At 46.2% G+C, this 71648-nt stretch overlaps 4 protein-coding genes, 2 long non-coding RNA genes and 1 pseudogene across 7 annotated transcripts in view; 5 read left to right on the top strand and 2 right to left on the bottom strand.

The window, feature by feature from the left end:
* The window catches only part of LOC125521809, a 6208-nt gene extending 3199 nt beyond the window's left edge, over nt 1-3009 (top strand). For both annotated transcript variants that reach the window (XR_007289454.1, XR_007289453.1), the window contains one exon: nt 2679-3009. This is a non-coding gene — a long non-coding RNA (uncharacterized LOC125521809). The remainder of the gene's footprint in view (nt 1-2678) is intronic.
* A 4221-nt stretch (nt 3010-7230) lies between these two features.
* On the bottom strand, nt 7231-7369 carry LOC125526137 (annotated as a pseudogene).
* Nucleotides 7370-28604: 21235 nt separating this feature from the next.
* Nucleotides 28605-31076, top strand: LOC125524339 (pentatricopeptide repeat-containing protein At5g44230). Its single transcript, XM_048689405.1, has one exon. The coding sequence runs from the start codon at nt 28844-28846 to the stop codon at nt 30797-30799; it is 1956 nt and encodes a 651-aa protein (XP_048545362.1). The 5' UTR covers nt 28605-28843; the 3' UTR covers nt 30800-31076.
* Nucleotides 31077-31272: 196 nt separating this feature from the next.
* On the bottom strand, nt 31273-33447 carry LOC125524340. Its single transcript, XM_048689406.1, has 3 exons — nt 32800-33447; nt 32313-32563; nt 31273-31985 (listed from the first exon to the last, which is right to left on the bottom strand). Exons 1-3 carry the CDS (start codon nt 32816-32818, stop codon nt 31533-31535), a joined length of 723 nt encoding a protein of 240 aa, XP_048545363.1. The 5' UTR covers nt 32819-33447; the 3' UTR covers nt 31273-31532.
* Nucleotides 31982-32856, top strand: LOC125524342. The gene is made up of 3 exons (XR_007290685.1): nt 31982-32117; nt 32520-32614; nt 32707-32856. It is a non-coding gene; the product is annotated as an uncharacterized LOC125524342 (long non-coding RNA).
* Nucleotides 33448-35934: 2487 nt separating the features above from the next.
* Nucleotides 35935-37213, top strand: LOC125524341 (nifU-like protein 3, chloroplastic). The gene is made up of 4 exons (XM_048689407.1): nt 35935-36235; nt 36329-36413; nt 36502-36791; nt 36959-37213. Exons 1-4 carry the CDS (start codon nt 36140-36142, stop codon nt 37148-37150), a joined length of 663 nt encoding a protein of 220 aa, XP_048545364.1. The 5' UTR covers nt 35935-36139; the 3' UTR covers nt 37151-37213.
* A 13726-nt stretch (nt 37214-50939) lies between these two features.
* Nucleotides 50940-53670, top strand: LOC125522846. The gene has a single exon (XM_048687887.1). The coding sequence runs from the start codon at nt 52059-52061 to the stop codon at nt 53025-53027; it is 969 nt and encodes a 322-aa protein (XP_048543844.1). The 5' UTR covers nt 50940-52058; the 3' UTR covers nt 53028-53670.
* The last annotated feature ends 17978 nt before the right edge of the window (nt 53671-71648 follow it).

Here is a 71648-nt window from a genome sequence, read left to right on the forward strand (position 1 = left end):
TAGGGGAGTAGACTGCAAAATCGAGGCAACCAAAGCATCATGTCGCTGCACAACACGATACAGAGACGGATACTGAAGCGCCAAAGGAGTTTCACCCAGCCAAGTATCCTCCCAGAAGCGGGTGTTGTTGCCATTACCGGCAATAAACTTTGTTCTATTAAAGAAAGTAGCTTTGAATCTCATAAGCCCCTTCCAAAACGGCGAGTCAGTCGGTCTCGCTGTCACCTGCGACAGCGTCTTAGAGTGCAGATACTTGCTACGAAGGATCTGCGCCAAAGTTGCCTTAGTTTCGGAAGCTAACTTATATAGCCACTTACTGAGAAGGCATCTGTTCTTGACTTCAAGATTCTCAATACCAAGACCCCCTTGGTCTTTTGGTCTACAAATGACATCTCATTTGGCTAGTCAGTACTTTCTGTTAAGTTCATCACTCTGCCAGAAGAAACGGGACCGATAGAAGTCCAGCCTTTTCCTAACCCCAACTGGTACTTCAAAGAAGGATAAGAGAAACATAGGCATACTCGTGAGCACCGAATTAATAAGAATCAATCGACCTCCATAAGACATGAGTTTGCCCTTCCATCAGCTCAGTTTCTTCTCAAACCGATCCTCGATACACTTCCATTCTCTGTTTGTCAGCTTACGATGGTGAATGGGAATACCTAGGTAAGTAAAAGGTAGAGCTCCCAATTCACATCCAAACAATTGCTTATAAGCCTCTTGTTCCTCTTTGGCTCTACCAAAACAGAACAACTCGCTTTTATGGAAATTAATCTTCAAACCGGTCAATTGTTCAAATAAGCATAACATCAGCTTCATATTTATCACTTTTGCCAAGTCGTGCTCCATAAAGATGATTGTATCATCAGCGTACTGCAGGATGGATACACCACCATCAACTAGATGAGGCACCAAGCCACCCACCTGACCGGCCTCCTTTGCCCTGCCTATCAAAATTGCCAACATGTCAACTACGATGTTGAACAGAATAGGAGACATTGGATCACCTTGCCGGAGGCCCTTGTGAGTCTGGAAATAATGACCTATGTCGTCATTCACTTTAATTCCAACACTCCCTTTTTGCGTGAAAGATTCAACTTGGCGTCGCCAAGCTTCATCAAAACCCTTCATGCGTAATGCCTGTTGAAGGAAAGGTCATTTGACTTTATCGTACGCTTTCTCGAAATCCACCTTAAAAACCACTCCATCTAGTTTTTTCGAGTGAATCTTGTGGAGCGTTTCATGAAGGACCACCACCCCTTCGAGGATGTTCCTGTCCGGCATGAAAGCAGTTTGAGTAGGTTGCACCATAGTATGCGCAATCTGTGTGAGCCTATTCGTCCCAACCTTGGTAAAAATTTTGAAACTAACATTAAGAAGACAAATAGGCCGGAATTGCTCTATTCTCACTGCTTCTGTCTTCTTGGGGAGAAGGGTTATCGTTCCAAAATTCAGCTGAAAAAGGTGAAGTTGGCCAGAGAATAAATCATGGAACAGCGGCAACAAATCTCCTTTAATAATATGCCAACACTTCTTATAAAACTCAGCCGGGAAACCATCCGGGCCAGGAGCCTTATTATTCTTCATCTGGGAAATGGCCTCAAACACCTCTTTCTCAGAGAAAGGAGCAGCTAAAATATCATTCTCAACAGCCATAAGTTGAGGCACATCCTCAATCCTAGACTCATTCAGCGACACACAGTTGTCCTCTGGAGGCCCAAACAGCTGCTTGTAATACTCAGTAATATATAGCTTTAAGTTTTCCTATCCAAGAATCGTTCCCTCATCTTGCTCAAGCTGAAAGATCCTCTTCTTTCTATGTTTACCATTAGCGATCATGTGGAAGAATTGTGTGTTCGCGTCCCCCTGGATAGCTTGTCGGACCTTGGCCCGGAGTGCCCACTTTAACTCTTCCTCACGAAGGAGCCCTTTCAGCCTCATCTCCGCATCAAGCGTGTCATGAAGCTCCGAGGCTGGCAGGACCGTGGTTTCTGCTCTTATATCTAGGGACTGTATAAGTGTAAGGAGTTGTTCCTTTTCAATCTTATACGCCCCGCTGAGATGCTTAGCCCACCCACGGAGGAAACTTCTCAAGTGCCTATTTTTATTCTGCCAACGCTCAAGCGCAGACCTACCTCCTGCATCCTTAGCCCATTCTCTGGCTATGAGATCCAAGAAGCCTTCTCTCTAAAACCAGGCTAGCTCGAAGGAAAAAACATTCTTATTTCCCAAGTGGGTGGGTTCCCCAGAATTGAGAAATAAAGGCGTGTGGTCAGAAATACCACGCGAAAGCGCCTGGACTGTTACATAGGGAAATTTCTGCTCCCATTCTACACTAGCCAGGACTCGATCCAACTTTTCAAAAGTCGGATTTGGCATCGCATTAGCCCAGGTAAACTTTCTGCCCGAAAGCTCTATCTCTCTCAGATCCAAGCTTTCAATGATAGTGTTAAACATGAACGACCATCTACCGTCGAAATTATCATTATTCTTCTCATCACGCCTTCTTAGCCCAGGTAAACTTTCTGCCCGAAAGCTCTATCTCTCTCAGATCCAAGATTTCAATGATAGTGTTAAACATGAACGACCATCTATCGTCGAAATTATCATTATTCTTCTCATCAGGTGTTTTTATGTCTCCTTCATATGATGACCTGGATTTTCGTTTCTTTTCTCAGAAATTGCACCGGTCAGTTGATCATCAAGTTTGGTTCGCTGTTTCATCTGCTCAGTGTGTTGTCTCTCAAGTCCAGGTACGATTTTCAGCAACTTTCTTGGCACTTTAGTTGGTTCTACTTGCATTTCGTTTGTATGTTTCTGTTGTATGAAGTTTTGAGCAAGATTGTGGTGTGTGATGGTATGAAGATTAATGTGAAATCAGATATGTTGTGTTGTGCACCATAAACTCAAGTGAACTTAATTGTGCTCCTTGCTGACATTTGATATGCACTAATCTAGACAGGAACAACAAACACCATGCCAATTTTAGAACTGGTCCAGCAAATAGGCTATTAGTGAAAGAATTGGTGGAAGCGTATGCACCTTAGGCAAGGACACGTACGTGTTTATATAGAGCACAAGTACATCATCGGCATGTTGTTGTTGGCTTGACCCCTAGTCCAAGACTATACAAAAGATAGAGATCAAATCCATCTAACAACCTGCCTATCAGTTACAATCTCACACACGCACACAACTACACCGTGACACACATGTCACGTTACAACTACTAGCCTATCATTTAACATCCTCCCTCAATCTGAACATGCCAAGGTTTAGATTGTTCTTGAAAGCTTGTAGTTGTCGAACTTGTAGAGGTTTTGTAAAACCATCAGCAACTTGATCTCCTGTTGGAATAAATCTGATTTCTAACAATTTCCTTGCAACTCTTTCTCTAAAAAATGAAAATCAATTTGTATGTGTTTTGTCCTTGCATGAAACACAGGGTTAGTAGAAAGATATGTTGCTCCAAGATTATCACACCAAAGACAGGATATATGTGGTCTTTCGACGCCCAACTCATCTAGTAGGGTTTCTACCCACATTACCTCAGCTGTTGCATTTGCAAGAGACTTGTATTCTACTTCAGTGCTAGAATGAGAAACTGTTGCTTGTTTCTTTGCATTCCATGATATGAGGTTAGAACCAAAGAACACAGCAAACCCACAAGTAGATCTTCTATCATCAGGACATCCTGCCCAATCTGCATCAGAAAAAGCACTTACTGTCGTTGAAGGTGACTTACATATTCTGAGACCCGTTCCAGCACTTCCTTGAATATATCTCAATATCCTCTTTACAGTTGTCCAGTGTAGAGATGTAGGAGCATGCAAGAACTGACAAACCTTATTAACAGAGTAAGATATGTCAGGCCTTGTTAAGGTTAAATATTGGAGTGCACCAACTATACTCCTGTACTTGGTTCCCTCTTCTGGACTTAACTTTTCTCCTTCATGCAATGATAATTTTTCAGTTGTAGACAAGGTGTGCTTGCGGGTTTGCAATCCTTCATGCCTACACGCTTGATTATGTCTCTAGCATATTTCTCTTGGGTTAGCGGAATACCATCATGTGCCTTTTTACTTCAATACCCAGAAAGTAACTTAGTTCTCCCAAGTCCTTAAGAGCAAACTCACTTTTCAAATTCTCAAGTAAAGCTTAGGTGGCTTCTTGTGATGAGCTAGCAACAATTATATCATCTACATAAATGAGCATAAATATGATCACCTTTCCTTTCTTGAAGAAGAATAAAGAGGTATCTCCCTTTGAGGGTCGAAAGCCAAGTTGTTGCAGTTTCATACTCAATCTAGAGTACCAAGCCCTGGGTGCCTGTTTCAAGTCATACAGAGCTTTGTCCAGTTTACACACATGTTGTGATTTAGTGCCATCCACAAAACCGGGTGGCTGTCGCATATAGACCTCTTCCTCAAGAACGCCATGTAAGAACGCATTCTGTACATCCAATTGACGAAGGCTCCATCCCCTGGAGACAACAATGGACAAAACAAACCTGATAGTAGCTGCTTTCACAACAAGACTAAAGATGTCCTCATAATCAATACCATAGCGTTGTTTAAACCCTTTAGCAACTAGTCTAGCTTTATACCTATCTATGGTGCCATCAGAATTCCTTTTTATTTTGCATACCCATTTACAATCTATAACATTTATCCCTCGTTTAGGTGGAAGTAGATGCCAAGTTCGATTTCTCATAAGTGCATCATACTCCATCTCCCTAGCATGTTTCCAATTTCTATCACTTAAAGCTTCTGTTAAATCTCTTGGTTCTTTAGCAGCAGCAAAGTTCACAAACTTGAAGTTTTTATCATACCTGCATGTTCCATCCTTGGGAACAAGTGGTTTGAAAATACCTTTCTGCGAGCGTGTATTGGGCCGTCCTGAATTGTTATTCACAGAGGATCCTGTTGCCGCAGCAGATCCGGTACCTCGTACCTCTGATGAATGGGCCAACGGATCTCCCTCGGCTGCCGCTCGGTCGGGCATGGGATCACGCCCCGGTGATAGCGATGGGTCAGGCCCACGTGCAAGCGACAACCGTCCAGGGGACAGCGCGCCAGGCGACAAATGCCTAGGAGACCGTGCGCCACCACCATCATTGCCCGGTGTGGTGGATGGGTCAGGCCCATCGCGTGGGGACACACCAGCCGCCGCAGTCCCTCCAGACCGTGTGCCCGTCTCGCGCCGCGTGTCACATCCCGACTCGCCGCCCGCAGACCCGCCGCCCGCAGACCCAGCGACAGCGACAGGATCTGCCTGGGGATCCGTTCGCGCAGGAGATGCGTTGCCAAATCTCTCGGGATCAGAAGCGGCAGAAGGATCTCCCTCGTATCTCGTCTCAGCCTGGTTTGGACTTATTTGTTGCATAAAATCATAGGCCAGACTAGGGTTTTCTGTTGCATTTTCTGCATTCTGTTCTGCAACACGACCATCAGGATTAGTAGTACTATTAATCACATGATCATCAACATTTTCTCCCCCGTGGTCACTAGGATTAAGAAACTCTGGTGGTAATAAGAGGATTTCAGCACGTAGATGAGCACCTGCATTAGGATGAAGAGTGGAAAAGGGAAAGGTGTTTGCATCAAACACAACATCCCTAGAAATATAAACTCGTCCTGTAGAAACGTCGAGACATTTATAGCCCTTGTGCATATTACTATATCCAAGAAATGTGCATTTCTTGGAGCGAAATTGGAGTTTGTGATTATTGTATGGCCGTAAGTTAGGCCAGCACACGCATCCAAAGATGCGAAGGGATGAATAGTTTGGAGTCTCACCAAATAGGCGAGTGAGTGGGTTTTCGAAGTTTATGACTTTGCTATGCATCCTATTGATCAAATAGGTGGCAGCAATGAAGGCCTCATCCCAAAACTTCAATGGCATGGAGGCTTGAGCAAGCAAGGACAGACCAACTTCAACAATATGTCGATGTTTATGCTCAGCTAACCCATTCTGCTGATGAGCATGGGGACAGGATACATGGTGTGATATTCCAATTTTTGTAAAAAAGTAATTCAACTTTTCGTACTCTCCACCCCAATCCGTTTGAAGGGCAAGAATTTTTCTATCAAATTGTCTTTCAACAAGGTTTTGGAAGTCATGAAATTTCTAAAAAACTTCAGACTTATGTTTGATAAGACAGATCTAGGTGAATTTATTGAAATCATCGATGAAACTCACATAGTATTTTTTTTCTTCCTACGGTTTCAACGGCGGGACCCCATACATCAGAGAAAATGAGTTCCAAAGGAAACTTTGATTCACTAACAGACTTTGGATAAGGTAACTGGTGACTTTTGCCTTTTTTACAGGTGTCACATACAAGATTATTCTCATTATTGCTAACACACGGGAGTTTATTTTCACTAAGAATCTTCCTAGCAACGATGGAAGATGGATGACCCAAACGTCAGTGCCACCAGTCCAAAGATGGTCTAGTGACACTTAGCACTTGCTTCCTGACGTTTCCCCTGGTGTGTTTGACAGGATAGAGACCTCTTCTACCCCTGCCTCGAAGAAGAACCCTCCTCATTTCTAGATCCTTTACAAGGAAAAAATGAGGGTGAATTTCAACAAAGGTATCATTATCAATGGCAAGTTTACTTGCTGAAATCAGATTTTTTGTGGCCTCCGGAACATGAAGGACGTCGTTCAAAAGAAGATCACGATCAGGGGTCGAAATAGTTGTATGACCAATGTGATCGATAGCCATACCTGATCCATTGGCGGTGTGGATCTGTACGCCGCCAGTGTACCTCTCCCGGACGGTCAGCTTCTCCAAGTCGCTAGTGATATGGTCAGTGGCTCCGCTATCCATATACCAGTTTGTGTCCACGCCGTACTGGGGAGCCGCCACGTTCACCGAGCGCTCCCCTCCCCCTTGATAGGAGGAGTCGTAGCGCTTCCAGCACTTCCATGCTGGATGCCCGAGCTTGCCGCAGATCTGGCAAGCAATCTTGGCAGCGGGATTGTTGTTGTAGTTCTCGCTGCTGCCGCCGTTGTTGCCCCCCATGTTGCCGCGGTCCGGCTTCTTGTTGAAGTTGCCACGGCCGCGGTCACCACCGTCGCCGCCGCTGCCGCCACCGCCTTGCTTGGGGAAGTTTCGGCCGCGGTCACCACCGCCGTTGTCGTTGTTCTGCTTGTTGAAGCATCCGCGGTATGCCGCGTTTGCAGAGGACTGGGAGGACCTGCCGCGCAGGTTCATGCGTGTTTCGAAGCTCAAGAGCTGCGAGTACATCTCAGGGACGGTCACCGGCTCGACCCGGGAGCACATGGCAGAGACCACGGGATCAAACTCCTCGTCGAGCCCGGCAAGGATGTGAGACACAACATCCTCCTCATCTACTTTCTTTCCTGAAGCAGCAAGTTCATCACATAAAGATCTAATCTTACCAACATATTCAGTAATGTTGGAGTTGCCCTTCTGAAGGTTCGCCAGCGCAATTCTGACGTTGACGGTGCGGGCGCGGGTGTGCGAGGCCAGCATCCCCTGCACCGTGTTCCAGAGCTCGGCCACGGTGTGGCAGGTTGCCACTTGGATGGCCATCTCGCGCGGTAGGGAGGACAGCAGGTAGGAGAGCACCTGCTGATCCTTTGCGTACCACACGGAGAACTCCGGGTTGGGCGCCTTCGACTTGGTCTTGCCATCGTCGGAGGTGACTTCGACATTCACAGGGGGCACCACCTGGTCGATGTCGAGGTAGTTCTGCATTTGCGCCCCCCTGATCGCCGAGAGCACGGTTGCGTGCCATAGTGCCTCGTTCCCTCTCGTGAGCTTCTCGGTGACGCTGTGTGCAAATGGTGATGAGGGGAAGGAGTTGGAGCTTGAAGACGTCACCATGGATGTGAGCAAGGCAGGCTCTGATTACCATGAAAGAATTGGTGAAAGCGTATGCACCTTAGGCAGGGACGCGTACGTGTTTATATAGAGCACAAGTACATCATCGGCAGGTTGTTGTTGGCTTGACCCCTAGTCCAAGACTATACAAAAGATAGAGATCAAATCCATCTAACAACCTGCCTATCGGTTACAATCTCACACACGCACACAACTACACTGTGACACACATGTCACGTTACAACTACTAGCCTATCATTTAACAGTTAGATGGATTGAACACCTACAGTGCTCAGATCAGATGTTCACGGTTAGGATGTCGGTGTGAAGATAGGAAAGAGTAGCATAAAAATGGTATGGATAAGGTTGTTTCTCACAACTAACGGTCTACTCTTCGCCCGGGGAAATCACACTATTCTAATCCTGCACAAAGGCCATGATGGAAGAATAGTTTGCCACACTTAAACTAGCAGCTGCATTAGTGCCATGCTTTGATAACAAAAATTTACAGTGTTGACAACTGCGTCAGACTCTGGTGAAGACAAATAAAAATGATGCTTCTTTTGCTAAATGTCTGCAAGTTTCTGAACTAAATCTAGGAATTTGACAGTGTACCTTTTGTATTTTTCAGTGAGGAAGTGAGTGTTGTCTTCATGACTAATGGTGAAGCAGTGACATTCAAAGTTTCACATCCATCTGTGAAAGCATCAATGGCAACCAATGAGTGTTCAACTAAATCTGCAAGTTTCAACAGGCTTTACAGGGCATGACCTACAAACATGTGCACTCCCTTCTTCTTTGCCTGAATAATGTCATATTATTCCATCTTACTTGTGGCCTATGTTATATCTATTGATGACAGGTACCAAAAATGTTCTTCTTTGGGGCAGCAATATTGAAGATTTTATATATATTTTTATGCACACTAGTGGATTAATTTTTTTGATGTGCCATTTCCGTGCCTAAATTATCCGCTGCCACCAAATAGATTGCATAGCAATATATTCTATGTAGTCTTGGTAAACCCTGGGTTGTATATATGCTCTATATAGGCAATTATTAATCCAGATACACCCTTGGTCATCTGAAAGCTCACTCTGCCCCCTACGTCTGCTTGTGTTCATATTGTTGTACTTAGTTTTATGCAATAACACAACATAGTACAAACAGGGGAGTGAAAAGGGCGCACCCCACCTGACACTTCCTAGCTTCCTCTCAAGAGGCGCTACCGGGTGGCGCCCCAAGAACTAAAGAACTGGATGCTAAGGGTAAATGGCTTGCAGCAATCTGATTGGTAAAAAATAAATAACTTTAATTTAGTAACTGGACCTTGTGCATACTGTATGTTTCATTGCATACTGTATGTTTCATACAAAAAGTAAGTGAGAATTATGCAATCCTAAGTATAAGAAAGCAAGGCTGGTCTACAAGTCGTATGGAGACAGAGGGTGTACCCTACAGTGAGATAGAAAATAGTAACATTAGAAACAATACGGAGGAGCTAGGCCATACCATAGCTCTCTCCATGATGTATGCATACTCTCTTGAGCATCCAGGAAAAGTAGAACTCAGATCCTTTTTCTCTGAATATATGAAGCTGAAGTCTAAACATTTAGGCATTCTCTATGTTGGCCTGGGGGTGTTGGGGGTTTGGCATCGTCCTCGAAGTGAAGGCGCAGCGACCTTGAGTCAATCGCAACCTCAAGTGCTTTGCCACATACCCATCTTGATTAGTTGTTCCCCTACTTGTAATGACATCTTCTGTTCTCAACTAATGGTTCTGAGTCGTTGACATATGATAATTTCATATAATTTAGTCAGCAAAATCGATTTTGCCTACTGAACTATGCTAATGATGGCATACATGACCTAGTGTATCAGACACATGCCAATGTGCATAATAACCAAGCTGAGATTAGGGACCCGACCAGTCACCTTAATGTGCATAGAAAAGATTGAAGGGCGCTGCCATAGGAGGAAATTGACCCGAGGTCAGCCTCCCTCCCCTGTATGTTCTTTCCTGTGCATTTACATGTGACTTCCTTTGGTGGTGCGCAGCTGCTGATGGGCCGAGCGCGATGTGCTGACTCTGCCCCGATGCTCAGGGACTGGACCAGTAGTGCTTGCATGGCTAGCATGAAAAATGAGGGTTCATTTTATGTCATAATCTTATTTTATTTTTCTGTCTTGCTCAGTAAAGCTTGCTTTTGTTAATTAGGCCAAAGCTTTCATCCCATTTACAGAAGAAAACAAATAACTTGATGCTAACATGAGTTAGTTTGCTATCTGTGGAATGTATGTGTGTGAACCCGTGTGAAAATGCATAGACGCGACGAGGCGCTCCAGCAATACAAGTGCGCACACAGGTTCAAAACATGCCGGCACCTTTATGATATCTTTACCAAATATGCGCGCAAGAAAGAGAAAATGCTATGTTATCGATGTGGTGGTAAGGGACATTTTATTGCTGAGTGTGTGGCTGAGCTGTGTGGCACTTGTGGCAAACCAGCACACGATTCGGGGGACTGTCCGTTTCTGAGAGATCAGGCACCATCACTCATGATGTATGGAGTGTACTGTGCTGAACTTACGTTCTTTGAATCTCCAACGGAGATGGAGGTTCCTGACGAGACTTTGAGTTTGATGACTGGGTTAGTTAAGATTGCTAGAGGAGAGGTCTCGGAGGCACAGATTATTCAGAGGCTCAAGGAGTTAGCCCCTGGGGATTTCAGGTGGGAGCTTGCTAGTGTCGAGGACAAACTGTTTCGGGTTGAGTTCCCGTCAGTTGAGGACCTTCAGAGACTACTGAGTTTCGGGATGTGCAAGGTGCCAGGTACTGATGGCGTGCTTGAGTTTCACGAGTGGAAGAGGATTGAGCCTACGGGCAAGCCTCTGACTCAGGTTTGGCTGCGATTCTCTGGGGCTCCATCCAAGCCGATGCTGGATGCATGGGTAGTGGCCAGTTTGGGTATCATGATGGGCAGACCAGAGCGCGTGGATATGGACTTTACCAGAGCCCACGGGATTGCCCGTTTACTGGTCAGTGTGCTGAACATCGAGTACGTCCCTGAGGTGGTTAAGTGGGCATATCGAGGCCAGATATATAACCTTGTCATTGAGTTCGAGGATGAGAGTCTGTTTGCCGAGGCGGCCAACGGGTCTGATACTGATATGCACGAGGATGATGATAGTTCGGCACTTAAGGAGGCACCAGCAGCTGACAGTGGACATGAGTTGTCCACTACGCAGGGTGCTGACTCTCACACGTGTGCGGATGGGACGACTCCTCCTTCTACGGTGCCTACGACTACTCTCAGATCCGGTTCTTTCGAGCCGGCATCTGCACCCCCGAGACTGTGGAGTGATCGGGTGGAGTCTGATGAGGTGTTCGAGCACTCACTTCCGGTTCTGGAGCTTGAGGAGCCAGTGATTCCTCTTCTTGGGGAGTCGCCGATCTCGGTCAGGGCTGAGGCGGAGGAGGTAGTTCTTGCAGGAGAGGGTCTGAAGCTGGTGACTTCGGATTCCTCCCCTCCGGTCGCGATTTCGCAGGTGCAGCCGATGGTGCCGGCTGCTGATGGGGGCGTGGGGCAGGTGGCCTCGGTGCCCTCATTAGGGCCTGCGGTGGGAGAGCTACCGATGGTGCAGATTGATTCTTTGGGAGGGAGGCCGAGGCTGCTAGATCCGGCACCTTCCTCCCCTTTTACCGGGTCAGCGACGCTGGCGCCGGAGTCGCTTCTCGGAGAGGACTCGGGGCAGGTGGCCTCGGGGTCCTCTTCTCTTGTGGAGCCCATAGGGGCTTGCTCGCCGACGCCGCCGGTGCCGCCAGTTGGCCCTTGGGCCGGGGTGGATGGGGAACTCGGGCAGGAGGCCCTGGCTCCACCTTCCCCCGGCTTAGGGTGTTGGGGAAAGTAGTAGAAATTCAAAATTTTCTACGCATCACCAAGATCAATCTATGGAGTAATCTAGCAACGAGGGGAAGGAGAGTGCATCTACATACCCTTGTAGATCGCTAAGCGGAAGCGTTCTGAACGGGGTTGATGGAGTTGTACTCGTCGTGATCCAAATCACCGATGATCCTAGTGCCGAACGGACGGCACCTCCGTGTTCAACACACGTACAGCCCGGTGACGTCTCCTACGCCTTGATCCAGCAAGGGGAGAAGGAGAGGTCGGGGAAGACTCCATCCAGCAGCAGCATGATGGCGTGGTGGTGGTGGAGGAGCGTGGTACTCCAGCAGGGCTTCGCCAAGCACCGCAAGAGACGAGGAGGGAGAGGGGTAGGGCTGCGCCAAGAAGGAGATTGAATCGTATCTATGGCAGCCCAAAACCTCAAGTATATATAGGGGGAGGGGAGGGGTTGCGCCCCCACCTAGGTTTCCACCCCTAGGGGTGGCGGCCAGCCCTAGTTCCCATCTAGGGGGGGCGGCCAAGGGGGGAGAGAGGGGGGCGCACCACTAGGTGGGCCTTAGGCCCATCTGAGCCTAGGGCTTGCCCCCTTCCACTCTCCCTTGCGCCTTGGGCCTTGGTGGGGGGGCGCACCAGCCCACCAGGGGCTGGTCCCCTCCCACACTTGGCCCATGCAGCCCTCCGGGGCTGGTGGCCCCACTTGGTGGACCACCGGGACCCTCCCGGTGGTCCCGATACATTACCGATAAAACCCGAAACTTTTTCGGCGACCAAAACAGGACTTCCCATATATAAATCTTTACCTCCGAACCATTTCGGAACTCCTCGTGACGTACGGGATCTCATCCGGACTCCGAAGAACATTCGGTAACCACGTATATCTATTCCCTATAACCCTAGCGTCATCGAACCTTAAGTGTGTAGACCCTACGGGTTCGGGAACCATGCAGACATGACCGAGATAACTCTCCAGTCAATAACCAACAGCGGGATCTGGATACCCATGTTGGCTCCCACATGTTCCACGATGATCTCATCAGATCAACCACGATGTCGCGGATTCAATCAATCCCGTATACAATTCCCTTTGTCTATCGGTATGATACTTGCCCGAGATTCGATCGTCGGTATCCCGATACCTTGTTCAATCTCGTTACCGGCAAGTCTCTTTACTCGTTCCGTAACACATCATCCCGTGATCAACTCCTTGATCACATTGTGCACATTATGATGATGTCCTACCGAGTGGGCCCAGAGATACCTCTCCGTTTACACAGAGTGACAAATCCCAGTCTCGATTCGTGCCAACCCAACAGACACTTTCGGAGATACCTGTAGTGTACCTTTATAGCCACCCAGTTACGTTGTGACGTTTGGCACACCCAAAGCACTCCTACGGTATCTGGGAGTTGCACAATCTCATGGTCTAAGGAAATGATACTTGACATTAGAAAAGCTTTAGCATACGAACTACATGATCTTGTGCTAGGCTTAGGATTGGGTCTTGTCCATCACATCATTCTCCTAATGATGTGATCCCGTTATCAACGACATCCAATGTCCATGGTCAGGAAACCGTAACCATCTATTGATCAACGAGCTAGTCAACTAGAGGCTTACTAGGGACATGGTGTTGTCTATGTATCCACACAAGTATCTGAGTTTCCTATCAATACAATTCTAACATGGATAATAAACGATTATCATGAACAAGGAAATATAATAATAACCAATTTATTATTGCCTCTAGGGCATATTTCCAACAGTCTCCCACTTGCACTAGAGTCAATAATCCAGTTCACATCGATATGTGATTAACACTCAAGGTCACATCCCCATGTGACTAACACCCAAGAGTTCTGGGTTTGATCATGTTATGCTTGTGAGAGAGGTTTCAGTCAACGGGTCTGCAGCATTCAGATCCGTATGTACTTTGCAAATTTCTATGTCATCTTGTAGATGCAACTACTACGCTACATTTGGAGCCATTTCAAATAACTGTTCTACTTGGAGCTTTTCTAAATTGTTGCTCCATTATACGTATCCGGTATCTCTACTCAGAGCTATCCGGATAGGTGTTAAGCTTGCATCAATGTAACTCTTTACGTCGAACTCTTTATCACCTCCATAACCGAGAAACATATCCTTATTCCTCTAAGGATAATTTAGACCGCTATCTGGTGATCTACTCCTAGATCACCTTTGTACCCTCTTGCCAAATATGTGGCAAGGCACACATCAGGTGTGGTACTCAGCATGGCATACCGTATGGAGCCTATGACAAAAGCATAGGGGACGACCTTCGTCCTTCCTCTTTCTTCTGCCGTGGTGGAGCTTTAAGTCTTAACTTCATACCTTACAACTCAGGCAAGAACTCCTTCTTTGACTGATCCATCTTGAACACCTTCAAGATCATGTCAAGGTATGTGCTCATTTGAAAGTACCATTAAGCGTTTTGATCTATCCTTATAGATCTTGATGCTCAATGTTCAAGTAGCTTAATCCAGGCTTTCTATTGAAAAACACTTTCCAAATAACCCTATATGCTTTCCAAAAATTCTACGTCATTTCTGATCAACAACATATACTCATCAGAAATTCTATAGTGCTCCCACTCACTTCTTTGGAAATACAAGTTTCTCATAAACTTTGTATACACCCAAAAACTTTGATCATCTCATCAAAGCATACATTCCAACTTCGAGATGCTTACTCTAGTCCTTAGAAGGATTGCTAGAGCTTTGCATACTTGTTAGCATCTTTCAGGATTCACAGAACCTTCCGGTTGTATCACATACAACCCTTCCTCAAGAAAATCGTCGAGGAAACAATGTTTTGACATCCTATCTGCAAGATTTCATAAATAATGCAGTAATCGCTAATATAATTCAAACAGACTCTTAGCATCGCTACGAGTGAGAAAGTCTCATCGTAGTCAACTCCTTGAACTTGTCGGAAAACATCTTAACAACAAGTCGAGCTTTCTTAATGGTGATACTTACCATCATTGTCCGTCTTCCTTTTAAAATCCATATGTACCTAACAGCCTTACGACCATCAAGTATTTCTTCCAAAGTCTACACTTTGTTTTCATATATGGATCCTCTCTCGGATTATATGGCCTCGAGCCATTTTGGAATCCAGGCCCACCATCACTTCTCCATAGCTCGTAGGTTCATTGTTGTCTAGCAACATGACTTCCAAGACAGGATTACGTACCACTCTGAAGTAGTACGCATCCTTGTCATCCCACGATATTTGGTAATGACTTGATCTGAAGTTTCATGATCACTATCATAAGCTTCCACTTCAATTGGTGTAGGTGCCATAGGAACAACTCCCTGTGCCCTGCCACACACTAGTTGAAGATATGGTTCAATAACCTCATCAAGTCTCCACCATCCTCCCACCCAATTCTTTCAAGAGAAACTTTTCCTCGAGAAAGGACCCAATTCTAGAAACAATCCCTTATTGCTTTCGGATCGAGACAGGAGGTATACCCAACTGTTTTGGGTGTCCTATGAAGATGCATTTATCCGCTTTGGGTTCGAGCTTATCAGCCTGAAACTTTTTCACATAAGCGTCGCAGCCCCAAACTTTTAAGAAATGACAGCTTAGGTTTCTCTAAACCATAGTTCATACAGTGTCATCTCATCGGAATTACGTGGTGCCCTATTTAAAGTGAATGTGGTTGTCTCTAATGCCTAACCCATAAACTATCGTGGTAATTCGATAAGAGACATCATGGTATGCATCATATCCAATAGGGTGCAGTTATGATGTTCGGACACACCATCATACTATGGTGTTTCAGGCTGTATTAGTTGTGAAACAATTTCCACAATGCCTTAATTCTGTGCCAAACTCGTAATTCAGATATTCATCTCTATGATCATATCATAGACATTTTATCCTCTTGTCACGATGATCTCTCACCTTCACCCTGAAATTACTTGAACCTTTCAATAATTCAGACTCATGATTCATCAAGTAAATATACTCAACATCTACTCAAATCATCTATGAAGTAAGAACATAATGATATCCACTACACGCCTCAGCACTCATTGGACTGCACACATCAAAATGTATTACTTCCAACAAGTTGCTTTCTAGTTCCATTTTACTGAAAATGAGGCTTTCAGTCATCTTGCCCATGTGGTATGATTTGCATGTCTCAAGTGATTCAAAATCAAGTGAGTCCAAACGGTCCATTTGCATGGAATTTCTTCATGCATATACACCAATAGACATGGTTCGCATGTCTCAAACTTTTCAAAAACGAGTGAGCCCAAAGATCCATCAACATGGAGCTTCTTCATGCGTTTTATACCGATATGACTTACGTGGCAGTGCCACAAGTAGGTGGTACTATCATTACTATCTTATATCTTTTGGCATGAACATGTGTATCACTATGATCGAGATTCAATAAACCATTCATTTTAGGTGCAAGACCATTGAAGGTATTATTCAAATAAACAGAGTAACCATTATTCTCCTTAAATGAATAACCGTATTGCGATAGACATAATCCAATCATGTCTATGCTCAATGCAAACACCAATCTCGATGGTAGAGGGAGCGTGCGATGCTTGATCACATCAAGCTTGGGAAAAACTTCCAACACATATCGCCAGCTCACCTTTAGCTAGTCTCCGTTTACTCCGTAGCCTTTTATTTCGAGTTTACTAACACTTAGCAACCGAACCGGTATCTAATACCATGGTGCTACTAGGAGTACTAGTAAAGTACACATTAACACAATGTATATCCAATACACTTCTATCGACCTTGCCAGCCTTCTCATCTACCAAGTATCTAGGGTAATTCTGCTCCAGTGGCTGTTCCCCTTATTACAGAAGCACTTAGTCTCGGGTTTGGGTTCAACCTTGGGTTTCTTCACTAGAGCAGCAGCTGATTTGCCGTTTCATGAAGTATCCCTTCTTGCCCTTGCCCTTCTTGAAACTAGTGGTTTCACCAACCATCAACAATTGATGCTCCTTCTTGGTTTCTACTTTTGTGGTGTCAAACATCGCGAATATCTCAAGGATCATCATATATGTCCCTGATATATCATAGTTCATCACGAAGCTCTAGCAGCTTGGTGGTAATGACTTTAGAGAAACATCACTATCTCATTTGGAAGATCAACTCCCACTCGATTCAAATGATTGTTGTACTCAGACAATCTAAGCACAAGCTCAACAATTGAGCTTTTCTCCCTTAGTTTGCAGGCTAAGAAAATCGTCGGAGGTCTTATACCTCTTGACGTGGGCACGAGCCTGAAATCCCAATTTCAGCCCTCGAAACATCTCATATGTTTCGCGACGTTTCAAAAACGTCTTCGGTGCCTCAACTCTAAACCGTTTAACTGAACTATCACGTAGTTATCAAAATGTGTATGTCAGATGTTCGCAACATCCACAGACGACGTTCGAGGTTCAGCACACTGAGCGGTGCATTAAGGACATAAGTCTTCTATGAAGCAATGAGGACAATCCTCAGTTTACGGACCTAGTCCGCATAATTGCTACTATCAACTTTCAACTAAATTTTCTCTAGGAACATATCTAAACAGTAGAACTGAAGCGCGAGCTATGACATAATTTGCGAAGACCTTTTGACTATGTTCAGGATAATTAAGTTCATCTTATGAACTCCCACTCAGATAGACATCCCTCTAGTCATCTAAGTGATTACATGATCCGAGTCAACTAGGCCGTGTCCGATCATCACGTGAGACGGACTAGTCATCATCGGTGAACATCTTCATGTTGATCGTATCTACCATACGACTCATGCTCGACCTTTCGGTCCTCCGTGTTCCGAGGCCATGTCTGTACATGCTAGGCTCGTCAAGTCAACCTAAGTGTTTCGCATGTGTCCCGAGGCCATGTCTGTACATGCTAGGCTCGTCAACACCCATTGTATTCGAACGTTAGAATCTATCACACCCGATCATCACGTGGTGCTTCGAAACAACGAACCTTCGCAACGGTGCATAGTTAGGGGGAACACTTTCTTGAAATTTTAATGAGGGATCATCTTATTTACTACCGTCGTTCTAAGCAAATAAGATGCAAAAACATGATAAACATCACATGCAATCAAAATAATAGTGACATGATATGGCCAATATCATATAGCTCCTTTGATCTCCATCTTGGGGCTCCATGATCATCTTGTCACCGGCATGACACCATGATCTCCATCATCATGATCTCCATCATCGTGTCTCCATGAAGTTGCTCGCCAACTATTACTTCTGCTACTATGGCTAACACGTTTAGCAATAAAGTAAAGTAATTTACATGGCGTTTCTCAATGACACGCAGGTCATACAAAAATAAAGACAACTCCTATGGCTCCTTCCGGTTGTCATACTCATCGACATGCAAGTCGTGATTCCTATTACAAGAACATGATCATCTCATACATCACATATATCATTCATCACATCCTTTGGCCATATCACATCACAAAACACTTGCTGCAAAAACAAGTTAGACGTCCTCTAATTGTTGTTGCAAGTTTTTACGTGGCTGCTATAGGTTTCTAGCAAGAACGTTTCTTACCTACGCCAAAACCACAACGTGAATTGCCAATTTCTATTTACCCTTCATAAGGACCCTGTTCATCGAATCCGATCCGACTAAAGTGGGAGAGACAGACACCCGCCAGCCACCTTATGCAACTAGTGCATGTCAGTCAGTGGAACCGGTCTCACGTAAGCGTACGTGTAAGGTTGGTCCGGGCCGCTTCATCCCACGATGCCGCCGAATCAAGATAAGACTAGTAACGGCAAGATAATTGACAATATCGACACCCACAACTACTTTGTGTTCTACTCGTGCATAGTAACTACGCATAGACCTAGCTCATGATGCCACTGTTGGGGAACGTAGCAGAAATTCAAAATTTTCTACGCATCACCAAGATCAATCTATGGAGTAATCTAGCAACGAGGGGAAGGAGAGTGCATCTACATACCCTTGTAGATCGCTAAGCGGAAGTGTTCAAGTGAACGGGGTTGATGGAGTCGTACTCGTCATGATCCAAATCACCGATGATCTTAGTGCCGAACGGACGGCACCTCCGTGTTCAACACACGTACAGCCCGGTGACGTCTCCTACGCCTTGATCCAGCAAGGGGAGAAGGAGAGGTTGGGGAAGAGTCCATCCAGCAGCAGCACGACGGCGTGGTGGTGGAGGAGCGTGGTAATCCAGCAGGGCTTCGCCAAGCACCGCAAGAGACGAGGAGGGAGAGGGGTAGGGCTGCGCCAAGAAGGAGATTGAATCGTATCTATGGCAGCCCAAAACCTCAAGTATATATAGGGGGAGGGGAGGGGCTGCACCCCCACCTAGGTTTCCACCCCTAGGGGTGGCGGCCAGCCCTAGATCCCATCTAGGGGGGCGGCCAAGGGGGGAGAGAGGGGGGTGCACCACTAGGTGGGCCTTAGGCCCATCTGAGCCTAGGGTTTGCCCCCTTCCACTCTCCCTTGCGCCTTGGGCCTTGGTGGGGGGGGGCACCAGCCCACCAGGGGCTGGTACCCTCCCACACTTGGCCCATGCAGCCCTCCGGGGCTGGTGGCCCCACTTGGTGGACCACCGGGACCCTCCCGGTGGTCCCGATACATTACCGATAAAACCCGAAACTTTTCCGGCGACCAAAACAGGACTTCCCATATATAAATCTTTACCTCCGGACCATTCCGGAACTCCTCGTGACATCCGGGATCTCATCCGGGACTCCGAACAACATTCGGTAACCACGTATATCTATTCCCTATAACCCTAGCGTCATCGAACCTTAAGTGTGTAGACCCTACGGGTTCGGGAACCATGCAGACATGACCGAGATAACTCTCCGGTCAATAACCAACAACGGGATCTGGATACCCATGTTGGCTCCCACATGTTCCACGATGATCTCATCGGATGAACCACGATGTCGCGGATTCAATCAATCCCGTATACAATTCCCTTTGTCTATCGGTACGATACTTTCCCGAGATTCGATCGTCGGTATCCCGATACCTTGTTCAATCTCGTTACCGGCAAGTCTCTTTACTCGTTCCGTAACACATCATCCCGTGATCAACTCCTTGATCACATTGTGCACATTATGATGATGTCCTAGCGAGTGGGCCCAGAGGATACCTCTCCGTTTACACGGAGTGACAAATCCCAGTCTCGATTCGTGCCAACCCAACAGACACTTTCGGAGATACCTGTAGTGTACCTTTATAGCCACCCAGTTACGTTGTGACGTTTGGCACACCCAAAGCACTCCTACGGTATCGGAGTTGCACAATCTCATGGTCTAAGGAAATGATACTTGACATTAGAAAAGCTCTTTAGCATACGAACTACATGATCTTGTGCTAGGCTTAGGATTGGGTCTTGTCCATCACATCATTCTCCTAATGATGTGATCCCGTTATCAACGACATCCAATGTCCATGGTCAGGAAACCGTAACCATCTATTGATCAACGAGCTAGTCAACTAGAGGCTTACTAGGGACATGGTGTTGTCTATGTATCCACACATGTATCTGAGTTTCCTATCAATACAATTCTAGCATGGATAATAAATGATTATCATGAACAAGGAAATATAATAATAACCAATTTATTATTGCCTCTAGGGCATATTTCCAACATAGGGCACTCCAGTAGAGCTTCTCAGGAGGAGGTGATTGCTTTCGGTGGTATTCCGGATCCGGTCTCTGAGGGGCGACGGTTGAGTAGCCGTCTCCAGGACCATCCGGAAGTGGACGACATTCAGCAGCAGTGCGCTATGAGGGCGGCCAAGCTTCGTGACATGGAGGTCACTACTGGTATGTCAATCAATACCTCTAATTCTATTTTGCATTTTTCAAATGATGAGATTATAAACAATGCAAATAAGATAGGAATTTCACTAGGTAGTAATGATAGTGAAATTTCAAAATCGGTTAATGATATGCTGGATTTAGAGGCCGAACAGGCGCTTGAGATGATTCGTAACTTAGCTGCGGTTAAACCAATGAATAACTCCGAGATTGATGCTTTGGGGGTCAAGGTGCTCGATAACTTTTGTGCGGATCTTGCTCATCCGTCTCCTGAATCTGACGAGGAGGATGAGCGAGTGGACTTTGTAGAGGTGCGCGCCTCTGAGACTGGTTGTGAGGACTAGCTGGAGAGTTTCAATATTCCTAAACGCAAATGGAAGCGGAAGATCTACCCAGACTCCGCAGTGCGTAGGAGCGCGCGGATAAGAATGGCTAAAAAATTCCATGATGAGATATGAAAGGAATCTTTTGGAATAGCAGAGGTCTGAAAGACTTGGCTAAAAGAAGGTTTCTTGCTGAGGCTTCTATTGAGCATAGGTTGGACTTTATCGCTTTATCGGAAACTGGTAGAGCCGACTTTTCGCCTCAATTTCTCAATACGCTTTCGGGAGGTATTGATTTTGATTGGCATTGTCTACCGCCGCGAGGAAGATCGGGTGGGATTTTACTCGGAGTTAGATGTGATTCGTTAGAAGTCCGAAGCGTGGTCATGGGGGATTTTGCTGTTAAGTTTAGGGTGAGGTCGAAGACCGATGAGTTTAACTGGGCTTTGGTGGCGATATATGGAGCCGCACAGCCCGAGCTTAAACCAGATTTTTTGGCTGATCTGGTTAGGATTTGCGGTTCTGAACAACTTCCTATCCTGGTGGGGGGTGATTTTAATATCATCAGAAGGCGTGATGAGAAGAATAATGATAATTTTGACGGCAGATGGTCGTTCATGTTTAACACAATCATTGAAAGCCTGGATCTGCGTGAGATAGAGCTTTCGGGTAGGAAGTTTACCTGGGCTAACGCCTTGCCAAATACAATGTTCGAAAAGCTGGATCGGGTTCTGGCTAGCGTCGAATGGGAACAGAAATTCCCATGTGTAACTGTCCAGGAACTTCTCGTGGTATTTCTGATCACACACCGTTATTCCTTGACTCTGGGGAGGCCACCCATGTGGGAAATAAGAATGTTTTCTCTTTCGAGCTTGCGTGGTTTGAGAGAGAAGGTTTCTTAGATCTCGTAGCCAGAGAATGGGCTAAGGATGCAGGAGGTAGAACTGCACTTGAGCGCTGGCAGAATAAAATTAGGCACTTGAGAAGTTTCCTACGTGGGTGGGCTAAGCATCTTAGTGGGGTCCATAAGGTTGAGAAGGAGCAGCTCCTTACGCTTATTCAGTCCTTGATGTAAAAGCCGAGACCATGATCCTGCCAGCCTCGGAGCTTCATGCCAAGATCGACACGGAAATGAGGCTGAAAGAGCTCCTTCATGAGGAAGAATTAAAGTGGGCGCTTCGGGCTAAGGTCCGAAGGGTCGTCCAGGGGGACGCGAACACACAATTCTTCCACATGATCGCTAATGGTAAACATAGAAAGAAGAGGATCTTTCAGCTTGAACAAGATGAGGGGACGATTCTTGGTCAGGAAAACTTAAAGCTTTATATTACTGAGTATTACAAGCAGCTGTTTGGGCCTCCAGAGGATAACTGTGTGTCGCTGGATGAGTCTAGGATTGAGGATGTGCCTCAACTGACGGCTGTTGAGAATAATATTTTAGTTGCTCCTTTTTCTGAGAAAGAGGTGTATGACGCCATTTCCCAGATGAAGAATAATAAGGCTCCTGGCCCGGATGGTTTCCCGGCAGAGTTCTACAAGAAGTGTTGGCACGTTATTAAAGGAGATATATTGCCTTTGTTCAATGATCTATTCTCTGGCCAGCTTCACCTTTTTCAGCTGAATTTTGGAACGATGACACTTCTTCCCAAGAAGACAGAGGCAGTGCGGATTGAGCAATTCCGGCCAATCTGTCTTCTTAATGTTAGTTTCAAAAAATTTACAAAGGTCGGGACGAATAGGCTCACACAGATTGTGCATACTGTGGTGCAGCCTACTCAAACTGCTTTCATGCCGGACAGGAACATTCTTGAAGGGGTGGTGGTACTGCATGAAACGCTCCATGTGTTGGGTAACGTAGCAGAAATTCAAAATTTTCCTACGTGTCACCAAGATCTATCTATGGAGAAACTAGCAACGAGGGGAAGGAGAGTGCATCTCCATACCCTTGTAGATCGCTAAGCGGAAGCGTTCAAGTGAACGGGGTTGATGGAGTCGTACTCGTCGTGATTCAAATCACCGATGATCCTAGTGCCGAACGGACGGCACCTCCGCGTTCAACACACGTACAGCCCGGTGACGTCTCCCATGCCTTGATCCAGCAAGGAGAGAGGGAGAGGTTGAGGAAGACTCCATCCAGCAGCAGCACAACGGCGTGGTGGTGGTGGAGGAGCGTGGCAATCCTGCAGGGCTTCGCCAAGCACCACGGGAGAGGAGAAGGACTTGGGAGAGAGGGAGGGGCTGCACCAAAGGCATAAGGGGTGTCTCAAGAGGCCCTCCTACCCTCACTATATATAGGGAGCCCAAGGGGGGGTGCGCCAGCCCTAGGAGATTCAATCTCCTAGGGGGCGGCGGCCAGAGGAGGTTTCCCTCCCCCCCCCCAAGGCACCTAGGAGGTGCCTTCCCTCCTTGGGACTCTTCCTTAGGGTTCCCCCTTCACCCTACGCGCATGGGCCATAAGGGAAGTGGCGCCCCAGCCCACTTTGGGCTGGTTACCTTCCCACTTCAGCCCATGGGACCCTCCGGGATAGGTGGCCCCACCCGGTGGGCCCCCGGGACCCTTCCGGTGGTCCCGGTACAATACCGATGACCCCGAAACTTGTCCCGATGGACGAAACAGGACTTCCTATATATAAATCTTTACATCCGGACCATTCCGGAACTCCTCGTGATGTCCGGGATCTCATCCGGGACTCCGAACAACATTCGGTAACCACATACAAGCTTCCTTTATAACCCTAGCGTCATCGAACCTTAAGTGTGTAGACCCTACGGGTTGGGGAGACATGCAGACATGACCGAGACGTTCTCCGGTCAATAACCAACAGCGGGATCTAGATACCCATGATGGCTCCCACATGTTCCACGATGATCTCATCGGATGAACCACGATGTCAAGGACTTAATCAATCCCGTATACAATTCCCTTTGTCGAGCGGTATTGTACTTGCCCGAGATTCGATCGTCGGTATCCCTATACCTTGTTCAATCTCGTTACCGGCAAGTCTCTTTACTCGTTCCATAACACATCATCCCGTGATCAACTCCTTGGTCACATTGCGCATATGATGATGTCCTACCGAGTGGGCCCAGAGATACCTCTCCGTTTACACGGAGTGACAAATCCCAGTCTCGATTCGTGCCAACCCAACAGACACTTTCGTAAATACCTGTAGTGCACCTTTATAGTCACCCAGTTACGTTGTGACGTTTGATACACCCAAAGCATTCCTACGGTATCCGGGAGTTGCACAATCTCATGGTCTAAGGAAATGATACTTGACATTAGAAAAGCTTTAGCATACGAACTACACGATCTTTGTGCTAGGCTTAGGATTGGGTCTTGTCCATCACATCATTCTCCTAATGATGTGATCCCGTTATCAATGACATCCAATGTCCATGGTTAGGAAACCGTAACCATCTATTGATCAACGAGCTAGTCAACTAGAGGCTTACTAGGGACATGGTGTTGTCTATGTATCCACACATGTATCTGAGTTTCCTATCAATACAATTATAGCATGGATAATAAACGATTATCATGAACAAGGAAATATAATAATAACCAATTTATTATTGCCTCTAGGGCATATTTCCAACACCATGAGATTCACACGAAAAAACTTGATGGAGTGGTTTTTAAGGTGGATTTCGAGAAAGCGTACGATAAAGTCAAATGGCCTTTCCTTCAATAGGCATTACGCATGAAGGGTTTTGATGAAGCTTGGCGACGCCAACTAGAATCCTTCACGCAAAAAGGGAGTGTTGGAATTAAAGTGAATGGCGATATAGGTCATTATTTCCAGACACACAAGGGCCTCAGACAAGGTGATCCAATGTCTCCTATTCTGTTCAACATTGTCGTTGATATGTTGGCAATCTTGATAGGTCGGGCAAAGGAGGCCGGACAAGTAGGTGGCTTGGTGCCTCATCTAGTTGATGGTGGTGTGTCCATCCTACAGTACGCCGATGATACAATCATCTTTATGGAGCACGACTTGGCTAAGGCGAGAAATATGAAGCTGGTAATGTGCCTTTTCGAGCAATTGACCGGTCTGAAGATTAACTTCCATAAAAGCGAGTTGTTCTGTTTTGGTAGAGCCAAAGAGGAACAAGATGCATACAAGCAACAGTTTGGTTGCGAATTGGGGGCTCTACCGTTCACTTATCTAGGTATCCCCATTCACCATCGTAAGTTGACTAACAACGAATGGAAGTGTATCGAGGATCGGTTTGAGAAGAAACTGAGCTGCTGTAAGGGCAAACTCATGTCGTATGGTGGCCGATTGATTCTCATTAATTCGGTGCTCATGAGTATGCCTATGTTTCTTTTATCCTTTTTTGAAGTACCAGTTGGAGTTAGGAAAAGGCTGGACTTCTATCGGTCACGTTTCTTCTGGCAGAGTGATGAACTTAAGAGAAAGTACCGTTTAGCCAAATGGGATGTCATCTGCCGACCAAAAGACCAAGGGGGTCTTGGGGTTGAGAACCTTGAAGTCAAGAACAGATGCCTTCTCAGTAAGTGGCTATATAAGTTATCTGCCGAGACTGAGGCAACTTGGAAGCAGATTCTTCGTAACAAGTATCTGTACTATAAGACCTTGTCGCAGGTGACAGTTAGACCAACTGATTTGCCTTTCTGGAAGGGGCTAATGAGGGTCAAAGCTACTTTCTTTAATAGAACTAAGTTTATTGTCGGTGATGGCAATAACACTCGATTCTGGGAGGATACTTGGCTTGGTGATACGCCGCTGGCTCTTCAGTATCCGTCGCTATATCGTATTGTGCAGCGACGTGATGCTCTGGTTGCAACGAGTTTGCAATCCGCTCCCCTTAATATTCACTTTAGGAGGGTGCTTGCTGGGGACGGTGGGAGGCTTGGATTCATCTGGTGAGTAGACTGATGAAGGTTCAGCTTACTCATCAGCCCGATCAGTTGTGTTGGAAGCTTACTAGATCTGGGGAATTCACAGTCAAGTCGATGTACATTGATCTCATCAACTCTAGTGTTATTCCTAGTTCAAAACATGTTTGGAAAGTTAAGGTTCCTCTGAAAATCAAAGTGTTTATGTGGTTTGTACATAAACAAGTCGTTCTAACAAAAGATAATTTGATTAAGCGCAACTGGACAGGTTCTACTAGGTGTAGTTTCTGTGATCAGGATGAAACTATCCAGCATCTTTTCTTTGATTGCCCGTTGGCGAGAGTGTTGTGGCGCTCGGTGCAAATTGCCTTTAACATTACTCCTCCGAATTCGGTCAGGTCGTTATTTGGAACGTGGCTTGTTGGTATAGAGGCCGAAACAGCTAGACAAATTCGAGTAGGAGCATGTGCATTGTTATGGGCAATTTGGAACTGCAGAAATGATTTGGCTTTTAACAGAACAACAACTATTCATTTTTTGCATGTTTTATTCCGGGCTACTGCGCTAATCCGTATGTGGTCCTTACTCACTCCGACGGAGGCCAGGGAGCGTTTGGTTACTGGATCTGTCCGGTGGGAGATGGTAGCGCGGGATATCTTCAACCGGTTTGGATGGCGGTCATGTAATAGGATAGGCGATTAGTTTACCTATCTATCTATCTTATGCCAGCCGGTTGTGGCTTTTGGGCCTTTTTTTGTTTTTCTAGCTCTTTGTGAGCCAGCCTACTTTTTTGCAGCAGATTGCAAGACCTTATTGAACTACTTTATTTATTTATAATTGTGGCCGTATGCATCGCTCTGATGCAGAGGCCGGGGAGTCCCCCTTTTTCGAAAAAAAACACATTAACTGGACTGTTATTTCACAGATAGCAAACTATTTGTTTTCTTCTTTGTTATTCTTGTAAGAAATTATTTTCTTTGCTATGCATCCCTCATGATTATTTTGTCTTCAATAAATCCAGCGCTAGGTTCTTCAAACTACAGCGTTCCTGAATAGTATGTGCATCACTTCTCTTAGAGTCATTTGTTTTTTTTAACAAATCTTACATATATTTTCTAATCTCATTCATGAGGAATTTTTAATATACAGACACATTTCTTACCGAGGATGTTCTATCTAAAATCAAATTGTCACAGACGTCATTCTATACTACTTTCAGGTTCACTACACAGAGAAGTGCATCCAGGAGTGCATTAACCTAGAACATGATGCATTGCCAATCAAGCTTGCAGACAGCGAGGTCTCCGTCACGTCTCGTCATCACAGGGAATGACAAGAGGACCACCATCACAACGAACTGATCAGTTCCGTCATCACAAACATACATGAGGGTGACATCTGGGCGTTCTACTTGAGACGCAAGACAAGGCGTACTGTTAATGATTGCGCCTATCGCTTATAAATATAATCCATGTATATCGTGCTCTTGTATATTGAACCTTCTACCTCTGTGCCTTGCTTTACTTCTGATCATCTAGACATCAACATGGTACCTATGTGTTCGTGTGTGTTCATCACCGTGATTAATATCCTCCCTTTCACTCCTACATCCGATACATTATAATTTTTTACGGATGGCCAATCATTACTTTCAAGTTTATGTGTGTAACAGGTATGGTGGCCTATTTAATAGCGCACCATAACGCCTCAGGAGGCGCCACCCGGTGGCACCCCAGCCACTAGTACGGAATATTAGTGACTAACCGTGTGACAGGTACAGGTAGAAGATAGCCCATGGCTGCTCCAGGGGTGAGGAGATCGTTAGTGAAGAAGGACAACAACAAGGCCATGTAGATGATAACAGCAAGCTACCGGCACAACCCTTCACGATGGCCGGTGGTGGTAGGCGATCTTCTGGACCCTTAGCGCTTCTTTAGGATCGGCAATTGAGCCTTTTGGGAGTCTTACTTGTACGTAATCATCATCCTTGTAAGGGGACACATACCTGCCTTATATATCTAGGCGCTAGGGAACAGGGACCGAAACCAAAACATTGGTTTGGCACCTCCAATCATGGTGCACTTTCTTATGGGAAGGAGACTTTTTCTCCCCTTAATTTCTCTCAGTTTGTTATACTGAGATCAACTCCAATATTCTCCCTCTTGATCGAAAGGTTAACAAACATCATAAGCCCACTTTTCATAGAAATAAAGTGGGGTACGTAAGGCAGTAGGAGGAGAGGTGGATGTAGCATTGGCAAATGAGTGTGGAAAGAAGAGGCTAGTGGGAAGGTAGGTGAAGTATGGTATCGGGAAGATTTTTTCATTATTCAACACTATGAAGTCGACAAATGTAAATGGAAGGTTGATGCATTTTCATAGTAGACCTTGTAATACTTTTTTAGAAGAATAATATTCGCTTGAGTTGAGGAAGAAGGAGGGTTTGTTTTTCTTCGAAAATGGAGAATCTCTTGAGCAATAAGAATGTAATGGCGTACTGCGAGTTGTGATGTGGGATTTAGTACAAAGGGTGTTATATTTGTGACCAATATCAACTTTTTCATAATTATTATTTTTTGAATCATGCTTGGATGGTCGCAATTTTTTTTCCTTAGCTACCATTGACCAAAACATATAGTAAAAAAAGAACCCTGGCCAGACCACAAAATATTGAGCGACCAACTTTTCTATGAGATTTTTTTTGAGCAATTTTTTTATGAGATTGGACTGGGCTCCAACGAAACACACAGAAAGAAAGACCCGACCAAGCCAGCCCAATTTGTCTCTGACCAGCCCATATACAGGCAGACCGCGAGTGACGAGGCCCAAAGTTCCCTTCTCCGGTCGGTGTAGCCAGGGAAAAAGCGGCAGCGCGGCTCTGCTCCGGCGTTTCAATAGTTCGCCTCGCGCCGCCGCGCCGGCTCCCGCGAAACACCGCGCGTTTCCGAAACTAGCCACCGTCGAACCGCGGCGTGCCGCAAAAAGCGTGCATCTCGCCGGGCGCCGTCTCCCAGAACACCGCTCGCCACGCGCCGTGCCGCGCGGGCGATGCCGGCATGGTGCACCTCGCCAGGCCGCGTCCCCCGCCCGCGCTGCTCCCCCGCGCGCCGCGGCCGCCGCTCTCCGCCGCGCTGCCGCTGCCCCTCCTCCCTCCTCCCTCGCTAGCCTCGCTCCTCCTCGCGGCCGTCGACTCCTCCCCGTCCCTCCGGCACCTCCGCAGCCTCCACGGGCTCCTCGTCCGCCTGCCGCTCCCTGCCCACTCCCTCCCCTACCTCCTCTCCCGCCTCCTCCGCCAACTCGCCGCCCTCCCGCCCCCGCACGCCCCGCTCCCCTACGCGCTCTCCGTCTTCTCCGCGCACGCTCCCCCGGACCCGTTCCTCGCTGCCGCGCTCCTCCGCTTCGCGCTCCTCACGCAGCCGCCGCTGAGCCCCTTCCGCCTCTTCTCCCGCCTCCTCCGCATCCCCCGCGGCGGGCTCCCCTTCCTCCCGTTCGCCTTCTCCCCGCTCGCCAAGTCCGCCGCGGCCGCGCGCTCCCAGCCGGCCGTCCAGGCCGCCCACGCGGTCTCGATCCTCCTCGGCGGGTTTGATAAGCACCGGTTCGTTGAGAACTCGCTGATCGGCGCTTATGTCACCTGCGGTGACGTCGGTGCCGCACGGAAGGTGTTTGATGAAATGGTGGTGAAGGATGTCATTTCCTGGACGAGCATTGTGGTGGCATACTCCAAGAGCGGCGATATGGGTTCCGCAGAGGAGGTGTTTGCGCAGTGCCCGGTGAAGGACATGGTGGCATGGACAGCCATGCTAACTGGGTACGCTCAAAATTCCATGCCAGTGAAGGCATTGGAAGTGTTTGATCGGATGGCCACCATTGGCATGGGCATTGACGAGGTCTCATTGACGGGTGCAATCTCAGCTTGTGCTCAGCTTGGCGCGGTGAGGCGTGCTGCCTGGGTTCAGGAGATCGCAGAGAGGAATGGCTTTGGGCAGAATGTGGTTGTCGGGTCAGGGTTGGTGGATATGCATGCCAAGTGCGGACTAATTGATGAAGCACGCAGTGTTTTTGATGGGATGCAGGAGAAGAATGTGTACACATATAGCTCAATGATTGTTGGCCTCGCCTCTCATGGGAGGGCTAAAGAGGCAATTGCTTTGTTCAAGGACATGGTTAGGAGGGCCGATGTGGTGCCCAACCATGTGACCTTTATAGGGTTATTGACAGCTTGCAGCCATGCAGGGATGGTCAGAGATGGGCGCTTCTACTTTGCACAGATGAAGGACAAATATGGGATATTGCCATCTGCAGATCACTATACTTGTATGGTCGATTTGCTTGGTCGGGCTGGATTGGTGGACGAAGCTCTGGATCTTGTGAGGTCAATGACCGTGGAGCCTCATGGTGGTGTGTGGGGAGCGCTGCTTGGGGCTTGTCGGATCCATGGGAATACTGATGTTGCCAAGGTTGCAGCTGAACATCTATTTAAGCTTGAGCCAGAGGGTATAGGGAACTACGTGCTGTTATCGAATACACTTGCATCAGCAGGAAAGTGGGATGAAGTCTCAAAGGTTCGGAAACTAATGAGAAGCCGGGGGCTGAAAAAGGATCCTGCTGTGAGCTCGTTTGAAGGCAGAGATGGTTTGGTCCATCAGTTCTTTGCTGGTGACAATTCTCATCCAAGGACCAATGAAATAAAGAAGGCATTATTAGAGCTAGCTGCGAAATTGAAGCATGCTGGTTATGTGCCAATCCTGACGTCTATTGTTTATGATGTGAGTGGTGGAGAGAAAGAAAGGCTGTTAATGGGTCACAGTGAGAAACTTGCTCTGTCGTTTGGATTGCTGACTCTTGGATCTAGATGCACAATTCGAATAGTAAAAAATCTAAGGATCTGCGAGGATTGCCATTTGTTTATGCAACTTGCCTCAAGAGTTGAGCAGGCTGAGATTATAGTCAGGGACAATATGAGATTCCATCATTTCAAAGATGGAGAATGCTCATGTGGTGGATTCTGGTGAAAGAAGAAAAGCAACAATAGTTCAACAAAATATGGCAGGACAGGAACTTGATTGATTAATGTTGCATGTAATAAATTGTTTATTTGGCTTGTTTCTTGAGCATTGACACCCAATATTAAATAGCAGGATAAGCTAACTTCAGTGTGCAACATCTGGTTCAAGAGCAGTTTTGGCTTGGCTAATTTGCTACGATTTGTTACATGATGCAGACCTAAGCTGGCAATGTTTGGGTTATAAATAACCTGGGTGTTTGATCACAAAAGGTCCCATATTTATTTTGCAGAATGCTACTTTAACTTACATTGGATGATGCAGATAAACAAAGCAAATGCAAACGGCGAAACACTGCCCACGGTGTACGTTAGCAAGAATTTCTTTTAGAGCATTGGTGGACATAACTATTGCAGGAGGACAGAAGTCAGGTCATTTCCTACTTGCTAATGTCTGTCATTCTGGATTATGGGGAGGACAAATAAGAAATGAATTGCTGCCAATACTTTGCTATCTTGGTGTTACATTAATGTGCTCCTAGCAAAGTCCTTGTGCTTGACAGCCTGAGAAGCTCTAGAATTCCGCATACAAATTACTCATGACTGAGGTATAGTTCAGACCAAAATTTGAGGCCAGCATGTCAAGGAGATATGATATGCTATGAGATAGCTTGGAAGTGTTAACATTTGCTTCTTGCACCATGAAACCAACTGATCTGGGATGCCAATTGGTTGTCAACTTCTCATCGATGCTGACCAGAAGGGTTTCTTTCCCTGCTGTCGGAGAAGAGCCAGTGTGGTGCTTTTGTTGCATTTGAACTGGGGGCAATGCTTAGTTTGAGATCGAGATCACCTTCCATAGAAACACTCCAACTTTCACCTTCAACTGATTTACTGCTTTCTGGTCTTCTTTCTTGGCTTCTTGAAGTTTCTTCGTCGAAGAGGTTTAAGCATGACACTGGCTTGCATTCTTGAAGAAACGACTGTTCGGGTAATTGCCTAGTATCAGAGTACTGTGCGTTTCCAAGACAAGCAGATTGACTAGTCTCTGACGTACAAGAGCTATTCTTGAGGTTTGGCCTGTGGCCCTGCACCATTTCTCGAGTATCTTCTGTTCTGAGTTGGAAACTGTGCTCACCACGTAATTCAGCCATCAGTGCTTTCTGTACCCTGTATAGCCGATGCAGTTCATGCACCTGACGCAAGAAAACAGGAATGTAAAACTCTGAGTTGCAGAATGACAAGACAATCACAGAACAGTAGTAGTTGGTTTTCAGGTGAATGACTATGCAGGTTAACAGCACCATGCACTGCATTATATCATGAAGGTAGAACACATGTTAATTATTCTCGTTGATGACTGCAAACGTATATTGCAAATTCAAGAGTCTAAAGATCTATTCTGGTATTTGAACTTTGAGTTGCTCACTTTTGATCTTTCCCAATCTCAATGCTCTATATATGTCTTGTAAATCTGGTGCTTTATGCGACGATGAATTATGAATAACAAAACTACTTGTTACCTGTTGCCTGAAGACCTCATCATGTTCCATGATTGTTCTCCGAAGTGATTCCTTGCTGTCGTGTTTGGAATACCTGTCCATTATATCTGCCAAGATGTCGTTCAAAAGCTCTCCTCCACTAGCTTTCAGCAATATTTTGGCTAGTTTCTGAACAGAACCTCTACTTTCTAGCTCTCTAATGATGGTTATTCCTCCTTTCTCCAACAGGGCAAAGAGGATTCTATGAGTACAAAACAAATCAGTAGCCATTCCTGAAACAGTCAGATAGAAAGGTCAGACTCGTCACCAATATTGTCTGCATGGTAAGTGAATTATCACATAAAATTTAAAACTGCAACCAGAGTTTAATTCTTCGATTTGCAAGGCAGAGTAATTATCACATGCTTGACTGCAGAGATAGAGGGAAATCAGCCGATGCTGGATGCTGGGCCAATACAGCATCGCGAAATCAAACATAGAGCAGCAATTCACATGAAGATTCACTCACCTGAAAATCGGCGACTCATGCTGCGGCTGCCTATCTCGCATCTTCACTCTCCTCTGGACTTCGGTTATAGCTCATGAGCACCGGGAACCTCCACACACCAGCAAGGGCACTGACGACGGGCGCAAGCTCTCCTCAGCACCCATTACTCATTTCGCAGCTGCGGATGGCGGCCGAGCATGGGAGAATTGCGAGGGAGAAGAAGCTCTGGAATCTGGATGCAGCAGCAGCAAGGCCCCCTCTCCTCCTCATGCTCATGGAGCAGACCGCATCCTTTTGTAGGAATAACAATAGGCGAGCCAACCAAAAGGGGAGGAAAGGCAGCAATGCAAAGGCTCGAGACAGGCTGTGCGATGGCTAAGCAGCAGCAGGAGCAGGATGCAGGGGCAGCAACGAGGCAAAAGCCGAGGATTTGAGATCGTTGGCAGGAGGCAGAGGTATTTGTTTATAACAAACAGGGGAGGCTCAGCTCAAGGAAGGAAGGATCAGGGAAGCGCGGCGGCCAATGGGACGGCCAAATCTCGCTGGTTTAATGAAACAAGGAGGCCAACCTACATGCATGTGGAGTAGATATTTCACGCAGGGCTTGCCGGGACTAAAGATACCAAGGTGTTTTCAAATCGCCACCCCCCACCCCCCACCCCCACTCTGATATAGGATAAGCGAGGCCAGACATATCTTCACATGTTTGCAGTTTGTAGTAGATCTGCAGATACCGTGGGCCCGCGGCAAGGAGTTATCCTGGCCTGCTGCTGCTGTCCTTGGTAGTAGTCGTCGTCGCAGTCCCGACCCTGGGGCCTGCCCACCAGTACAACAACCTCTGAAGAAAAGTAAACCTCCGTTTGAGCTTCGTCTATGTGAGTTGCAAGGCCTTCCTAACTTTGTGTTTTTTTAACCCTGGACAGGTTGTTGTTGTTGTTGCTGCTGCTGTGCTGCTGCGGCATGTTCGATCCCTGCCTTCCCAGGATTCTAGGACGCCCGTATCTCAAACTCAGCCTTTGTTAATCACATGATTGCACCGACAAGGTACTAAACTAACCTCCCCTGTTCATCTAAATTGCGCTTGGGTTGACTTAACAGTAGCTAGGCTGTTCAATGATCAGTTCGTGATTTGATTTGGGGTCCAGATTCCATATGGTTTGACTTTTCTTTGTTATTTCTGCGCCCTCCCTCGCCTTGATGGATCCACGCCTTGATTTAAGGCAGTCTCGATCATATATGATATGAACACTTGAACTGTTGAACAGCATCCCGAGCTAAGCACCAAGATTTTTTTGGGAACGGCTTAATCTGGAGTTTTAATACTATAGTATGTTTTCTTCTCCTTCAGATATGCTAGTGGTACATACATACATAGGACGGTAGCACAGTACAACGTAGGATAAGATTGCGCTGCCCATCACTACTCGGCTGTCCGAGAATCCTATGTCGACAACTCACCACAACTTAATGCCGGGGCCGGCCATGTTACTTTCTATCCACTCTAACCCCGAACTGCATTCTTTTCTCGTGCACCCTTTTTCCACCAAAGAAGGGATTCTGGATATCAGACTGTCACTGTTCCGAAAAGGATGTGCACTTGGACACATACGGCATGATCAAACTGCTGACCCTGTCTCGTGTTTTTCAGTTCGTGTTCATTGATGAGCCCAGTCTTGTTGGTTAGGCTCTCAATCATACGCGCCGCTGGTCTTAATTCGTGTGATTGCGTCCGTAGAATGAATGGAGTTGGGACTTGACATTCTACTGTACTATGACACGAGGTGGGAATCTAACAGACATTTCTGTGCAGGAGCCCCCATGCCATATGCCCAATATCAGACAAGAAAATATCTGATATGGAAAGGAACTTCGCAACGTCATGGCCTCACGGCCATCCACGTACCACTCAGGGTCAGACAGGCAGCATCAACTTCCGGATAACTTCGGGAACAAATCTACTGGCCCTTGTTGCGCTCCCAGTCCCAGACAAGATATTCGATGGTTCCTTTCACGAGAGACTAGGCACGGGCGGCCAACTTGCGCATAACTAAAGGTACAAACAAGCATATTTATTCATGAAATGCTCGATTTCCTTGACAATTCCTCTAACGCACACACACATATCATCTGTCGTGCTACGATGCGCCTCCATGGACCGTCGGTAACCGCATTTTTCTCCGTCGACGCATCGAAACGCGGCGGCTTCTTTCCTTTTCTCGAAAGAGAAAAAGGAAATTCTCTAGCCAGCCCATGTGTCCGCCCGTGGCGCGCAGCTGATCTCCTGCGTGTTCTCGAAAAAACAAAAGCCAGGTGCTCATGGGCGGAATTGACCATGTGACTGATGCTACTGCTGGTGGGAGAGCTTGTAGATCTGGAGAATCAGGCGTGGGAGAGAGAGGGGGGGGGTTCGGGGAGGACACCAAATAAGGAGCAGCACCAGCGGGCAGCGGCCAAATAATGGCGAGGCGACTGTCGCGCTCGCCCCGGAGGCCCGCCCGACAGGCTACCTGCCGCCGATCCCTTTCCTCGCTGTCTTCGTCGTCCGGGCAATCTCTTAATGAGCTTACTGCGTGTGCGTGCGTCTGTGTGCGCGCTTGGTGGCCAGCACAAACAACGTCAAACTGGCTGGACGGACGGATCACATGGACCACACCACGTACACCACACCACCACCCCGTGGCAACCCTGTCCCGGTCGGTGTTCACATACGTCCTTGGATGCTCCCGGGTTTGGGCATAGATTATTGGTGGCCTTTTGGACCTTTCCCGGCCTAATTTTCTGCTGGCTCCTCGCTTGGGAGTGGATCGCAAAGTGGGTTTCAGGGCGTGGTGATATGGGTATCTTATCTGTGACCGTCGTCATGCAATGCTTGATGGTTCCCTTTAACTCTCTACTCTGAGAATGAGTGCTCAACCTTTTTGCAGACAGAAAAAAACTGTAAGCGCATCAATGATTTGGTCTAGTTTGAGATGGACTGGGTTCCGCCATTTTTTGCGCTTTACACATACTGCACAGTGAAAAACTGCTTTTGTGCAAAGACAGGATGCAGTTCTTTTAGGGATTTGTTTTGCAGAGTCTAGACGCCTCTTTTCTTACCTTTTTCTCTTTTTTTCTTCTTTTTTTTGAGAATCAGACGCCTCTTTTCAGTAGGCTTTTCAGTTCGATCATGGGCCCTAGGCCCCGGAGACGATGGGCCACATTAGGCCCAACGAACCTTCACCTTGGTGAAAGGTGAACCACATCCTCTCCAGAAGCGAAAAGGAACCACGAACGGGTGAGCCTGCCTACGGCTGGCTCGACATCCACGACACACTCCCCACGCAAACCCCTCGCACCTAGTAGCAAGCAAAATCGGCTTCAGATGAGGCTCTACTCGCCGAATCTCCGGCAAGCCGCCGCAGGCCCCGGCGCCGGGGCTGGCGTCACCAACGCCCCCTTTGCAGCAGCTCTCGGCAAGGTGCGTACTTCCACCCACCGCACCCTCTTATTTTCAAACCATTTCCTCTTCCGCTGCTGCACCGACCGATCCTACTTGTGCTGTTGTGCGCAGAGTTCTTCGAGCTCCCTTATTCATGGCCGTCTCAGCTTCGGCCACGCGTCACTGCAGACACCGAACCACCGCACCAAGAGAGCAGGTGCGCGCACAAAGGAATCCAACTACAGCAACATAGTACTTGCTAGAATTGTAGGATTAACCATGCGTTGATTGATTGATACCCGAAGGGTGGGCGGTGCGGGTGCTTCCCCTGACGGAGGAGAACGTGGAGAGGGTGCTGGATGAGGTGCGGCCGAGCCTGATGCGGGATGGAGGCAACGTGGCCCTGCACGAGATCGACGGCCTCGTCGTCGTGCTCATGCTCCAGGGCGCCTGCGGCTCCTGCCCCAGCTCCACCATGACGCTCAAGATGGGAATCGAGTCCCGCCTCCGTGACAAGATCCCCGAGATCCTTGAGGTCGAGCAGATCCACGACACCGAGACCGGGCTTGAGCTCAACACAGAGAATGTCGAGAAGGTCAGCCACATGCTTGCCTGCTCACTCACTGATCAATGCTCCATTGTGCATGCCACTTGTCTCTTTTCTGAGCCTGTAAATTTCTGTTACAGCATAGGTAGTTTGTTGAACAAAAATGCATTTTTTATTGATCAAACTGTGAATCTGAAGTTTGTCCAATGTTGTAGCTGCTAGATGAGATCAGGCCGTACCTTTCCGGCACCGGAGGTGGAAGCCTTGAGCTTGTTCAGATTGACGGTTTCGTCGTCAAGATTCAAATCAGTGGACCTGCAGCAGGTGTAATGACAGTACGTGTAGCTGTAACCCAAAAACTGAGAGAGAAAATACCATCGATCCTGGCTGTTCAGTTGACAGAGTAGAGACATAAATTCAGTTGTGCATCAATCAAAGGAAGACAATATTCAGCTTTGTGATTACGTTTCCATGTCAGTACTTCAGTCTTTTAGTTCTAATGAATCACTGCAGTGAAATACTAAACATACTAATACAGTTGTTATGTACAAGAATTATGTGGCTGGGAGAGAAGAAAACTCATTTCACCGTTAAATCTGAAAGGTATAGTTCAACAAAACTTTCGACCATTGTTACAACAGTGACAACACTTTCAGACTTCCAGTGCATTCATTCCCATGGCAAAGGCTATGCAAACATTTTCTGCAGACCTGGAATCTTCAGTTTCTCTAGTGGCACCTGGCTCCACAAAAATTCCTTCTCAGTGTCTCAAACTCTTTATCAACTCAAAGATTCTCCAATCTACATATATTTCTCTCAAATTGGCGGCTTGGGGCCATCTTTTATTCCCTGTTTGTCCCAGTCAAAGCGAGTTAGGTCATTGCAAGCCTATCTCTTTATTCCCTGTTTGCCCCAGTAAAAGCAAGTTTGTTCTTTGCAACAGCCAACAGTTCACCCTCGACATCAGAGGGTATAAACAGAGACCTTTGCTTAAACCACGCAGGCTTGGAAATTTTACATTGTCCAAGAAATAAACACGTTTCTTTTCAAAAGGGACCACAAGAGGGTTGATAGCTTCACGCAGCTTCTTCTTCAGTTTGATGCTCCTCCAATTGGGTTGCCTTCATCATTTGCCTAATCTCATCAATCTTCCCAAACTCCCGCTTCTTCTTCAAAAACCCTTCCAAAACCCTGAATGCGCGCTCTGTAGGTGCCATTCCCATCTCAACCAGCTCCCGGAAGCACCTATATGCTTCACCAACCACATCTCTGCAGCATAAACCGGTAACCAGAACATCCAATGCATGCCTATGAGGTACACATCCTTTCCCGATCAGATAATCCCACAGCTCCAGCCCAAGATCCGGTCGCCCATTCTCGCAGAAGACTTTCATGAGCAGCATTGTCGTCCTGGTTCTTGGCATGAACCCTGAGCCAATCATCTTGCTATATATCTTCCAGATCCCCTCTAAGTTACCAGCCCTCTGGAACCCACAAAGCATCGTGTTGTAGGTGACATCGTCCAGACCAAAACCCTTCTGCTCCATCTCGCCCATGAGCGTCATCCCGGACTGCAAATCCCTTGCCCTCACATAGGCCCCCATGAGCGCATTGTGAGCTCCACGGTCCGGAGTCACTCCGCACTGCTCCATTTCGTCAAACAGCCGACGTGCACGGGCCGCGTCCCTCACAATCCCAGCTCCGTATATCAGCGTGGTGAAAACCTGCAGCGTCGGCTTGCAGTTCTCCCTCTTGCGCATTTCGTCGAGCAGCTGGAGGGCGTCCAGAAACCTGCCTTTCTTGCAGTAGGCGTCCATCCTCACGCAGTAGGACACTGCATCCGGGACGAAGCCGCGCAGCACGGCGTCATGGTAGAAGAGGTCGAGCGCCTGCGCGTGGCCGGCCTCCTTGAACCCGAGCAGCAGCGTGTTGAAGGTGCGGGTGTCGGGCGGGTACGCGTCGCAGTACCGGTGGAACAGCGCGCGCGCCTCGGCGACGCGTCCGCGGGCGCAGAAGACGCGGAGCAGCGCGTTCAGCTCGGCGGCGCCGAACGAGCGCCCCGCGCGCGCCCAGACGGCGGCGGCGCACTCGAAGCGGCTGACGGCGGCGGCGAAGGACGCGCCGGGGGCGGAGGCGCAGAGCGCGGTGGAGAGGATGACGGAGAGGGCGGGCACGGAGAGGAGGTGGGGGTGGGTGGACGGGAGCGACTCGAGCAGCTGGAAGGAGTGGTGCGCGTAGCGGCGGGAGCGCGCGAGCAGGCGGAGGAGGACGGGGAGGGAGCTCTCCGGGACCGGGAAGTGGGGGAGCTCCAGCAAGCGGCGGAACAGGGAGAGCGCCGGGAGGGGCGGCGAGTGGGAGAGCAGGAGGTGGGAGAGGAGCGGCGTGAGGAGGGAAGGCGAGGAGGGCAGGATGGCGGTGATGAGCGGCGGGATCGCCGGCGCGTGCGTGAGGAGGAGGCGGGCGAGGTGCGAGACGGTCGGGGCGAGGAGCCGCTGGGCAGCGCGCGGCGGCGGCAGCTGGTTGGGCATGGCCGCGAGGCGCACCGGTCTCCGAGCTCCGGGGGAGGAATTTGACAAACGGAAATGATAATTGGTTGACGTTCGTCAGGAACGATTTTCCAGCGAACTATGTGGGAACCTTTGAATTTGGTGGCACGAATCTTAGGGCATCTCCACTCGTTGGCCTCCCCAGGAGCCAAATTTTCAGCTTCCTGGGGTGCGCCGGCAGATATTTTGCGCTGGGGGTGAGATTGTTCACAGCCGTGCCTCCACCCACGTCTCATTCAGCGGACGCGTGGCGGCAGAAGCAGGCTCAGGGCCGCGCCCGGAGGCGTGCGGGTCGTTGCTTCCCGACGACGACGCCGACTGCTTCCTGACGACGACGCCGCCGCCGCCGACGGCTGCTACCCTCTGCGTGGACGACTTCTGCGTCTCGCCGGCCTTCCGCGGCCGCTTCCGCCGCGACGTCCCGCAGCTCGTGCGTCCGCCACGCCGGGCGACGAGGAGGAAGCAGGGCGCGCGCGTCTGCCCGGCGTCCAGGAAGCAGGGCGCGGCGCCGTCCGCCACGCGACGAGGCAGGGAGGAAGCAGGGCGCGGCGCCGTCAGCCACGCGACGAGGCAGGGAGGAAGCAGGGCGCGGCGCCGTCCGCCACGCGACAAGGCGGGGAGGAAGCAGGGCGCGGCCAGCCCGTCCGCCATGCCGGCCACGCCGGACTCGGCGAGCGGCGACAGGGGCGTGCTCCTGGGCTGGAGCTCGACCCCAACCCGTCGGTAGCATGGACGGGGGAGCGGAGGAGGCTGCCGCGGCGAGCACGTCGTGCTGCGGGAGGTGCCCGCGTACCTCCTCAACCACGACCTCTGCGACAACCGTGGCGTCCATCCAGCGCTTCGTGGCTCACCACTATGACGCCGGCGAGCTTGGCCGCCGCCGCCGAGGACGGAGAGGAGGAGAAGGAGGAAGGGGGGGCGCCCGACACGCCACGCCCCACGCGCCGCCCGGCCTCCCGCCCTGGCCGCCGCCAGTCGTGCCCGTGCGAGGGGCTGGTGCCGCCCGTGCGTGGCTCGTCGTGGCCGGGGCCGCCTGTGGCCGACGCTCTCGAGGCCTCCTCCTCGTTCATCTCCAGGTCGCCGGCGAAGCCTCAGCCATCCGAGGCCCCAGTCCCACCAGCGCTTGAGCGGGCCGCCCGGGAACTCGGCGGCGAGCGACGGCGCCGACCGGGTCCGCCGGAACGCCCACTCGGCGGACACGGAGGAGATGGGCTGGATCTTGCGAGGATGGTGGCCATGGCGCCCAAGCGAGGAGGAAGGAGATGGTCCGCGAGCCCTGCCCCGGCCATGCGCGCTGTGTGGAAGGAAAGGGAGAGGAGAGGAAAAAGAAAATAAAGAAAGGGGAGGAGAGAGGAGAGAGGGGCTGACGAGTGGGCCTGTGCATGCAAAAGTCATCTGCCGGCGTCCCCAGCTGCCCCCCGGAGGGCTGGGTTTGGGGTGATAGCGCCGGCCGTAAATATCGCGAAATCCGGCGAAAAACGTGTCTCTGGGGTCCGAGTGGGCGTTTTTTTGCCCGCCGGCATCCAAAAAGTGCCTTGGGGAGGCTTCCTGAGGGGCGGCTGGAGATGCTCTTAGCGCATGTCTCCTGCCACATCACAGCATCGAGCAGTTGTTCGCTTTGAACGAGAACCACGCGAAAGAGGGCGCCGAAGTACCCTCTCACTCACTTGCTCCGTAGATTCCCCCTCCCTACTCTTTTATCCTCATCTCCATCAGGCCGGCAGTGCGGGGGAGAGGTCGTCCGGGACGAGATGGCGGCCTCCTCGCTCGACATGCACCTCAACGGCTGAATCGACGACGAGGCAAGCTGGGTCACCGGGGAGGCTACGGCGAGCAAAGCTGCCGCGGCGACGACGGGCGCGGCGGTCTTGTCATGAGGACGCGAAGCGGTGGATCTCATATGGCCACCGACTCTCGAAAGGAAGCAGGCGCTGCGCCGCTAGTTGGCCCCTGCTCATATTTGTTTCACCACGCCATGAGCTGATTTAAACCGGAAATGCTGTTGTCTACTTTTTGTTTGTTTTGCACTCGAAGAACTGATTTTTTACTGGAATGAAATTGAATTGAAATTGTGCGTGCTCAATCTTTTAGCACGTACAACCATTAAACTAGAGACCAAAGCAGAGCTCGACAAAGCAGAAAGAATCATGGTACGTCATCCTCCCTTGAAATGGAACTTGTGTCAAAAATTGTATTTTCAGTTGGCTGCAAATTTAAGAACGGGTTTTCTTCAACAACATGATCGGCAGAAGGGGCATATTTTCAACAGATGTGGCAGAGTACACGGCAAATCTCATAAAAAAGGGTTAGTTGGTTTGATCCAAAATTGCCAAGTTTTAGGGTAGCAAAACATTGGCTAGACATTTTTTGTCCACCAACTGGATTCTCAAAAAATCCATCATATCAATACAAAATCCAAGAACTCACAATCAAAGATTCAACATGAAAAGCACAACACCATGGTAAAAGACATTATTACTTTCAGCAGTAGTCATATATAGCACATATATAGCAATAGTCAGGCCATAGATCACCATACGAATCATTATAGTTCTATTACAAAAACTTCACTCTCAGATAGTCAGGTCAAAGAAGACCATACATTTAGTGCAAAAACTGGGGTACTGGGTAACTGTGCAAACAGGCGTGATGATCAAACCCCGGAGCAAATAACTTCAGATGTCATTGGAAACAACACCTGACAAATTACTTAAAACTGTCAGGCTAATGAAATATTAACTGCAGGAATGTAAACTGATCAAACCAGTAGGCTAGCAAACCTGATAAAAATATTGTGCATAGTGGCCCCGAGGTCTTCCTGGTCTACTTCTATGCTACATCCTTAGTGACAGCTGAAAATAATTCAGGAATCACACAGTATTTAGAAGAGCCTGCCCTTGCTTTTCATGCCATGAAAAAACTGAAGAGAAGTGAATATGAGAGTATTACTTGGTGATGGGTGGACAATTGTCATACCACCATAAGGGCATGTACAATGCATAGCCTCAAGATGATGCCTCGCATGCCATGTAGGATCGGATATGACGTAAAGTAGGTTCGGATAGGGAAGCGGGATCCTCTCCAGGAGGCGGGTGCTTGAACAGAAAAAGTGTGGTCCGGTGACAAAAGCTGAAAAGGTTGAGTGAAAAGTAGAGATGCATGTGTACTATACTCTTTATTTTTCTATTTCTTAATGAGGCCCACTAGTGATAGCTTGCATTGAAGAGAAAAAGTTAATATAGATGCCTCAAATTACTTTTTGTCATGAGGCATATGTATCCATATGCCACCATTGTACATGCCCTAACTCCCACTCTTAATGACATCAGCCCTGGCCATGGCATCGTTGTGCGGATGGAGCTTATTTGGACCCTTCTTTACACTGAGGTTTACAGCATCAGTGTGTGTCTCCTTCGAGTAAACTGTGTAAACAAACAAGCCATAAGATTGCAACATAATTCTGATATGCTTTTATAAGTTTGCTAACATACAATTCTGGAGCTCACTGAATAAAGCAATAGAAATCAACAAACAGATTATTCATTATTAAGAGCAGACTGAAACAGAAGAATGTAGCATTAGATATATTACACTGGCTCTCCAAACCGTCTCCAGGAAGTACGTTGACCCCTCCATACAGGTTAGCTGCAGACAAAATGCAAAACACATCATCAACGATCAACAAACATAAGATGTTGTTTGGTCCTAAATCGCTGTCCTTTTCAGCATGAGCTCAGAACTACAACGGCAATAAAGAAATGCTTGGAAAATGTGAACAGGTTGGTCTAATATTTTGGTTACATATGGTGCACCACTTTGAATATACTAATGGAGGATTTAAACTTTGCTGTAGTTTTTCCTGGAGCTAATGAAAGTTCCTCGTGTCGAGTCCAAACTAAGAGTTTTTGCTTTCAGAACTGCATTCTCAACACAGGTCCGTTGTCTTCCTCCACCAGTTAATTTACTTGGGTTATCTCACTTTCTCCATAACCTGCAGTTGTAATGCGATGTCTTGCGTTTTGTCAGGCAGATGAGCTAAGAACTAACTTACCCACCATAAATGATGCAACAAAAGAGGTACAATGTTGTATTATCTCTTTCTTCAGCAAATTTTTAACTTGTATGTATTCTTATACATTGACTGGTTTAATGTTCCATTTTGGGCAGGTGAAAAGAGTCACTGGAGTTACAGCAGATAATGCAGACCATTCTCACATTAGGGAATGCATTGAATCAAGGAACAGCTCAAGGTACCAAATCATTATAGAAAACTTGCATGGGATGCCTTTCGTTTAATAGCATTTTCTGATAAGGTGATGTGTTGAACAGGTTCTGCAGTTGGCTTCAGATTAGATAGTCTTCTTAAACTATCGGATACTCAAGCTAGGAACAATAAGATAACACTAATGCACTATCTATGCAAGCGCTGAAACATGGTTTTTCCTATACTGCTATGCGATCCTGTTGTGCTAGTACAGAACTACAGTAATTTACCTGAGCCTTTAAAGTTGGGAATCATGTATATTGTCGTAGTGTGAATACTTTATATAGGACTAAAGTGCACTTTCCAACCTAAACTCTAGCAGAGGTTTATTTTTCAGTGCTGAGCTGTAAAACCGTTTGAATATCAGCCTCAAACTATTGAAATACATGATGGTTTCGGTGCCAACTGCAGTCATGATTGCATATATGATATGCAGGAGATCAGTAGAGAAAATGATCTTACCATCAGAACACCTGGCCGTAGCCCTTTCTTCATTGCCTCTTGCGTTGTTTGAAGCCATTCCTAAAACAGATTTAATGGACAAGTTAGCCACTGCATGAACCAGTACTAAAAAGAGACACATGACTTAGATCTAAACTTCACATGGAAACTCGTCCATATGAACACATCCAAACCCTAGCAGACAGACGCATGAACCCTGCTCTATCATGGTGGTCTGGCATCGTTGTAAAATTTCTTTGTACGATTTTGATGTGTGGGCTTACTTGCTTCCATTGCAGAAATCAACATACTAAAAATATTCTACTCCTATGTATAACAGAACCAAAAAGCCATTTGATACCGAACAACCACCTCTAGCAAAGGAAGCAATCATGGCAATAAATTAAATTCAAAGGCTAATCATCTATGATCAATAGAGACTGGATCCGGACGCGAATCACAGAGCAATGCTGCGTTTGCAAATGGAATTCGGAAGGAACTCAACCTAGATGCAAACGCGAATCAGGAACTCAATCAGAACCCCGGATGCTAATCACATGGGACTCGTCGACCCCATCAAATCTAATGGCAGAACTAACCCAGATCTAGCGATTCCACGCCGATTCAAACGCTGAGACTAGCCATCGATCTCAGAGAAAGGGGATCGCGACTAACCTTCCTCCTGGTCCTCGACTTACACACGCGAGAAGAGCGCAGCGCAAGGGGGGAAGTGGAGCGCGGTGGCGTCTGTCGACGGAGAGAGGGGAGGAGAGGAGATGGGATAATGTGGGGTGGGCAATTTATACGGGAATTAACCTAATACCTGGCCATCTGCCCGTCGGATTGAGGGGGGGCGTGTGATCTAATGGAACGGGTTGTAATGGGCCGAAATGTATGTATCGCTGGAGTTTCAGTGGCTGCCCAAGGTGAAAGTACACGGATGAATACATGGGAAAACTTTTTTCAAACTGCCAAAAAATTCTGAAAAGAGTTTCATGCATACATCTTCACATTCTATGTGCACAGAAAGTTTCGCGGAAAAAACGACTTGTTCTTTGGCCTGTGCAAAAAAGACAAAATAATAATAATAATATTGTCGAACGCTATTTAAAAGTACTGAAATTTGTCTTTATCGCGGATGCAAAATAAAAAGATATATATTTTCATAAATCTTTGTGCCACGCACACATATTGCAAAGATGTATACGTGAAATTTTTAAAGAGATACTTTTCATAAATATATGTGGCACGCACACATATTGCAAAGATGTATACGTGAAATTTTTAAAGAGATATTTTTCATAAATCTTTGTGCCACGCACACATATTGCAAAGATGTATACATGAATTTTTTGACATTTTAAAACGCGTTTAAAACACATTTTTAAAAAGCGGGTTCATAAGCCCATGGGTTCTGGACGTCCCCACTCTACCCCAGATCTATATTTTAGACTTCCTTTTATTCGCATATTTTGCGTAGGACCTTGAAGGATTCGGCTACATTGGAATATTTATGGATGGATTGTTGGGATTCAAATCCTTAGAAAAATTAAAGTGCTTGGTTGATTCGTAGGATTGTAAAAAAAGTAGGAACTAAAAAAACACATATTAAAATGTCGGGTTTGACACATCTAGATGTGCCCTAGTTATTACACATCTAAGTGGCTCAATCAAACTAGAAAGAAAAAGAAAAAAAAGACAAAAGAAAATGCTTGCACAAATCTTAGTGTAAAATGAATGACATAGGATTTAGATATGCAATACTTAGAGCACATCTAGATGTGCTTTAGCAAAACTGCAAAAATCTCATGCCTTCTGGAATGTGGTAGGATTTGAGTCATATGAAGAATAAAGGTTTTTTCTAAGAGGTTGCAATGTATGCTAGATTCCCTATGTAATGTAGCACAAATGAAAGTTATTCCTTTAGGAAAAATTTCCATATGCCTCGTTCGGTTGTGCCCAACCCCGTCAGGATTGGGTAAAAGCTTCTCCGATCTTCATCGTTTGTCTATCTCCGTGTGCGACCAAATGATGGACCGCACCTAGGGAGTACGACGGGGTCATCTCTTACGCGGGTCCAGTCCATCGTGCTTAAACATGTTTAATCATCCAACACAAGGTTTTTGTGCAATCTTGTTCCTAACCAAACTATTACTCCCTCCATTCCTAAATATAAGTATTTTTAGACATTTCAAATGGACTATAATATACGGGTGTATGTAGACATATTTTAGAGTGTAGATTCACTCACTTTGCACCGTATGTAGTCACTTGTTGAAATCTCTAGAAAGACTTATATTTAGGAACGGAGGGAGTAGTAAAACTAGTTCCTTTTAAAAACCCTACTAAAACGTGTTTTTGTTAAACCTGGGCGTTAATTCCCTTTACCCAAACAACCACCAAGGATTGGTTTGCACTGTTTTGAACAACACTTATCGTCCACTCAAACCTCTTGGCACAAATTGTTTGCTCGTCGTTAACCTAAATTCACGTGGTTTCCTTTTCTTCTTTTTTTCGCATCAGTTCATGTGGTTTTCCTTTTTGTTCACATCAATTCATGTGGTTTCCTAACCCATCCAGGACGCCCTCTTCCAGTGTTGTTACAAACCTATGAACAAGAGAACCTAAAGATCCAACACTTTTGTTACGAAAAAAAACTTGAAAAAAAAGGGATTCAGGAGGCTGCTTTGGGCAATCCTTACTACAAACAGATAAAATAAATTGACGCCACGGTATAAATAAAATAATGACTATCCTGATTGGATCTAACAGTGTAGTTGTTTGATTTGATTCATGGATGGATACTCAAAGTCGGTAACTCACGCGAAGAAGCACGGATCATAGCAACGCAGGCAGCGTCGACGAAAGTGACCAATAATCCTCGGTAAAAAAACAAGTGAGCAACAAATAAAACTTGAGAAACGGAGACAAGAACGGGAACACAGACGGAAACCTTGCATCGTGCCGTGCTCCCCGTCGAGCCTGGCCGCGGATCCGCCCCATCAGCAGCCGCCCCTAGCCGGGTAGACCGCGCGATCTACGACGACGACGACGACGTGGTTGACCGGCCGTGCGATGCGCACAAACGGCCGGTGCAGCGCCCGACGAGCATCTCCTGATGGCTTCTTCGCCATGCCTTTCTCTCCTCGCCGGGAACGAGAACGAGATCACGATGAGAGGATGAGTCGAGGGGCAACGAGAGGGAGGGGGTGTGCGGGAGAGGGGAGCCTCGTTGAGCGGCGGAGGATTTATTTCTTTCCAGCTATAAAATACGCGTACGGTTTGCGTCTTGCAGATCTCGAGCCACCGTAATAGGATCCGAACGAATTTGTAGCTTTGCACGCCACTTGCGCGTCCGGGCCCACGCCGGCTGCGAGGTTGTCCGCCGCCCGCTAAAGGTCAACAATTCCGACAAGCAAAGGTGAGTACGGCGCGGTGCGCGCCTCCGTGTCACCTCACCTAGCGAAATACTAAGTAACACTGACATGTGGACACGGCGTACCGGCGGGCCCCGATCGCCGTGACTGTTTACGTACGCCGACAACTGTGGTAGCATGGCCATAATAGCGTAACGCGGAATCTTGCCGTCGAGTTACACGCAAGACGGAGCCAACCCCAAGCAACCGCAGCAACTAGCATGTGGGTCCCGATATCAGGTGGGACACAAACGGGACACTAATGGCTGGGTACGCCACGTCACCAATCCACGGGAACATTGTTGCGGTCGCACTAGACCGGAACTAGTATCATAGCAAGTATCATGCACCCACCGCTCTTATATTATAAGACGGAGGGAGCAGTAAAGACAAAGAAGACACCAGTATCAAAGCAATGATATTGTATTATATAAATGAGGTACTCATATGAGTCATCTAATAAAATTGTAAGGGAGATCATATAATATATCAATCTATGATATTATGCGCTATAATCCTAGAGACAGCATCATGCATTATAATATCATATATACGTACATGATACTAACTTATGGTGATACTACCCACTAAAAAGGTCTGGAAAATGTTGTGCTTCTAATTTTCTTCCAACAAACTGGTTATAGTTTCTTGCAATGAATCTTCATTGCGTGATCGGCCAGAAGCTCGACGCATCCATGCATCATTGAGCCATGCGGCCGCGCGGTCTCACTATTTCTCTGTTTGATTTTTGCCTTGTGATTGCATGCATATGTGACGATGAATATTCAAGCAAATGTGTACATTTCTTTCACCACTATATCAGCGTCTACAGTATGCTCTTCTACTAAAACAGGCAGGACAAGGCAATTTAATGAGGACTCATCTTCTATTACTGTCCTAGAAAACAATGGGCACCGAGGATGCACATATAGTTCACTATTATCAAAGGATCAAGGCTGGCACTGCATATATTTGTTTCTTGCGATAGAAAGAAAAAGACCGAATTAATTCTTACAACATGCTCCATGAGAAGTTATGAATGATAAGGTATGTCTTGCCTTCCCAAGAATCAAATACGACATATACAACAATTAATTATACAACAATTAATAAATAGAGCTTTCTATGCAGCTCCGTTTGACGAAAGAAAGAAGAGAAAATATGTTCAGTATTTACCAGGAATTAGGTAAGTTTGAAGGCACTGCAACTGGTCATTTTATGAAGTGGCCTCACTCTCTCCAACACACCGTGATGCGCAAAATACTTCCAAATGCTGCAGTAAACGTTAAAGAAAGTTTGTTCTGTGTATCATCAAAGAGAAGAGAATGGCATACTGAAGCAATTGAGATGTCTCTGAATGTAAGATGGAAATTCAAATTTGCTAGATCCCAATTGCCTCCATCGAGGACAGTGGTATAACATGTGAAGCAAAGAACAGATGAATCACTTAATAACTTCAGGGAGAGCAGGGCAAAGTAAATACAGCTGAATCTATATTATTTACTACTATTATTTTACCAACCGTCTCATCAGAAAGTACATCTATAGTATCAACTACAGTAAGTAACTCAACAATCACGTAAGTAACATGCCTGAATTTAAAATGATAGTGCTTATCTCTTAAAGCTGAAAAAGTTTCTTGAACAAAATATATTGCTATTTTTATGCTCCTTTTGTGATGACAATGGGAAAAACAAAAACATATCATCCTCTTTTATGCTATTTCACCAATAAAATATGAAATGGTAATGACAAAAGGCAGGAATCAAACAAAGTAAATAAATATCTAGCTAAACAATTAGTTTACTACCATACTGGTTTGCGAATTAGAAAGTAACAGTTCAACCTATATGGATTTAGTTATTTCCACAGAAGAATGCAAGAAAAGAAATAATTGCCTGAAGCATGCATGATGTGGTATCAATGTTTACATCTCAAATGTGAAAATGAACAAGTGAATAACAATAAAATAATATGGTATATTGGTCTTACAAAGATGTGCTCCAGTAAAATATATGCTTGGAGAAGTAAATACAATTTTGTGTCTGATTTTCCTTTTAGGGAGGACTGTGCATGATTTATAGCAGTTAATAATCTGCAGGAAAGCTTTTCAGTATTGATCACCATAGCTCTAGGTAAAATGTACACTGACCATTGTCGGGAGAGCCATGAGAATCCAGGTGCCACCTGATATAGTAGATCAAACAATCTACAAACTATGTACTCCCTCTGTAAAGAAATATAAGAACGTTTAGATCACTAAGAAACTAAAGTAGTGATCTAAACGCTCTTATATTTCTTTACGGGGTGAGTACTTCTTAATCAATGTCAACCTAGCTTCGTCCACTGTTTAGCACTTCTTAATCAATGTCAACCTAGTTACATCCACTGTTTAGCAGTTCACTGAAACAATCCAAAGAACAATAGTTAAACAATTGATGTACATATATAGCTGAAGGTAGCACATATATTATTCTGGCTACAGAATCTGATTTGCAGACATTAGACCATTATCATGATACTTGCAATTTCAAGGATCACTTTTTAGCTCGAGAACCATATTTCAACGTGGCGCTCATATTTCTTTGTATGAATACTACAACCAAACTCTAATAATACAAACTATAAATGGTCCACATGAGCTTCATTAGGCAAGCAAGCCAGATGACAAATATTTTTCTCTTCCCTCCTTATTTATTCTTATAGTTTCTTCAACATGAACATACTCTCACGGATCAAGATGCCACAATAACTCCTAAACTGAAAGCCTATCAGTGAGTACCACAAAAGCCAAGCCAACTAACGCTCTATCATATTATATACCACAAAATACGACATTCAAAATAAGATGTTCTAGGCAGTACTTACCAGACAATAAGGGGTGCATTAACCACATCAACGCATGAGATTATATGCTCAGATACAGTATCAGGTATAGCTCAAACAAAGGGCATATTTGGTTGGGAGCCATGCCTCACGGTAGGTGCTCGCTTAGGCTAGCGTTTGTTTCTCTGCCTTAGGTTGGGTTGCCACAGAATCTCGCTGCACTTTTCTTCGCCCGACTTGTGGCGCCGGATTCGTCCGCCAAATCTTCGGCACGCTGCAGGTGGAGGGAAAAGTTGGGTTTCCTCTGCCACCCGTACGATTTTTTTGGGTGCGAACAGGAGCATCTCACCGCTCTCGACTAAAAAACGCGCGAACTGTTGTCTTTTCCCCTCCTCCCGTTCTCCCATGGCACTTTCCTCTTCTCACGCATCTCTCTCCTCACAGATCCTCCTCTCCCCAGATCGCTCTCTTCTCCAAATCTGAAATCCCCTCTCCTTGAAAAATAGTTTTATCTACTAAACCTCTCCAGATTCCCCTCTATTTATTTGCCAAGCCCCTACCCATTCCACTCGAAATCCCCTTCCAGATCCAAGTTCTTGAGCACCATCACTGGTTTGTGATAGTTGCGGAGGTGCACGCTGTGTGGGCTCTGGCCTGGAATCAACCCCACGTATTGCAGCTTCTACTCCACCTCTCTCTTCAAGGTATTGTGTTTCCATCAATCTTCCTTTATCTATGTCACTTCTCCATGTAATCCTTGTAACTCATGGCCACTCATGCCACTGGTCTTTCACCTTTTTATCTATTTGATTTCTCTATCTTACTTCATGATTAGTTGCTCATTTGATCTGGATTTATTAGAGCAGTAGCCATTTGTAGTTGTTGTCACAGTGGAAGAACAAGTTGCAATGTTTATGCCTACAGTGGGACAAAAGTGGGCAAACAGGTCTATAGGTTTCGGGGTTTTCTGATCTAATGAGACGGTTAGTAGGTATTTCCATGCTGTTTTAGATGCACTTGTCAAGCTTTCCAAAGAATCGATATACATGAGAAGCACTGAAATGCATGAAAAGATCACAAGTAACCCAGGCAGGTTTCATCCTTGCTTCAAGGTAAAAATAAAATATATCACTGCACTAATTTTTTAAAGCACACGTGAGCTACATACTCAACTAGTTGAACATCATGCCTTTTCCTAGGGATGCGTAGGGGCCTTGGATGGTACACATATGCCGGCATTTGTGCCTTTACATGTGCAAGACAGATTTAGGGGCTTTAAGTCCATCCCACCTCAAAATGTCTTAGCAGCTGTTGATTTTGACTTGCGATTCATCTATGTGCTTGCTGGGTGGGAGGGGTCTGCCCATGACTCTCTAGTGCTTCAAGATGCTTTAAGTCGTCCCACTAGATTAAAAATACCAGAAGGTAGTATTTCACCTAGCAGCTATTGTGAAGTTATCAAACATCAAATTAGTTCATATCTAACTTTAGGAGGCATTTTCTATTGTAGGAAAATTCTTCTTAGCTGGTGCTGGATGTGCAAGTAGACCTGGAATACTACCGCTGTACCGTGGCGTTCGTTATCACCTAAAAGAATACAGAGGGGATACAAATCCATCAGATTATAAGGAATTATTTAATCACCGCCAATCCTCATGTGGTACAACAGTTGAACGAGCATTTGGGGCCTTGAAGAATCGTTTCAATATCCTTTCAAGTCAGCCATATTTCCCTTTGAAAACGCAAGTGAAGATTGTGGTTGCATGTTGTGCACTTCACAATTGGATCCTAGAGAACGGTATTGACGAGTATGTCCTAGAGAATGGTGATATCCACTCCAAATGTTTTTCGCAGGACCACCACGGTGTTGATGGCTCTCGCTCTCGCTCTCGCTCTCCCACCTCCTCCTCCACCTCCACCTCCGGCCTCCGGCCACGCTCCGGCCACCACAAACCCCCCGGATGGCCCTCAACCTGACCTCACCCTCGCCACCAATTCTCTGGACACGCTCCTCTCCTCTGTTGCGCCTCCTCCATCGCCTTTCTTTGACCTGCCCTATGTCAAAGCCGACCAGGTAGCTCTCCGCTGCTTCCTGGGGTGCGGCAACGCCATGGGCCTGGAGTTTGAGGACGACTGCAGTTACTACCACCGCCTTGACATCACCACCCCAGAACTCCACCTCGCATCACCCCTCTACATCGTCTTCGACTTCTCCAACCGCCACCTCGACGCCATTGTCGTCGCTGCTCTGCTTCAACCTGTTCTTGGCGGCAGTGCTGCTGACTTCTTCGTGGCCATGTGCTCTCCTCTTGTTTTCTGCCTCCATGTTGCCTCATCGCGTGTCGCAGAGATCATCCTCGCCCAAACCAGGGTCCGCCACCACAACTTCGCCTTCTTCTTCACTAGAACCCTGCCCCCGCTTCCACCACCACCCCAGGCCGCTGCGTCTTGCATGTCGCTTGCACACCTGCTTCAAATTCCAGATGATCTGGGTCTTCACTTTGAAGGCGTCGCATGGTCACAACTCCGATCTCCAGTCTCAATTGATCCATGCAACCAGCCACACGGATGCCGCATGTATGCACGTGTCATCCAGTTCCCGTTCGCCCTTAATGCCACCTCAATGGCCCTCATCCTTGCTCATCTATTCGGCGGCTTCCACCACAGCTTCAACATCACGGACGACGGTGACTCATGTTTCTCGTTCACCGTCGCCTCGCAAGAAGTCGCCAAGCTCATCGCCTCCATGGGTGACTTCCACAAGAAGGGCATGCTGATCCGTTTCCCCTAGCGACCACCCTTGGGTGGTGCCCGAGGCTCGATTCCTGGAGATGCCATGCCTCCGTCGTATGTCACCACGTCATCCTCACCGTCAGCGGTCGTCTTTGCATCCTTGCCACCAGCCTCAACAACTCTCGATCTGCCTAAGGTGCGACGACAACGGCCTGGTATTAGCTTCTTTTACCGCATGCTTAATGTTAATCATTTTAGCCAGCTCCCCCCTCACGTGCATTACACTTACCACTCTCATTTATTCTGGATCACTTTCATGCCAATTAGTGTTAGGCCTAATGAAATGCTAGTCGAGTCAGCCCTAAATCACTGTTTTTTGGTCAAACAAGATTTTCTTGCAGTCAAGGTTCATGAGCTTATTTTTAAGTCTGGCATCTCCCGCTCAATCAAATTTCAAATTCTCAAGCATGGGTCCCTTACTTTGAAGGGTTTCGTCTTTTCCTCTTTGACCAGTTAGAACCGACCATTGCTCACTGCAGTCGTTTCCTCCATCTATATAACAATTTTTCTTACTGTCCCCTGCCCCCTCGATCTGCATCCATCCTTGGCCCTTTTGATCAGCAGCACCTGCCTGTCCATGCACCTCACCAGCCATCCCCCACGGTCACGTGCTCGCTGCATGACCGGTTAGCCCTGCATGAACCCCCGGCCCACCCCATGCATAATGATGGCCGTGCGGCGGCCCTAGACAAACCAAATCTTGCAAAAGATCCGTACGTGGTGACTGCTGCTGCGCATGCGCGCGAGGACAACGCGCGAATCCAGGTATCCCCTCTTGTCTCTCTGTCTGTTCCAAATATGGACGCCCCATGCGGTCCAACAACGGCACGACAAGCTCATACAGAGATGTTATGATTGTTGTTCTATATGTTGTCCTACGGACTAAAACCCTCCGGTTTATATAGACACCGGAGAGGGTTAGGGTTACATAGAGTCGGTTACAATGGTAGGAGATCTACATATCCGTATCGCCAAGCTTGCCTTCCACGTCAAGGAAAGTCCCTTCCGGACACGGGACGAAGTCTTCAATCTTGTATCTTCATAGTCCAGGAGTCCGGCTGAAGGTATAGTCCGTCCATCCGGACACCCCCTAATCCAGGACTCCCTCAGGGGGCAATCCCGCCTATTCCTCGGCGGCAGACAGCCGCCCCATGAGACGATGTGAATGGCGAGGGAGAGGATGGCGGGGAAGCATCGTCGGGCCAACTGTTTTTCTCCTCTTGCAGTTGGGTTCGGTTGACGAAGACTCCACCGGCTCGCTCTGGCACGACACCCTCACAAACAGCACCCTGTAGATGCTCGATCCTTCAATCTCTGGTGGATGCTCCATCTGGGATCGATACTCCCACCACCGCTCCCTCACGACCGGATTCCGTGAATCTGTTTGCTCCATGGCCCAGAGGAGCAGCTCTATGTAGTCCCGCGCGACTCCCTCCGGGAGTATCGCTGCCTTTTTGCTATGTTGCAGATATTTGGCCATGGATGTCGCCGTCACCGCTAGTTGGTCCTTGTTGTCAAACCAAGACTGTATCTCCAACATCCTAGCTAGCTTCATAGGGTCGCCGTCTATGATCCTCACGTAATGGTTGTACTCCTTCATCGATCTACTTCTCCATAGCACCTTCACTCGCCGACGGTGGTTTTTGAATGGAAGAGGAGAGGAGCAGCGCTGGTTTTGGTTTAGAACATGAGAGGAGCGACGCTGGTTTTGGATTGAGAGGAGAGGAGGGGCGGTGGTTTTGAAATGGAAGAGGAGAGGAGCGGTGCTGGATTTACATTGGAACAGGAGAGGAGCGGCGGTGGTTTAAGAGGAGAAGAGCGGAAGAGCGGCGCTGGTCTTGGAAGTATTTTTTTGTTTTGCGTACTTTGGGTCAAAGTTTGACCACGTACTGTATTTGACAAGCAAAATGTGAATGCATATCACCAAAAATTGTATCGTTTGGTTCGTATCTGAATGTACTTTCAAATTATATTATTTTTGCAACGTATAACATATATTTTATTCGCGAAAATCATGGTCAATTATGACCCAGAATAAAAGGGAGACTAGTTAATGTGGGGTCGCTTTCTTAATTGAAGGGTAAATTGATTTTGATCCAGTCACAGCGCGCCGGCCCTCTCGTCCAATCCTAAATCGCTGCCGCACGCTCCTCTTCCTCTTCTCCATTGCAAAACCACCTCCTCTCCTCTCCATCATCTCCATTCCAAAACCACCGTCTTGCCTCTCCCCCTTCTCCATTGCAAAACCACCTCCTCTCTCCTCGGATGAGGATCTATGGAGGGGATGCAGCAGCGAATCAGGCAGATCGCCGGCGGCGACCAGGCAAAGTTAGCCAGGTTGAAGGAGATCCTTACTTGGTTTGACAATGAGTGGGTGATTTCGAGGACAGTGAGGGCCATGTGGCAATGTATGCGAAAGAGCGAGACGACGGCGATGTACTCCTCGACGGCAGTCACGCCGCAGTCCTTCGAGTTCATTGAGTATCTCCTCTGGGCGATGGAGCAGACAGATTCGCCCGAGGCGAAAGTAAGGTGGAGGTGGTGGGCGTACAGGTCGAAGGTCGAGCACCCAGAGGATAACGAATCGATCGAGTACGGTGTGCCATTCGTGAGGGTGCAGAGCCAGCCGGAGCCATAGGAGTATTCCTTCTCCCACCGCAAGAGGAGGCCGGATGACGCGACATCGCTTCCCCGCCGTTCTCCACGGTTCCCTTGATGCTCGCCTCGTTTCAACGGCGTCAGTAGGGTTTAAGGTAAGCTTTGCACTAACCTAATCTTACATCTGCTCATGCTTACAATCAGTGTGACAACTAATAAAAAGCATGCTTACAATCAGACACCGAGTACTACGCCAATCACCCTAAAATAGCTCTGGACCTTTGGGTCAAAGTTGTGACACTGTGTACAAATAAATAAAAATAGATTGGTGCTTCTTTCAGAAAAGAGTACACCCCTAGAAAACTGCCAATATAAGCTATTAGTATTTTTTAAGTCTAAGCTACTAGTATTTGGTTAGAGGATTTGCTACCGAGAAAGATCCGTCCACAGTGAGTGCCACACATCCCATTGATGGTGGTGTATGCCAATGCTTAGATGGAGCAGGGTTGGTGTCGGTAATTTTTACTTGGCACCTCGCACTCTGCATATATGTCGGTTCCATCCGTACATTTGTGCAGTTCCACCAAAATGCAACTGAATAACCCTGTTTGCACAGATAATGAAAAGGCGTGATTAGATTATAGTGGCACTAGTTGATGAAACATACACTAATAAACAGAAGAAAATAGCACATCATACTGGAAATCAACCCAAGTCTCCCCGATACACCTTCTGCCAGTGATGAACATCAGTTTACAACGGTAGTACAAGGAGGGGCCTTGAGACATTCAAATCTCTATTTTTGTGCAGATCAACTAAAATTAAGCACCCCAGTTTGCAGAAACACTTAAACATTAACAATGGGACTAGTTGATGAAACATACATTAACAAAGAGAAGCACTTTCTTTATCTACATTGGAAATGAAATGATAGAGAGGACACTCGCTCTATTTTAACTGCATTATTACTTCATTTTATCAGTGACACTAGGGTCGAGCAGGTGGCAAATGAGGTGTACCGTGCGTCGCAAGGATGAAGCCCGGGGGTGCTTAGACTGGGATGCTGAAGCTGGCTCTTTCAGTCCCTATCTTCCCCCTGATGTTTCTATGGTAGCATTTGGGTTGTAATGCAAACTTGGTCGAGCTGGTGTTGCGTCCCCCTACCTGCCTAGCTTATGTGGCAAACTTGTCTCCTGCTAGTACTCAGTTCGTTCTAGTAGTAGTTGCATAATTGCCGGTTTACACTGAGATGTTGTCGGATAATGGTTCTCTAGGGTTGGGTTTCTTTAATGAAATCGGAGGGAACCCCCTGTTTCGATATATTAAAAAAACAGTGGCACAAGCGGTGCCAAAACATTGCCTCAAATTAATAGTGCCACTAGATTAAGGTGCAAAATAATAACATTACTGCTTTATCATGGCAGTACCAAAATAGTAGCACAAGAGCAGGATCAACATGCAGGATCTTTGGCAAACGGCCTGACCAAAAAGGAACATACCTCGTGATGGGAATCATATCTGCAGTCAACGCCATCGTAGAAGGGATGACACCAGTCACCAACATGGATGATTCAATTCATGGGACCTTTTGGTGCAGTTCACCTAAAATGAAGCAATGTCCCATGAGCTAGCAGCTTCTCTTCTTCTTTTTTTAAGAAAAGGGCTCCAGCCCCGGTTCCATTTCCATCAGAAAACGAAACCCACAGAGCTTCTTATTCATTTTTTGCCATAAAATTGAGCAACATCAAGGTTGGTCATGAAGCTCCTGGAGAGTAGGCAGACCAGGACAGTTGCATCTCTAATGAAAAGAAGCAACTTATCTTAATGGGAAATTTAGCAGGACATGAAAAAGGTGCCATTGATTCATATTACTGGAGGCATTACATTGAAAACAACATTGACTTAACGTGTCCTTACTTTTAACAGTGCGACTGCTACATTTTACCAGTGGCATTACATAAGAGTGGCTCGGGGCAACAAACATCAAAATAGGATATCTGGGTTGGTCCCATTTTTGTTCGGTATATAGCCACCTTATACTGTGTGAGGCTAGCAAATCTAGTGCTGGACTTACTCTGTTGACTTGTCCCCCAGTCCCCACTTTCTTTCCTTTTTAACCAATAGATCGGGTTTATATTGAGTTTGTACTGCATTCCCTTTATTTCCCCATTAGACCTACAGACCAATTGGATAGCCAGTCTCTGCTACTTTTCGCACCCATTATTTCCTCTTTCGACCAAGTCCTAGATTCAGGTAACAAATCTTCCCCCACCCCACCCCCTTTCTTTCTTGTTTGAACCAAGTACTACTAGATTCGAGTGCATGAACTAGTTTTACCTCTTAACAGTAAAAAAATAGGTGGTTTACGAACAGCCGATCAATCCTATCTACATGAGGGGGCCTGAGAAATAGTAAAAGATACAAATGCAGCGACGTCAGGAGCTCGGGAAGTAGAGCAAGGCCAGTTTCGAAGGAATTTATACCTGAGGGTCGTCGGGATGTCGCTAGGTGGGCAGAGGGAGGCCAGATCTGCCCACACTACGACAACGAGGAAGAAGGGGTGGGAGGCCCTCCCTCACCAGCGATGCTTGGGAGAGAACGGCAAGGCACGCTGATCGGGACGCGCCGGCAGTGGGTAAGAGCCGTTGTCAAGGATGACCGCGTGAACGTTGCACCTTCTCACCTTCCCCGGCGGAGAGGATCCGACTGGATTTGTGACCAGCGGTGAGCAGAGAGAGAGAGAGAGAGAGAGAGTGTGGCCACCACTATCGTGTTTAGATCTGGAGAGGACGAGACAGTGTGAAGAGAGCAACACTAGCAAGCAAGCGCAGAGGCTCCTGCCTATATAGTGGAGTACTAGTTTTCTTTTGTCTACCGGCCGGAGCCGGCTTGACCTCGGCAATGACTGTCGAGAAGTCTTCATGCACGTGCCCCGGAGGCGCAATTGTCATCATTTTGATCTGAAGCACCGGATTATAACATATAACACGAAAAATGCCACGTGACAAGAAATCATAGCCTCACTGCACAAAGGAGACAAGATGAATCCCGACGGACAAACTAGACGAGGATCAAAGCTCAAATTAAAGATAAACTCGTAGAAAAGGGGTCCGTCGATAGATGTCCTAATTAACATAGCCGGCATGACCTAGATGGCAGCCGAGTAGTCTTCGTGCATGTGCCCCCAATGACTAGCCCAACTGAGTTGTCGCTGTTTAACCCTCGCAGTGATTCGAAGCACATGACACCTAATTTTGCGAGATGACAAGAAACCTTTTTTTAGATTTCTCACCAGAACTACAGTCCTGCATAACATAGCCTGCATAATATGTAGACGATAGCCAATCCAGGCGTGTCTGCTGGAGTCTGGTCGCATGCATGGATGAACTGATCTTCCGTGTCTTGCAGGGATCGTCCAGGTACCAACGTATGTACTTCTATTAACTCACCCGACTTGCGGGGCCGGGAGTGTGCCTATGGTCGGTTCTCAATTGCGGTCCCACATGTGTGTGCAAACACAATATGACGCGCGTTCCATTCGGAGAGCGCCATGCCAGACCGACCGACCGTTTGGGGTGCGACGCGAACGCGACGGGCGTGCTGTATACTCCGTACATGTGTACCGCCGTTTTCTTGAGGCTTTGCTCCATGGCGCAATCCATGGATACAAAATTAGTATACTGTACTACTCCCTTCGTTCCTAAATATTTGTCTACATACGGAGAAAAATGAGTGAATCTACACTCTAAAATATGTCTACATACATCCGTGTGTGGTAGTCCATTAGAAATGTCTAGAAAGACAAATATTTAGGAACAGAGGGAGTATTTAAAAGTCGAGGGCGGGGCTTTTCCCGCGCAGTAGGGGGGGCAGTTCCGCCTAGTCGGTTCAACAGAGACGCAAGAAGATGAGGGAGTAGGCTGCTGCAAACGTAGGGCTGTGTGATTTAACAGTGAGTTACTTCTGGACAGGTGGGGCCTGATAACCCACAAGTATAGGGGATCAATTGTAGCCTCTTTCGATAAGTAAGAGTGTCGAACCCAACGAGGAGCTAAAGGTAGAACAAATATTCCCTCAAGTTCTATCGACCATTGATACAACTCTATGCACACTTGACGTTCGCTTTACCGGAAACAAGTATGAAACTAGAAGTACTTTGTAGGTGTTGTTGGATAGGTATGCAAGATAATAAAGAGCAAGTAAATATAAAGTAGGGGCTGTTTAGATGAAGACACAACTAAATTAGTTTTAGTAAAGAGCTTTTGTCAACGAGAAGGTTATTTGTCCCTAGGCAATCGATAACTAGACCGGTAATCATTATTGCAATTTTATTTGAGGGAGATGCATAAGCTAACATACTTTCTCTACTTGGATCATATGCACTTATGATTGGAACTCTAGCAAGCATCCGCAACTACTAAAGATTCATTAAGGTAAAACCCAACCATAGCATTAAAGCATCAAGTCCCCTTTATGCCATACGCAAACAACCTACTTACTCGGGTCTGTCCTTCTGTCACTCACACCACCCACCATAAGCAAATCATAAACATATTGCAAACCCTACAACGGGAATCCCTCACGCTCACGCGACACGGAGAGCACCATAGGACAGCACCAATAATAAAACATACAACTCAAACCAATCACGATCATCAAATAGCCATTAGGACAAAACAGATCTACTCAAACATCATAGGATAGCCATACATCATTGGGAAATAATATATAGCGTTGAGCACCATGTTTAAGTAGAGATTACAGCGGGTAAGAGAGAGGTTAGACCGCTGCATAGAGGGGGGAAGAGTTGGTGATGATGGCGGTGAAGTTGTTGGTGAAGATCGCGGTGATAATGATGGCCCCCGGTGGCACTCCGGTGCCACCGGAAGCGAGGGGGAGAGAGCCCCCCTCCTCCTTCTTCTTCTTCTTCTTCTTCTTCTTCTTCCTTGACCTCCTCCCTAGATGGGAGAAGGGTTTCCCCTCTGGTCCATGGCCTCCATGGCACGGGAGGGGCGAGAGCCCCTCCGAGATTGGATCTATCTCTCTGTCTCTCTCTGTTTCTGCGTTCTCAGATTCTTCCCTTTCACCATTTCTTATATTCCCGGAGATCCGTAACTCCGATTGGGCTGAAATTTTAACACGATCTCTATCCGGAAATTAGCTTTCTTGCGGCGAAAGAAGGGCTCCAACCGCCTTACGGGGTGTCCACGAGGGTCAGGGGCGCGCCTGACACCCTGGGGCACGCCCCCTACCTCGTGGGCCCCTCGAGCATCGTCTCGCGTGGATTCTTCTTCCCAAAAATCATATATATTCCAAAAAAAAATCTCCGTCAGTTTTTGTTCCGTTTGGACTCCGTTTGATATGGATATTCTGCAAAACAAAAACATGCAACAAACAGGAACTGGCACTGGGCACTGGATCAATATGTTAGTCCCAAAAATAGTATAAAAAGTTGCCAAAAAGTATATGAAAGTTGAATAATATTGGCATGGAACAATAAAAAATTATAGATACGACGGAGACGTATCAGCATCCCCAAGCTTAATTCCTGCTCGACCTCGAGTAGGTAAATCATAAAAAAGATAATTTTTGATGTGGAATGCTACCTAGCATAATCTTGATCATATGTCTAATCATGGCATGAATATTAAGATACGAGTGATTCAAAGCAATAATCTATCCTTTGACATAAAAACAATAATACTTCAAGCATACCAACCAAGCAATTATGTCTTATTGAAATAACATAGCCAAAGAAAGCTCATCCCTACAAAATCATATAGTCTGGCTATGCTCCATCTTCACCACACAAAGCATTCACATCATGCACAACCCCGATGACAAGCCAAGCAATTGTTTCATACTTTTGACGTTCTCAAACCCTTTCAACTTTCATGCAATACATGAGCGTGAGCCATGGACATAGCACTATAGGTGGAATAGAATATGATGGTGGAGAAGACAAAAAGGAGAAGATAGTCTCACATCAACTAGGCGTATCAACGGGCTATGGAGATGCCCATCAATAGATATCAATGTGAGTGAGTAGGGATTGCCATGCAACTGATGCACTAGAGCTATAAGTATATGAAACCTCAAACTGAAACTAAGTGGGTGTGCATCCAACTTGCTTGCTCATGAAGACCTAGGGCATTTGAGGAAGCCCATCGTTGGAATATACAAGCCAAGTTCTATAATGAAAATTCACACTAGTATATGAAAGTGATAACTCAAGAGACTCTCTATATGAAGAACATGTTGCTACTTTGAAGCACAAGTGTGGAAAAATGATAGTAGCATTGTCCCTTTTTTTTTATTTGGCCTTTCTTTTTTTATTTGGCCTTTCTTTTCTTTTTTTATTTGGCCTTCCTTTTTTATTTGGCCTTTTTTTGGGACAATGCTCTATTAATGATGATCATCACACTTTTATTTACTTACAACTCGGTACTAGAACAAAGATATGACTCTATATGAATGCCTCCGGCGGTGTGCCGGGATGTGCAATAATCTAGCGTAGCAATGACATCAAAAAACGGACAAGCCATGAAAACATCATGCTAGCTATCTTATGATCATGCAAAGCAATATGACAATGATGCTCAAGTCATGTATATGATGATGATGGAAGTTGCATGGCAATATATCTCGGAATGACTATGGAAATGCCATAATAGGTAGGTATGGTGGCTGTTTTGAGGAAGGTATATGGTGGGTTTATGGTACCGGCGAAAGTTGCGCGATACTAGAGAGGCTAGCAATGGTGGAAGGGTGAGAGTGCGTACAATCCATGGACTTAACATTAGTCATAAAGAACTCACATACTTATTGCAAAAATCTATTAGTCATCGAAACAAAGTACTACGCGCATGCTCCTAGGGGGATAGATTGGTAGGAAAAGACCATCGCTCGTCCCCGACCGCCACTCATAAGGAAGACAATCAATAAATACCTCATGCTCCGACTCATAACGGTTCACCATACGTGCATGCTAGGGGACTTGCAAACCTCAACACAAGTATTTCTCAATTTCACAATTACTCGACTAGCATGACTCTAATATCACCACCTTTATATATCAAAACTATTGCAAGGAATCAAACATATCATATTCAGTGATCTACAAGTTTATGTAGGATTTTATGACTAACCATGTGAATGACCAGTTCCTGTCATCTCTCTAAATAGATATAAGTGAAGCAAGAGAGTTTAATTCTTTCTACAAAAGATATGCCCATGCTCTAACAAATATAAGTGAAGCAAAAGAGCATTCTACAAATGGCGGTTTTCTAAGTGAAGAGAAACAGGCAATCCAAACTTCAAATGATATAAGTGAAGCACATGAAGCATTCTATAAAGCCATACTCAAAAGATATAAGTGAAGTGCAATGAGCATTCTATAAATCAACCAAGGACTATCTCATAACAGCATGGTGCATAAAAAGAAAAATAAAAACCTAAATGCAAAAGACGCTCCAAGACTTGCACATATCGCATGAACGAAACGAATCTGAAAACATACCGATATTTGTTGAAGAAAGAGGGGATGCCTCCCCAGCATCCCCAAGCTTAGACGCTTGAGTCTCCTTGAATATTTACTTGGGGTGCCTCGGGCATCCCCAAGCCTGAGCTCTTGCCTCTCTTCCTTCTTCTCACATCGAGACCTTCTCGATCATCGAACACTTCATCCACACAAAACTTCAACAGAAAACTCGGTAAGATCCGTTAGTATAATAAAGCAAATCACTACTCTAAGTACTTCCGGGTTGTCTCCCTGGCAGCGCTTTCTTTAAAGCCATTAAGCTAGGCATATAGTGCTCAAGTAGTGAATCCACCCGGATCCCAAGGTATATCAAAGCCAATTTTAATTAACAATGATTTGTAATTTAGTAGTGAGCACAAAGTAACATATATCAAGCAATCACTACTGGAAACAGGGAATTTGCCATCAACCAGCTCTTTGCCATCTGCCAGCTGATGGCAAAGAACGTCTTTGCCATCTGCTTATAAAAAACAGGTGGCAAAGAACTGACAGACGGCAAAGAACATGATTGCCATCAGCCAATTCTTTGTCATCTGCTAGTGGATGGCAAATAATCTTTGCCATCTGCCAGCAGATGGCAAAGAGGTTGGCAAATCCTATGGCCGTCAAAAGTGTAACGGCGTACCAGCCCCACCTCTTTGCCATCTGCCAGCAGACGGCAAAGAGATGGGGTTATTTTTTTCCAGGTAAAAAAAACTGTGGGGTTATCCCCTCCCTCTCTCCCCACCCATCCAGGTAAAAAAAAACTTCGCATCTCATCCACATTGTCCCCATCGATGGCGCTCTAGGCTCGCCCGCCGCCACCCTGTCGCCAGCCCCGTCGCTCCCCCGCCCTATCGCCGGCCGCGTCACTCCCCGCCCCGTCACCGTCGCTCCCCCGCCCCGTCGCCGGCCCTTCCCTGCCCCGTCGCCGGCCCTCCCCCGCCACCCTATCGCCGGCTCCGTCGCTCCCTGCTGCAGGCGACGACGCCGCCGCCATGTCCAAGTCGGGAGCCCTGGATCTCGCGTCGGGCCTTGGCGGGAAGATCGACAAGGAACAAGTCAAATTGGCGGGAAGCTCGGGATGTTTTCCGGCAAACGCCGGCAACGCGCGCAGTAACTGCAGTGTGCGGGGCGGTTACGGGGCTATCTCCTACCTCCCGTTTGTGGATCCTCCATTGTTGAGCTCAACCAAGTGGCGGCCATACATCCGGCGACCGGCGACAGGCGCGACTTGGAGCTCGGGCGACATGGAGTCTTTTGACGCAGCTAATTAATAGGTACATATCTGCTCTGTCCTTGATGCCCATTAGTGGCCATTTAGTTCTAGGGTTTGTACAAAGATCTGATTTTTTTCCTGCTGGCTAATTGTGCAAGAAGTAGAACTCTGCTAGAGGATGTTCGCCGGGATGGAGCCTCTTCATTAACCGGTGACGACGCCGCCGGTGTGCGAGTTGCCGGCCAGGATAGCATCAAGTGCAGACGGGCAGGTCTGCACAGAGGGCGTTGGTCGAGAAGCAGGAAGTGCAGACAAGGGCCAAGCTTCAGAGCAGTCGATTGAGCAGGTGGATCCGAAAACACCTTGGTGGACGCAAAGGTATGCTCTTAGTCAGTGGCTCAGTGCCTTGCCTATATGATTAAATCTAGAATATAGACATACATTCAGGAAAAAATAATACTAGAATCAGATTTGACTGTATGGTGATAGTTCACTGTATGTACATAGCCCCTGTCAGTAAATGATTTTTTCTACAAACTACTTAGAACCTGAATATGCTCTTCGTCAGTGCGTTGCAATTATGATTAAATCTAGATTGTAGAGATGCATTCAGTGGAAAAAAAGATTAGACTCAGATTTGACTGTATGGCCATAGTTGACTGCATGTACATATCCTTGTCGCGCTAGGCAGAGACCCATGGAAAAAAAGATGCATTCAGTTAATGATTTTGTCCATAAACTACTTAGAACCTGCCTACATATGCAATGACAAATCCATAGTCTTGAACTCGTTGTGATCTGCTGCGACACATACACCCATTTTAATTGTCAAACTATAAAAAGGGGATTTGATTATGTGGATATGTTTTCATGGCATTGCAGAGTGCGTGTTGGGGCTGCCGCACTAGGCAGAGCCCCAAGCCCTGATAGGATTTCACCACTAGAGAGAGCAATTCGGTGTTTTGCAGAGGAGCCTGGCGAGATTGTCATTGTACCGAAGATAGGCACGAGTTTTGACACTCTTGGTGAGGCATATGATTTCTACAATCTGTACTATTGGGAAAAAGGTTTTGGCATCAGATATGGAAAGAGCAGACTAAATGTGAACCGAACAAAATGCATGTGAGAGATCGTGTGCGGCTGCGCGGTACTGTTAATTTGAAGCTCTTCCTGTAGTTAGTTACTTGCCTGTCTGAAATTGGTGTTAGAAAAATCTGAATTTTATTGATTGAAATTTTTACAAGGAAAACCAATAGTTGAGAACACTCGATCGTGTTGCTGCCATGGTCACCGGCCTCTGCGTTCTGTTGCGCCTGCAACGTTGATGAAAGGTGAAGGAGATGGAAATTTCAGAGAGGAAAACGTAAAAAATATTTAGGCATGACTTTACCACTACAAAAATGTTCAGTCACTGCCCTCGTGCCAATTCTTGTGTGCTTTATCCATGAAACAGTCCATGCTTCCCCAAAATTCATGCATTTGAAGCTTCGAACTGAGGCTTAGTTCATTTAGGGAAATGAATTGTAGACGTATTTTTAAATTTATGTTTAGTACTAGAATTTTGTGAGTGTGAAGTGGCTGAACTGATGTTTCAAATTCATAATCTTCATTGCAAGTACATGAACTGATGTTTTTTCCCGCATATTGCTCAATTTATACTATGTCTTTAATTTACTAGATGAACTGCACACCTCAACGCAGCACTAATGCAAAGATTCTGCATCTTGGTCGGCTCCTCGCGGCGGGGCTTGTGTCTGGTGCTTGCGACAGTGGCAGAGCAGTGCCCGCGAGCGCGGCGCAAGCAGTGGCCCCTGCTATGTGGGCTGATGCAAGCGCGGCGCAAGCACTTCAAGTCTGACAATGTCCACTCTACAAGGTACATAGGCACGCGTGCAAAGATCTAACATCTTCATCGACTAGTACTAAGGTATGTGTTTTCTTCTGCCCGTGTGATGTGGTGATTATTTGTTCTGCATATGTTTGTATATGTTAGTCAGTATTTGGGAGATATGAGATGGTTTGCCAGATAAGAAATAGAACAAGAACAAGCAGGAGCTTTAGTTGGGCCATGTCATTGTGAACTTGGAGCACAAAAATGTATAGGAAGTGGTCGTCGTAAAACCGGGTGCTTAAGATCTACTGAACTATAACATTTTTTTTAGTCTTAAGTAAAGCAATTACTTTCTGGGTCATATTTAATTTGTCTATGTTAATAATTTCTTGCGTGAATAGATGGGCCAAGCCAAGCAGGCCATCAACCAACTACTCGTGCTTTGCTTTATTTTATTTTATTTTATTATTTGTGTTCTTAATCTTGGTTTTCACTGGTGTGTGCTATGTCCTCTCAGGTTAGATTTGAATTTGTTGTCATAGAAAAAATATTTCTATCGCCTTTAATAATATAGGTAATCCAGTTATGTATGCAAGATCCTCAGTGAGGATTATTTTTTTCTGAATCACTTATCCCTGAGCAGCATCTGCATCCTTCTGCCTTAGCCTGCTCAATTTTTCCCACTATACAATTTTGTTTTTTGTTTGCCAACATATTCGAACGAAGGTGTCTCCATGTCAAGCATGCATCCATTGAAATTTGGTGTTAACCAATTTTTGGAGGATTGCATCAATGTTTCTCCATAGGATGTTTATCTTTTCGGTCTTTTGCTAATGACAATGTTTGGTGTGCCAGTGCCCAGTTGTGTATATTCTTGGACCTTTTACATTTGATATCAACAATTCAAAAGTTAACATGGATCTAGCCATCTAGGTGAACTTCCATTTAATGTTATCAATTTTCTTGCAGCGAACTTGAATGTTTTTGTTACTTTTGCTTGTACTTGATATCTTCCAGAGGCTAATGTGTTGTGGAGTTTAGCTCTCAATATGGTGCCCGTATTTTTACGGTTAAGGCAAGAGCTCTGCCAATTCATTGAAGTTGAGGGAAACTGTATCATTGTTGTCAGTGCACATTCAGAGATGTATGAGTGGTTCCCAGCTTTGCTGATGTCTTCCTTCGAGCTTAATAAAATTGTGTTGCGTACTTTTGGTTTGTGAGTTTTTTTGGCATTATGGTGTTGTTGAGTTTAATTGGGGTGGCTATTTTTAGTAGCTTCTAATTTCAAAATCCATGTAGCCCAACCGTGCAGGAGCCACACAAAGCTGCATGGTGCTTTTGCTTTCTGAGTTAGTCGAACTAGTAAATGCAGTACTGGTGAAGATTTGTAGGTCCAACCGGTAGCTAACACTTATTGGCTCATAAGCTCCGTTAGCTCAGAATCTAACCGAAGACGGCTCATTCCATCCATGGGCTTCTGATCCATTTAAACGGTAACTGGCAGAGTTACCTGGACGCTATGTGATGTGTGGGCCACAATCTGTTAAAAAATACTGCAATAGCACAGTACGACTTTACCAGGACCTACATGTTGCACGGATCACGATATAACCTAGTGGTGCAGATTCCGGGCTCACTGCAGCTCGAGCTCACATAAGCACTTTCGTGTAGATACTTCCAATTTTGAATCTCTGACTTACTAAAGAAATATAATTTATTACCAACATAATACTCCCTCTGTTTTTATATACTCTGCATATTAGCTTTGGTCAAAGTCAAACTATGTAAACTATGATCTAGTTTCTAGACAAATATGTTAACATATACAATAAAAAATCAATACAATTAGATTCATTATTGAATATACTTTCACATCATATAGATTTGTTATTGTAAATGTTCATATTTTTCCTATAAACTTGGTCAAACTCTAAAATGACATAATATGCTTAAGAAATGACATATTTTAGCTCCTAAATGACTTCACATGCTTAGCTAGCTCCAAAATGACATAATAACCTTACTTAGCTCTAGAATGACCTTAGCATGTTTTACACCAAAATGACTTAGTATGCTTAGCTAGCTCAAAAATGACATAATAACCATACTTAGCTCCAAAATGACCTATTTTATAGATATAAGTTGCATCATAATAATCTTCACATTTTAGTTGCATCATAATAATCTTCTTCTTCTAGACTTCTTCTTCTAACTTTCTTCTTTCCCATTTTACAGATTTGCTTAAGATCACGTAAGCTTGGGTTGATGGAGTGCTTGTATTTAGTTTTTGTTTTGACCTTGTGAAACTTGCTACCTATGGATGAAACTGTGTAATATTGATGAAACTATGTATATGTACGGATGAAACTTGCTACTATTGGTAACATGTGTTGGATATATATGTGTTCATGACTATTGGTAATATGTGTTGAATATGCTATATTGGTCATATAAATATATTTGTGTTTGATTTTCTATGAAAATGAATTGATATAAGAAAAAACAAAATTAAATAGGGCAATATAGTCACTTTGCCATCTGCTGGCAGACGACAAAGCATGCAGCCTTTGCCATCTGCTGGCAGACGGCAAAGAGCCTGCAGCCTTTGCCATCTACTGGCAGCTGGCAAAGTATGCCGTTAGCCATCTAACGGGGCTAACCCCGTTAAGAGGCTTTGCCATCTGCCAGCTGATGGCAAAGGCACAGGCTCTTTGCCATCAGCCAGCAGACGGCAAAGAAGCCTTTACCAGCAGGGTTTCAGACAAACTGTTTATCATCTGCTGGCAGATGGCAAAGCCTTTGCCATCCGCCAACCATGCCTTTGCCATCTGCCAAAGTGCCAGATTCCAGTAGTGAATGACGAAGTCTAACTCTTTTCCTATGCATCGGCATGTCATAAAAGAACAATTCATGCACACATAGTAAAGGCCAATGCATAGTATAAACAGTTTCTTGCAATTTTATCGTATTGGAAACATAGAGAGGTGGAGATATAGTTCCTCTCTCATAATAATTGCAAGTAGGAGCAGCAGGCACATGCATATTATATTCATCGAAATCATCATGTGCAATGGTAAAAGTCAACCCATCAATGTAATCCTTAATAAGTGCAAACTTCTCTGATATTGTGTAATCGGGAGAATTCAAAAAGATAATAGGACTATCATGCGTGGGTGCAATAGCAACAATTTCATGTTTAACATAAGGAACTATAGCAAGTTCATCTCCATAAGCATCATTCATATTGGCATCTTGGCCACAAGCATAGCAAGCATCATCAAAAAGGGATATTTCAAGAGAATCAATGGGATCATAACAGTCATCATAGCAATCATCCTTCGGTAAGCACGAAGGGGAATTAAACAATGTATGAGTTGAAGAGTTACTCTCATTAGAAGGTGGGCACGGGTGATCAATCCGCTCTTCCTCCTCCTCCTCATCTTTTTCATCCAATGAGCTCATAGTGTCATCAACTTCTTCTTCCATAGATTCCTGCAAAATATTAGTCTCTTCTTGGACAACGGAGACTTTCTTAATAAGTGCATTAATTTCATAATTGTATTCATAATTCTCATAGCAATATTTGAGGATAGCTAAATTTTCAGATCTATAAGAAGCATCATCAATATCATCAAACTCTTTAAACATAGATTCAATTTCATAAGAACCAATAAAAGCAACAAATTCTTCTATTTGTTCAACATCATAGTAATCATATATACCTCTAGCATAAGAAGCCCAGGTTTCATTAGCATTAAATTTGCATGAAAAGGGGAGGTGTGGAGAATTCATCCTAGAGCAACAAGTATAATCATATTCCAAGCATAGTTGTCTAGCATACCACTTCAATATATAAATTTGATCCCATAATAGTTTCCCTTTTTGTGTCAAGAGATAATCCCTAAAGTATTCACGTTGATCCAACGTTACTCCCATTACATAATTAAATGGGGTTTTCTCAGGATTATTAAAGTAGTACATAATATCTTTCACATAACCAGCATCGAGGGTTTTAGGAGGTTCCCCATCTCCATGAGTAGCAAGTACAACTAATTTTTTTGGTATTTTGTGTTCCATATCCATAACTAAAGATAAAGAACAACTAAGAACAGCAAATAAAAATTACTTAGTGATAAAGCAAACAAGCACACACGAGAATATTCACCCCACGCTATTGCTCCCCGGCAACGACGCCAGAAAAAGGTCTTGATAACCCACAAGTATAGGGGATCAATTGTAGCCTCTTTCGATAAGTAAGAGTGTCGAACCCAACGAGGAGCTAAAGGTAGAACAAATATTCTCTCAAGTTCTATCGACCATCGATACAACTCTACGCACACTTGACGTTCGCTTTACCGGAAACAAGTATGAAACTAGAAGTACTTTGTAGGTGTTGTTGGATAGGTATGCAAGATAATAAAGAGCAAGTAAATATAAAGTAGGGGCTATTTAGACTATGCAAGATAATAAAGAGCAAGTAAATATAAAGTAGGGGCTATTTAGACGAAGACACAACTAAATTAGTTTTAGTAAAGAGCTTTTGTCAACGGGAAGGTTATTTGTCCCTAGGCAATCGATAACTAGACCGGTACTCATTATTGCAATTTGATCTGAGGGAGAGGCATAAGCTAACATACTTTCTCTACTTGGATCATATGCACTTATGATTGGAACTCTAGCAAGCATCCGCAACTACTAAAGATTCATTAAGGTAAAACCCAACCATAGCATTAAAGCATCAAGTCCCCTTTATCCCATACGCAAACAACCTACTTACTCGGGTTTGTGCTTCTGTCACTCACGCCACCCACCTTAAGAAAATCATAAACATATTGCAAACCCTACAGCGGGAATCCCTCACGCTTGCGTGACACGGAGAGCACCATAGGATAGCACCAATAATAAAACATACAACTCAAACCAATCACGATCATCAAATAGCCATTAGGACAAAACAGATCTACTCAAACATCATAGGATAGCCATACATCATTGGCAAATAATATATAGTGTTGAGCACCATGTTTAAGTAGAGATTACAGCGGGTAAGAGAGAGGTTACACCACTGCATAGAGGGGGGAAGAGTTGGTGATGATGGCGGTGAAGTTGTTGGTGAAGATCGCGGTGATGATGATGGCCCCCGGTGGCACTCCGGTGCCACCGGAAGCAAGGGGGAGAGAGCCCCCCTCCTCCTTCTTCTTCTTCTTCTTCTTCTTCTTCTTCCTTGACCTCCTCCCTAGATGGGAGAAGGGTTTCCCCTCTGGTCCATGGCCTCCATGGCATGGGAGGGGCGAGAGCCCCTCCGAGATTGGATCTATCTCTTTGTCTCTCTCTGTTTCTGCGTTATCAGATTCTTCCCTTTGACCGTTTCTTATATTCCTAGAGATCCGTAGCTCCGATTGGGCTGAAATTTGAAATTAGCTTTCTTGCGGCGAAAGAAGGGCTCCAACTG

The sequence above is a fragment of the Triticum urartu genome, chromosome 7 (assembly GCF_003073215.2).
Source record: "Triticum urartu cultivar G1812 chromosome 7, Tu2.1, whole genome shotgun sequence".
NCBI lineage: Eukaryota > Viridiplantae > Streptophyta > Magnoliopsida > Poales > Poaceae > Triticum > Triticum urartu.

Excerpts from the sequence above, each read along its gene's own strand:
- LOC125524341 (XM_048689407.1), top strand. The coding sequence starts at position 36,140 with ATGAGGCTCTACTCGCCGAATCTCCGGCAAGCCGCCGCAGGCCCCGGC. Across the intron at positions 36,236-36,328 it reads TTGCAGCAGCTCTCGGCAAG|AGTTCTTCGAGCTCCCTTAT; the intron begins GTGCGTACTTCC and ends TGTTGTGCGCAG. Across the intron at positions 36,792-36,958 it reads ACACAGAGAATGTCGAGAAG|CTGCTAGATGAGATCAGGCC; the intron begins GTCAGCCACATG and ends CCAATGTTGTAG.
- LOC125522846 (XM_048687887.1), top strand. The coding sequence starts at position 52,059 with ATGGTGATATCCACTCCAAATGTTTTTCGCAGGACCACCACGGTGTTG.
- LOC125524339 (XM_048689405.1), top strand. The coding sequence starts at position 28,844 with ATGGTGCACCTCGCCAGGCCGCGTCCCCCGCCCGCGCTGCTCCCCCGC.
- LOC125524340 (XM_048689406.1), bottom strand. Across the intron at positions 31,986-32,312 it reads ATGAGGTCTTCAGGCAACAG|GTGCATGAACTGCATCGGCT; the intron begins GTAACAAGTAGT and ends TTCTTGCGTCAG.